General features: G+C 33.2%; 3 protein-coding genes across 3 annotated transcripts; 2 read left to right on the top strand and 1 right to left on the bottom strand.

Annotated features, from left to right (window-relative positions):
* The first annotated feature begins 46302 nt into the window (after positions 1–46302).
* Positions 46303–47447, top strand: IWZ02DRAFT_157307 (uncharacterized protein). Its single transcript, XM_066762017.1, has 3 exons — positions 46303–46322; positions 46371–46843; positions 46910–47447. The coding sequence occupies exons 2-3, from the start codon at positions 46509–46511 to the stop codon at positions 47154–47156; spliced, it is 582 nt and encodes a 193-aa protein (XP_066617709.1). The 5' UTR covers positions 46303–46322; positions 46371–46508; the 3' UTR covers positions 47157–47447.
* A 332-nt stretch (positions 47448–47779) lies between these two features.
* IWZ02DRAFT_495181 (uncharacterized protein) lies at positions 47780–50981 on the top strand (the record flags this gene model as incomplete). The annotated part of the gene is made up of 3 exons (XM_066770112.1): positions 47780–47818; positions 49191–50465; positions 50889–50981. 3 exons carry the CDS (start codon positions 47780–47782, stop codon positions 50979–50981), a joined length of 1407 nt encoding a protein of 468 aa, XP_066617710.1.
* A 2216-nt stretch (positions 50982–53197) lies between these two features.
* IWZ02DRAFT_465802 (uncharacterized protein) lies at positions 53198–55857 on the bottom strand (the record flags this gene model as incomplete). The annotated part of the gene is made up of 1 exon (XM_066768473.1): positions 53198–55857. A coding segment is annotated over exon 1 (2324 nt), but the record flags the coding sequence as incomplete, so codon positions are not given.
* Positions 55858–61142: the final 5285 nt, after the last annotated feature.

Below are 61142 nucleotides of genomic sequence, written 5' to 3' on the forward strand. Positions count from 1 at the left end.
AGGGAAGGTTAAGTAGGATAAAATATTAATTTAGAGGAAAGGTTAAGTAAAGTAGAAAGAGTAATTTAGAAGGAAAGTTAAGTAAAATAGGAGGTTAATCTAGAGGAAAGATTAAGTAGAGTAGAAGGTTAATTTAGAAGGAAGTTTAAGTAGAGTAGAATATAAGAGGGTTAGTATAATATACCTTATAATAGTAAGAAGTAGGTAAATATAAGAGGGCGGCTAATAGTAAGAGGTAGTAAGTTTAAGATAATATAGACTTAATATCCTAGTTAGTTAAGAAAGAAGAGAAGTTATAAGAGGGGCTTAGTATACTATACCTTATAATAGTAAGAAGTAGATAGTTAGAGTTAGAGTAGCTAATAGTAAAAGGGTAGTTAATAGTAAGAGGAGGTAAGTTTAAGAGGATAGAGACTTAATAATATATAGTTAGTTAGGAAAGAATATAGACGTAGGGTTCTAATAATACCTAGTTAGAAAATATCTTAGTTAATAATAGTAAGAGGTAGATATAGGTATAAGAGATAGTATAAGGATAGGTAGTAAGTATAAGTAGATAACTTTATTTAATATTAGTTAGAAAAAAAGGATATAAGATAGGTTAGGTATACTATACCTTATTTATTATTATTTTAGCTAATAATAGTAAGAGCTAGTAGGGAGAGAGCAGCTAATAGTAATTAGATAGATAATTACTAAAGATAGAATAGCTTAAAGTAGTACTATAGTAGAATTAAACTATTCTAGTTAGTATACTTCTAAGGAATAGAAGGAGTAAAGGCGTACTTATTAAGAGATATACCTATCTAAAGCCTAGAGCTTAATAGATAGAAGTAGATAGTTAGGGTAGCTAGTTAATAGTAGGGAGGTATAGTACTAGTAAGCGTTTACCTAGCCTAAACTTTAAAAATAGAATTAACCTATCCTAATTAGTATACTTTTAAGGAATAGGAGGGGTAAAGGTATATATATATATATACTTATTAAGTAATATACTTATCTAAAGCCTTAGGCTCTATAGGTTAAGGTTAAGAAAGTAGATAGTATATATAGCTACTAGTTAATAGTAGGGAGATACTAGTAGCTTTAAATAATACTAGTAAGCTTTTATCTAGCCTAAACTATTTAACTAGTTAGCTATAGGTTAAGAAATAGGAGGGTAAAGGTAGATAGATAGACTTATAAGAAGCTAGTAGTTAAGCTTAACGATAAGAGGGTATTAGGTAGTAAGAATAGTAGATTAATAAGAGAGTATATAGAAGGTAGTAGTAAATATAGATATAGTAGAGAGTAGAGAGTAGAGCTTATAAGCTTTTATCTAGACTAAACTATAGACGCGGAATTAGTCTATATAACTAGTTAGTTACTAGTCTAGAAATAGAAGGGTAAAGGCTAATAGTCTTACTAGAAGCTAGTAGTTAAACTCTATAGTAAGAGAGTATATATATTAGATAGTAAGAGTAGTAGGTAGATAGTAAGAGTAAGTAGAAGTTAGTAGTAGATATAGATATAGTAGAGAGTAGAGCTAGTAAGCTTTTATCTAGACTAGACTATAGACGCGGAATTAGCCTATACTAACTAGTTAGCTACTAGTTAAGAAAATAGGAGAGTAAAGGTAATTAGACTTACTAGTAGCTAGTAGTTAAGCTTAATAGTAAGAGAAAGCTAGATAGTAAGAGTAGTTAGTTAAAAGAGGAAGTAAGTAGAAGTTAGTAATTAAAAGATAAAGGCACTTATAAGTTACTAGTCTAGAAATTAAGGGGTAAAGGTAGATAGATATACCTATAGCTAGTAGTTAACATTAATAGTAAGAGGAAGTTAGATAGTAAGAGTAGTTAGTTAGTAATCTAGCCTAAGTTATAAATATAGAATTAACTAGTTAGTTACTAGTTAAAAAATAGAAGGGTAAGGGTGTTATATTTTCTAACTATTTATATCCTTAGATAGATCCTATAGTTAAAGCGTTAGGCTTAAAGGGCCGATTCTCTACCTATATACTCGCTTAGATTAGTACTTTAATCCTACTATAGTAAGGCTAGCTTACTATAACTAATTATTACTATAAGAAAGGAGTTAACTTATATACCTATATCTTAATCTCCTAACATTTAATTAGTTATCTTAGATAATAGAGTAGTAGTAGTAAGATAATTAGGCTGCCTAATAGGTAGCGTTATAGTAGTAGTAGGGGTTACTTCTAGATAAGCAGGCCTACCTTATAGAATAGACGTACTAATAGTAGTAGGAAGTACTCTATACGTAATAGTAGAATTAGTAGCTATACTACTAACTAACTACTAGTCTATTAAATCCTAATATTATCGAGTTACTATAGTAGTAGATAGCCTATTAGGCTAATAAGGAGGAGTATAAGCGCTAAGTAGGTAAACTAACTAATATCTTACTAGAGATACCTATTTATAAGAGTAATAGAGACGGACTAGATATATAGATAGATATAGTTTATAATAAGATAAACCTAGACTATACTAACTATATACTAAAGACCTAGTTATTTACTATCTAGGCTAAACTTAGTAGTAAAGCCGCCTACTAAATAACGCCCTAGTTTAAATAATATAGAGATGATCCTAGTATAACCTTTAAGTAACTACTTATATACTTAGAGCTAATCTATAGCGATCCTTACTAAGTAGTAAATGTATAGTACTAGATATATACGTTATACTAGTAGAGAGTACTATTCTAGGAGTTTTTTACTAAGTTTAATCGGGTCTTATAGTTAGTAGGGGTAATAAGTAGCTAGATTTAGCTAAGATTAGTCTTCTTAAGAACGCGCTAAGCCGTAAACTATTAGCCTAGATAGTAGGGTTAGCCTTAGGAGGAGAGTTATAGGACTAGTATATAGCCCTACTTACCTAGGTTAGTAATTCTATAGAAAGACTTAGAAATAATAATAGTAGTATACGTAATAGTAGTTACTAGGCTAATAGCTAATTCTATAAGGGTAGGTTAATAGGTTAGGCCTCTAGTAGTACTATAACTACGCTATAAGGACGGTTAAACTAAATAAGTACTACCTCTAAGGCTATAGAATAGAAACCTACTAGCCTAGCCTACTTAGCTATCTAGTATACTAAGTAGGTATTAGACTTAGAGGTAAGCTAATAGTATATATCTAAGCTCTATCTACATTATAGTAGTAATACTTACTTTATTAGTAAGTACCTAAATAAGCCTACTTATCCCCTCTAAGCTATAGTAGTCTAGCTATTACTAGAGGATAAGACTAAGGATGTTATAGAGCCTAAATTAGGAAATAAGGAGCTCTAGCTATAGTTATAGTCTAGAGTAAAGTTATAAACTAGAGGAGGTTAAATAGTAGGATTATAGTATATTAGTGTAAGGCTAAGTAGTATATAAGGGGTAAATCCCTACTAGTATTAGTACTAGTTAATTAAGCATCCTATACTAGAACTCTTATTAATTTAGGGAGTAAACTATATATAATAGTAACCTCCTAGTTTATAATATATATAAACCTCCTAGTCTATAAGATTATACCTATACTAATACTTAGTCTAAAGAGCTTAGGATAGTTAGTAAAGATAGTAATAGAGTTTATACTTAATTTAGGAGGATACTTAAGACTAATCCTTACCTATATAGTACCCTAACTTCCTAATAGTATTAAGCTACTAATAGGAGCACCTTAGCTCTACTAAGAGAGGGTCCTACTAGATCTATTAGCTAGGAGCCTTATATTTAAAGATACCGGCCTAATAGTATAGAAGGAGGGGAGATTAGAGGTAAAGAATAGAAATTATTTTACTTAGGCTATCTCTACCCTAGCGTACTAACTACTTACCTAATTAGTAACTAAATAGTAAAAGGAATATATATTTATAGTAAGTCTTACTAATATTAATAAGGCTTTAGTAATAAAGCTAGTTATTAGTAGTAATAAGATCTATTACTATCTACTAGAGTAGATTAGTAATAAGTACCTCCTATTATTTAATAAGGCTCTTATAGATTTACTCCCTTCTAACTAACTAGGAATTAACTATAAGATTAAGCTAAATAAGCTACCTAATAGAAAGGACCTAGACCCTTCCTAGGGACTACTTTATAGAATAAGCTATAAGGAGCTATATATCTTATATAAGATGTTATATAAGCTCCTAGAGAAGGGGTTTATATATATAAGTAGCTCTCTAGCCGCGGCTATAGTACTATTTATAAAGAAGCCTAGTAGAGGATTAAGGTTTTATTATAATTACTAGGCTCTTAACGCCTTAATAAGGAAGGACTATTATCTACTCCTACTAATTATAGAAATATTAGCCTAGATTAGATAAGTATACTAGTTTACTAAGCTAGATATAGTCTTAGTATTCTACTACATTTATATTACTAAGAGAGATAAGTAGCTAATAGCCTTCTATACCTAATTTAGACTATTTAAGTAGATAGTAATACTATTTAGTCTTACTAACGCTCTAAGTACTTTTTAATAGTATATTAACTAGGTACTAAGAGAGTTCCTAGATAATTATACTTTAGCCTATATTAATAATGTTCTAATCTTTCCTAAGGGATTCTAGAAGGAGTATTATTACTAGGTTAAGATAGTAATAGACTACTTACTTATAGTAGGCCTCTATATTAATATTAGGAAGTATAAGTTTAAGGTCTAATTAATAAAATACCTTAGCTATATTATTAAGGCCGGATAAGGAGTATATATAGACCTATCTAAGGTTAAGGTAGTAAAGAACTAGGCTAGACTAACTACTATTAAGGCTATATAAGGCTTCTTAGGCTTTACTAACTTTTATTATTATTTTATTAGTAGTTTCTTAGAGATTATAGAACCTCTTATTAGGCTTATACGGAAAAATAAGGAGTTTAGATAGGATAATAAGACTAAGAGCACGTTTAAGAGGTTAAAGCTAGCGTTTATTAAGGCGCCTATACTAATATAGTTTAACCCGGAAAAAGAGATAGTATTAGTAATAGACTTATTAGGTTATACTACTAGGAGAGTCCTTTACTAATATAACGATTAGGGAGTCCTCTAACTAACCGCCTTCTACTTAAGGAAGAGTAATATATATAAAGTAAATTATAAGATCTATAATAAAGAGCTCCTAGTAAATATTAAGGCGCTAGATAAATAGGATTACCTACTAAGGAGCGTTAGTAACTTTACTATCTAGATAGACTATAAAAACCTAGAGTATATTATAACTAGTAAGTAACTAAATAAGTATTAGGTCTACTAGGTAGAGAAGCTTAGTTAGTATAACTTCATAATAGTATATATCCTAGAAAAGGATAATGCCTAACTAGATACGTTATTATAGAGAGAATAAGACCTACCTACTAACGCGGATAATAGCTACTTAAAGTACTATTTTACTTAAATACTTAAGCTATTACCTACTAGCCTTATAATAATAAAGCTAGTTAGGAGGAAGAACTAGTAGAGGAGGATGCTATATAAGTATACCCTATTATATTAGGCGATAATAAGACTAGAGCTAAGTAGATAACTAATATATAGAGGGAGTTAGTAGGGGAGGATGAAGCTTATTAGGCCCTAAAGATAGTAGTACTTAGTAGGAGTAGAATAGTACTAGTAGAACTCTCCCTTAGTAAGATATTATTATCCGACCTAACTATAGATAATAAGGGTAATCTTTATTAGTATAGTTACTTATAGGTACTAGATTCTAAACCTCTATAAACTAGTATCCTCTAGATAATATATAACTCTCTAGAGGTAATCTACCCTAGTAATAATAAGATAGTATCCTAGCTCTACCGTCTTAAGTTATTTTAGCTAAACTATAACGCGTAGGTAAAGTAATTTAGGCGTAACTATAATATCTATAGAGTAACTAAATTCTAGAGAGACTATAAGTAAGGACTACTCTAACTACTCCTAGTTCTAGATTAATAGTAGTAAGAGGTATCTATAGATTTTATAGGCCCCCTTATAGCTAGTAAGAGAAATACCTATATACTAGTTATTATAGATAGACTATTAAAAGGCGTAATCCTAGAACCCTATTATAATCTAATAGTAGAGGCTATAGTAATATTATTCCTATAAATATACTATTAGTACTATAGGTTACCTAAGGCTATTATATTAGACTAGGGTCTATAGTTAATAAGTCTTTTATAGGAATATATCTATAAACTATTAAAGATTTAGCGGCGCCTCTTAATAGGTTACTACCTAGAGATAGATAGTTAGACTAAGAGAGTAAATAGAGAGATTAAGCGGATATTAGCTATATTAGTTAACTAAGTATAGAATAATTAGGCTAACTACTTACTAGTTATTAAGTTCGCGTTAAATAATAGGATATTAGCTACTATAGGCCTTAGCCTATTCTTCTTATTATATAGCTATTAAGCTAACCCCTTATAAATAAGACTCTTAGAAAACCCCTAGAGTATTACTAACCCGTAAACACTAGTAGTATAAGGTAATACCATTATAATAAAGATCTAAGAGGCTACTACCTAGGTAGAAAATATAATAACTACATTCTAGATAGCCTAGAACTAGTAGGTAAACTACTACTATAATGCCTTACCTATATATAAGGTAGGAGATAAGGTTTAGCTAAGCCTTTATAATATATCTACGGACTATCGTATTTAGAAACTAGACTACTAGTTAGTAAAGTATACTATAATATAAGTTATTTTAAATAAGGCCTACTAGTTAGATATCCTAGGTACTATCTATAATATCTTTAATGTAGACCTACTACGACTAGTATCTATTAGAGGCCTAAGAATAAGTCTAGACTATTCTAGACTCTTCTAGACCTCTTCTATTACTAAGAACTTATTCCTATAGGTTCTTTTAGATTCTAGCCCTTATTCTAGATTATCTTATTACTAAGGCCTAGAATCTTCTAGTCTAGATTAATTAGAAATCGTCTTCTATTAATAGGAGAACCTATTACTAATTACCTAGAGATAGAACTCTCTAGAATATATAGGTTCTTCTATATAAATACCCTTAGGTAGCCTACTAGCTAGTCCTTTAAGGAAGTTCTCTTAGAGTAAAGAATCTACTATATTCTCTACTATAAACTATCTACTATACGGTATATAATAAAGATATTACTTATCTTTATAGAATACCGCTAATAGTATCTAATAACGCCTTACTAAGCTAGGTATATAGAGATTATTAGCTACCTATATTTATTATTAATAACGAGAATAAGTAGGAAGTAGAGTATATACTAGATAAGCGTTAATATTAAAACTATTAAGAGTTCTTAGTAAAGTAGACTAGGTACGTAAGACTAATATAGGAACTAGTATCTATATTTAAGGACGTAGTAGCTATTAATAAGTTTAAAGCTAGTTAATGAGTTTAGGTTAGAGGTAAGGGAGTACTACTAAATAATAAGTAAATAATAGTAGACCTAGTAGTAGAACGTCTAATAAGTGCTAGTACTAACTAAGTAAATAACTAGTAGTACTACCTACGCCTAGGCGCTATAGTACTAGGCTTAAGTAAGTAAACTAGCTAGGTTAGAATTCTAACTAATAAGAGGCTACTAGTAATATATACTAACTATATAAGCTTACCTATAATAATCCTCTTTATAAAGTCTAGAACTACTAAACCCTACTTACGCTCTACTTACTATTCTACTAACTCTATAATCCTTATAACCTTATTATCTTACTATACTATAGATGCTAATAATACCTACCTACGTAACTTATATAACTATATTACTAAACTTAAGAATCCCTCTCCTCTAGCTAATACTATAGATTCTATAGCTTCTTCTATTACTCCTATAGATCTAGCCTCTCCTCCTAATAAGGCTAATCCTACTATCTACCTTAATATATACCCTAGTAACCCCTACTTTAGTACTACCCTCTATATTCCTCCTATCTTTAGTAATATTAAAGACCTTCTAAGTATTAAGCTCTATAGTTACTACTTTTATATTATATTAGGTACTAGTTAGGATAACCTTAATAACTCTATCTATAATATTATTACTACTACTAGTAGTATAATTCTCCCCTTTCCTAAATTTAGTAATACTAAGGATAAAGAGAAGAACTACTTAGGCCTCTTCCCTTCTAGCTCTACCTAGTATTAGATTATTATAGATAAGGTTATTATTAGTCTTACTCCTTATAACGCCCTACCTATACCTAGTTATAATATACGCTAGATCTTACCTACTAAGCTATATATAATTATTACTATTAGTATTACTAAGCTGCCCTAAGACTAGTACTATTTAATCTATACCCTACCCCTATTCCCTTACCTTAGTATTAATAAGCGCTTTACGGTCTAGTAGGGCTACCTATTACCTAGTCGCGTTACTAACTACTATATCTACTTATAGTAGATCTACGGTAATAAGCTAGAGTATAATAAGTTTATTATTTACTACCCTAACGCCTACCTCTTTCTATCCCTTACCCTTAGTAATATAATTAAGGCTATAGATAGCCTTATCCTTAACCGCCCTAGTAGCCTATCTAACTATAAGACCTAGTTCCTTACCTACTCTACTAGTACTAATATCCTACTATTTAGCTAGCTACCTAATAAGTATAAGTCTAGCTAGGGTCTTATCCTCCCTATTAAGTAGTTCTACTACCTAGTCTTTATCTATATTAGGAACCTCCCTAACCTAGGCTATATCCTCTATAAGTACTCTAGTAATAATAAGTTCTAAGCCTATCTTATCTCTTACGGCTTTACTAATTATTAGGAGATTAAGATTTAGATATACGAGTTAACTCCTTTCTTATAGTAATAATTAGTCGTAGTAAGCTAGTCTTATAACGGTAGGATTAAAGTACTAATCTAAGTAAGTATATACGGAGAATTAGTACTTTAAGCCTAACGCTTTAACTATAGGATCTATCTAAGGATATAAATAGTTAGAAACCGTAATAATACCCCCCCCTTTATACCGTTAAATATAACGCTAATCTACTATATAAAAAAGGGGAATAGTAAGGAAAGGGTAGGAGCTAAGGTAGCTACTAGAGTCGCTATAGTAGCTTACTTATTAGCGAAGCCGTAAGAGATAAGGTAGGCCTAGAACTCCTTATTACTAGGGTACTTATAGAGGATATAGCCTAGGTTAGGGAGGTTCCTAATATAGACGAAGATTAGGTAGTAGAACTACTTAATAGGGAGGATAAGACCCTAGCTAGACTTATACTTATTAGGTAGCTAGCTAAATAGTAGGATATTAGTACTAGTAGAGTAGGTAAGGAACTAGGTCTTATAGTTAGGTAGACTACTAGGGCGGTTAAGGATAAGGCCGCCTATAGCCTTAATCATATTACTAAGGGAGAGGAATAGAAAGAGGTAGGCGTTAGGGTAGTAAATAATAAACGCGTTATGCTCTAGCTTATTACCGTAGATCTACTATAAGTAGACATAGTAGTTAGTAATATAGCTAGGTAATAGGTAGCCCTACTAGACTATAAAGCGCTTATTAATACTAAGGTAAGGGAATAGGAGTAGGGTATAGATTAAATAGTACTAGCCTTAGGGTAGCTTAGTAATACTAATAGTAATAAGTATACGTAGCTTAGTAGGTAAGATCTAGCACGCGTTATAACTAGGTATAGGTAGGGCGTTATAAGGAGTAAGACTAACGATAACCTTATCTATAATAATCTAATACTAGATAGATCTAGGAGGGAATAGGCCTAAGTAGTCCTCCTCTTTATCCTTAGTATTACTAAAGTTAGGAAAGGGGAGGATTATACTACTAGTAGTAGTAATAACGTTATAGATAGAGTTATTAAGGTCGTCCTAACTAGAGCCTAATATAATATAAAAGTAGTAACTACGGAGCTTAACGCTAAGGAGGTCTTTAATATTACTAAAGATAGAAGGAATATAGAGAGTAGCACTAAAGTAAGAGTTACTAGGGTAAGTATTAGGGTAGGTAGTAGGGTTAGCCTTATTAGGAGGGGGGGCCGGGTCTATAGGGATAATAGGAGGAGCTATAGAGTCTATAGTATTAACTAGAGAAGGGGGATTCTTAAGCTTAGTAACGCGGTTATATAAGTTACGTAAGTAGTTATTATTAGCGTCTATAGTATAGTAGGATAATAAGGTTATAAGGTAGTATAGTTATAAAGATTATAGAGTTAGTAGAATAGTAAGTAGAGCGTAAGTAGGGTTTAGTAGTTCTAGACCTTATGAAGAGGATTATTATAGGTAGGCTTACGTAGTTAGTATATATTACTAGCGGCCCCCTATTAGTTAGAGTCCTAATCTAGCTAGTTTACTTACTTAAGCCTAGTACTATAGCGCCTAGGTATAGGTAGTACTACTAGTAGCTTATTTAGATAGTACTATTACTTATTAGACGTTCTACTACTAGGGTCTACTATTATTTACTTATTATTTAGTAGTACTCCCTAACTTCTAACCTAAACTTATTAACTAGCTTTAAACTCGTTAATAGCCGCTATATCCTTAAACGTAGACGCTAGTTTCTATATTAGTCTTACGTACCTAGTCTACTTTACTAAGAACTCTTAACGGTTTTAACGCTAATACTTATCTAGTATATATTCTACCTCCTACTCGTTCTTATTATTAATAACAACTATAGGTAGCTAATAATCTATACGTACCTAGCTTAGTAAGGCGTTATCGAATGCTAGTTATAGTAGGTCTATATTAAAGACGTTATAGATAGTACCTAGTATATCTAACTAGTAGGCCTTATTTAAAATAACTTACGTTACGGTATACTTTACTAACTAGTAATCTAGCTTCTAAATAGGACGGTCTATAGAGATATTATAAAGGCTTAGCTAAACTTTATCGCCTACTTTATACGTAGGTAAGGCGTTATAATAGTAGTTTACCTACTACTTCTAGTCTATCTAGGACGTAGTTATTATGTTTTCTACCTAAGTAGTAGCCTCTTAGATCTTTATTATGATAGTATTACCTCGCGCTACTAGTATTTATAAGTTAGTAACACGCTAGGGGCCTTCTAAGAGTCTTATTTATAAGGGGTTAGCGTAATAACTATATAATAAGAAGAATAGGCTAAGGCCTATAGTAGCTAACGTCCTATTATTTAACGCGAACTTAATAACTAGTAAGTAGTTAGCCTAGTCATCCTATAATTAGTTAACTAACGCGGCTAATATCTACTTAACCTTTATATTTACTCTCTTAGTCTAACTATCTATCTCTAGGTAGTAACCTATTAAGAGATACCGCTAAATCTTTAATAGTTTATAGACGCGTTCCTATAAAAAAATTATAAACTACGGACTCTAGTCTAATATAATAGCGTTAGGTAACCTATAGTACTAGTAGTACGTTTATAGAAATAATAACGCTATAGCCTTAGCTATTAGATTATAATAGGGTTCTAGGATTACACCTTTTAATAGCCTATCTATAATAACTAGTATATAGGTATTCCCCTTACTAGCTATAAGAGGGCCTATAAAATCTATAGATACCTCTTACTACTATTAAATTAGAACTAGGAGTAGTTAGAGTAGTCCTTACTTATAGTCTCTCTAGAATTTAGTCGCTCTATAGACGTTATAATTACGCCTAAATTACTTTACCTACGCGTTATAGTTTAGCTAAAATAACTTAAGACGGTAGAGCTAGGATACTATCTTATTATTACTAGAGTAGATTACCTCTAGAGAGTTATATATTATCTAGAGGATACTAGTTCATAGAGGTTTAGAATCTAGTACCTATAAGCGACCGCGCTAATAAAGGTTACCTCTATTATCTACTATTAGGTTAGATATTAATATCTTACTAAGGGAGAGCTCTACTAGTACTATCCTACTCCTACTAAGTACTACTATCTTTAGGGCCTAGTAAGCTCTATCCTCTCCTACTAACTCTCTCTATATATTAGTTATCTATTTAGCCCTAGTATTATTACTACCTAACGTAATAGGGTACGCCTATACGGCGTCCTCCTCTACTAGTTCTTCCTCTTAACTAGCCTTTATTATTATAAGGCTAGTAGGTAACGACTTAAGTATTTAGGTAAAGTAGTACTTTAAGTAGCTATCGTCCGTATTAGTAGATAGGTCTTACTCTCTTTATAATAGTATATCTAGTTAGGCGTTATCCTTCCCTAGGATATATGCTATTATAAAATTATACTAACTAAGCTTCTCTATCTAGTAGACTTAACGCTTATTTAGTTACTTACTAGTTATAAAGTACTCTAAGTTTTTATAGTCCGTCTAGATAGTAAAGCTACTAATACTCCTTAATAGGTAATCCTATTCGTCTAGTACCTTAATAATTACTAGGAGCTCCTTATTATAGATCTTATAGTTTACTTTATATTCGTTACTCTTCCTTAAGTAGAAGGTAGTTAGTTAGAGGACTCCCTAATTATTATATTAGTAAAAGACTCCCCTAGTAGCGTAACCTAATAAGTCTATTACTAATACCGTCTCTCTTTCTAGGTTAAACTATATTAGTATAGGCGCCTTAATAAACGCTAGCTTTAACCTCTTAAATACGCTCTTAGTATTATTATCCTATCTAAACTCCTTATTTTTCCGTATAAGCCTAATAAGAGGTTCCGTAATCTCTAAGAAACCGCTAATAAAATAATAATAAAAGTTAGTAAAGCCTAAGAAGCCTTATATAGCCTTAATAGTAGTTAGTCTAGCCTAGTTCTTTACTACCTTAACCTTAGATAGGTCTATATATACTCCTTATCTAGCCTTAATAATATAGCTAAGGTATTTTATTAATTAGACCTTAAACTTATACTTCCTAATATTAATATAGAGACCTACTATAAGTAAGCGGTCTATTACTATCCTAACCTAGTAATAATACTCCTTCTAGGATCCCTCCGTAAAGATTAGAACGTTATTAATATAGGCTAAAGCTTAATCATCTAGAAACTCTCTTAGTACCTAGTTAATATACCGTTAAAAGGTACTAGGAGCGTTAGTAAGGCTAAATAGCGTTACTAACTACTTAAATAGTCTAAATTAGGTACGGAAGGCTGTTAGCTATTTATTTCCTTTAGTAATATAAATATAGTAGAATACTAAGACTATATCTAGCTTAGTAAACTAGTATACTCGTCTAATCTAGGCTAATATTTCCGTAATTAGTAGGAGTAGATAATAGTTCTTCCTTATTAGGGCGTTAAGAGCCTAGTAATTATAATAAAACCTTAATCCTCTACTAGGTTTCTTTATAAATAGTACTAGAGCTACGGCTAGAGAGCTACTTACGTATATAAACCCCTTCTCTAGGAGCTTATATAACATCTTACGTAAGATGAGTAACTCCTTATAGCTTATCCCGTATAGTAGTTCCTAGGGGGAGTCTAGGTCCTTCCTATTTAGTAGCTTATTTAGTTTAATCTTATAATTAATTCCTAGTTAGTTAGGAGGGAGTAAATCTATAAGAGCCTTATTAAATAATAGTAGGTATTAGAGGCCTAAGAATAAGTCTAGACTATTCTAGACTCTTCTAGACCTCTTCTATTACTAAGAACTTATTCCTATAGGTTCTTTTAGATTCTAGCCCTTATTCTAGATTATCTTATTACTAAGGCCTAGAATCTTCTAGTCTAGATTAATTAGAAATCGTCTTCTATTAATAGAAGAACCTATTACTAATTACCTAGAGATAGAACTCTCTAGAATCTATAGGTTCTTCTATATAAACACCCTTAGGTAGCCTACTAGTTAGTCCTTTAAGGAAGTTCTCTTATAGTAAAGAATCTACTATATTCTCTACTATAAACTATCTACTATACGGTATATAATAAAGATATTACTTATCTTTATAGAATACCGCTAATAGTAGGTACTTATTACTAATCTACTTAGGTAGATAGTAATAGATCTTATTACTACTAATAACTAGCTTCGTTACTAAAGCCTTATTAATATTAGTAAGACTTACTATAAATACGTATCCTTTCCGCTATTTAGCTACTAATTAGGTAAGTAGTTAGTATACTAGAGTAGAGATAGCCTAAGTAAAGTAGACTCTATCCTTAACCTCTAATCTTTCCTCCTCCTATACTATTAGGCCGGTATCCTTAAACGTAAGGCTCCTAGCTAATAGGTCTAGTAGGACCCTCTCTTAGTAGAGCTATAGTACTCCTATTAGTAACTTAATACTATTAGGGAGTTAGGGTACTATATAGGTAAGAATTATCCTTAAGTATCCTCCTAAATTAAGTATAAACTCTATTACTATCTTTACTAACTATCCTAAGCTCTTTAGTCTAAGTATTAGTATAGGCGTAATTTTATAGACTAGAAGGTTTATATATATTACGAACTAGGAGGCTACTATTACGTATAGTTTACTCCCTAAATTAGTAAGAGTTCTAGTATAGGATGCTTAATTAACTAGTACTAATACTAGTAGGGATTTACCCCTTATATACTATTTAGCCTTACGCTAATAGACTATAATCCTACTATTTAACCTCCTCTAGTTTATAACTTTACTCTAGACCGTAACTATAGCTAGAGTTCCTTATTTCCTAATTTAGGCTCCTTAATATCTTTAATCTCATCCTCTAGTAATAGCTAGACTACTATAGCCTAGGGAGGACGAGTAGGTTTATATAGGTACTTACTAATAAAGTAAGCGTTACTACTATAACGTAGATAGAGCTTAGATATATATTATTAGCTTACCTCTACATCTAATACCTACTTAGTATACTAGACGGCTAAGTAGGCTAGGCTAGTAGGCTTCTATTCTATAGCTTTAGGGGTAGTACTCGTTTAGTTTAACCGTCCTTATAGCGTTATTACCGTACTACTAGAGGACTAACCTATTAACCTACCCTTATAAAATCGGCTATTAGCCTAGTAACCGCTATTACGCGTACTACTATTATTATTTCTAAGTCTCTCTATAGAATTACTAACTTAGGTAAGAAGGGCTATATACTAGTCCTAAGACTCTCCTTCTAAGGCTAACCCTACTATCTAGACTAATAGTTTACGGCTTAGCGCGTTCTCTAGAAGGCCGATCTTAGCTAAATCTAGCTACTTATTACTCCTAGCTAGCTATAAGACCCGATTAAACTTAGTAAAAAACTCCTAGAACGGTACTCCCTACTAGTATAACGCGTATATCTAGTTACGCGTTTACTACTTAGTAAGGATCGCTATAGATTAGCTCTAAGTACGTAAGTAGTTACTTAAAGGTTATACTAGGATTATCCCTATATTATTTAAACTAGGGCGTTATTTAGTAGGCGGCTTTACTACTAAGTTTAGCCTAGATAGTAAATAACTAAGTCTTTAGCGCGTAGTTAGTATAGTCTAGGCTTATCTTATTATAAACTATATCTATCTACGTATCTAGTCCGTCTCTATCGCCCTTATAAATAGGCATCTCTAGTAAGATCTTAGTTAGTTTACCTACTTAGCGCTTACGCTCCTTCTTATTAGCCTAGTAGGCTATCTACTACTATAGTAACTAAATAACGTCGGGATCTAATAGACTAGTAGTTAGTTAGTAGTATAGCTACTAGTTCTACTATTACGCGCGGAGCACTTCCTACTACTATTAGTACGCCTATTCTATAAGGTAGGCCTACTTATCTAGGGGTAACCCCTACTACTACTACTATAAGGCTACCTACTAGGCGGCCTAATTATCTTACTACTATTACTATAAGGCTGCCTACTAGGCGGCCTAATCGTCTAGCTACTACTACTCTATTATCTATAGACGACTAATTAAATATTAGGAGATTAAGACGTAGATACGCGAGTTAACTCCTTTCTTATAGTAATAATTAGTCGTAGTAAGCTAGTCTTATGACGGTAGGATTAAAGTACTAATCTAAGTAAGTATATACGGAGAATTAGTACTTTAAGCCTAACGCTTTAACTATAGGATCTATCTAAGGATAAAAATAGTTAGAAACCGTAATACTAATAAGTAAGCTACTATAGTAACTATAGTAGCTACCTTAGCTTATACCCTTCCCTTACTATTCCCTTTATATAGTAGATAAGCGTTATATTTAACGGTGTAAGGGGGGAGTATTATTATAGTTTCTAACTATTTATATCCTTAGATAGATTCTATAGTTAAAGCGTTAGGCTTAAAGTACCGATTCTCTATATATACTCGCTTAGATTAGTACTTTAATCCTACTATAGTAAGACTAGCTTACTATAACTAATTATTCCTATAAGAAAGGAGTTAACTTACGTGCCTATATCTTAATCTCCTAGCATTCTACTACTACTTAGGGGTTATCTATAAGATAAGTACTATATTCTACCTATAGACTAATAGGTAAACTAAATACTAAAACTAGAAGCTAGAGGTATACTTATATATATATATTAACTATAAATAATTAGACTAGGCCTTATACCTATATAAAGTAGCCTTTATATATAATAGTAAAGTCTACTCTATAATAAAGTTTACTCTAATCTACCTAGCCTATAGCTAGGTATTAAATATCTCTAATAGTATACTAGATACTATACCCTAGATAGGGAGGGAACTAATAGGTCTACTATAGAGTACCTAATTATTAATAAAGGGGTTACTATAGACCCTAACGTTCTAGTACTAACTAACTTAGAGTAAGCTTAGTAGGTAGAGAGCTACCTCTATTAGCTAGCTAAAACCTATAATAAGGCTAGAAGGTATATAGAGCGTACCTAAGTACTCTAGGCTAAGTACGCTAATCGCTACTAATTAGATAAATAATTTAATATAGAGGAAAGAGTACTTCTTTTATTAAAGAATATTTATACTAAGTAACTAATAAAGAAGTTAGATGCCTACTATCTAGGCCCTTTCCCTATTATCTAATAATATAGTAAGATAGTATATAAACTAGACCTCCTACTAAGTATAGTAAGGATCTACCTAACATTCTATATCTCTCTACTAGAACCCTATTAAGGCCTAGTTAATACTAAACTATACCCTATTAAGATTAATAATAAGGAAGATAAGTACTAGGAAGTAGAAACTATTATAGACTATAAACTTACTTCTAGAGGGGTATAGTACTATATTAAGTAGATAGGCTATAGGAATAAATTTAATAAATAGATATATAAGGACGGCCTAGATAACTACTAAGAGATAATAGATACGTATAAGTCTACCTATAATATTTCTAAAAACCTAGCTTAATATAAGTAAATAGTATCTAAAAGGGCAGCTAATAGGTTAGCCCTAGTAGGCCCTATTAAGTAAGGCTAAGAATAACCCCTAGGGTTAAGAAATAAACCTAAGAGACTAGTAGTAGCTATAAGGAACTCCTTTAGAGCCTAAAAGAATACTAGTAGTACCCTAAGGGAATAGGGAGATAACTTAAGCGGCCGCTTAAGTAATAATATAGATATATTAATTTAGAAAGGAGTATAGGATAGATTATAGGGCGTAATAGGTAAGAGTAAGTATTAGATAAGAATAAGTATGCCTTAGAGACTATCCTATAAACTTAGCTACTATAACCTAATATAAGTAGACTACTTCTACTAAATTATACCTATAAAAAGACCTTAATTACTATAAGGGTATTAAAAAGGACCTAAAAACTCTACTTACTAGAACCTAAAAGAAATAGAAACTAAGAAAAGAAAGACGCCTAACTAGCGTAAATAAATCTTATAGAGAGAAGAACCTAGCTTAGCTACTATAGTAGAGAGCGCTATAATAGGTAGGCGTAATATATATATATAATAACTATAACTACTCTAACTTCTTATTTATAATAATATTAGTAGACTTATTAGGGCTAAAGAGGCCGCTAGTATTCTAATATATATTAGCTAATAGGCACCTAATTAAGAGTAAAATAGTAATAACTTACCTTCTAATACTCCTATATAGTATAGTAACTTATATAATAATAGTAACCTAACTCTACTAGTATAACCCCCTTACTCTTTATCCTACTACCTATAGCCTTAGTATAGTTCTAGGCTATATATTCTAGTATGTTTAGGTAGCTAAACTATAAGGCTAAGAGATATATAAATATATCTTACTAGGCTAGAGCTATAGTATTATAGGCGTCCCTATCTAAGAGGTTATAGGTATAGTCTAGCTAAGCCTAAGTATAGACTACTAGTAGGGAAGTAGCTACTATACTACTAGTAACTAGGGGGGTAGAAGATAAATAAGTAGCCTAGATCTATAACTAGGTCTAATAATAAGGTTCTAACTTATTATATATAATAGTAAGAATAGCGTAGTTAATTAAGTACTTATACTCCTCTAGTATAATGTTTACTACGTAGTAAAAATGCTTATTAATCTACTAGTAGCTATTAGTATAGGCCCTAAATAGTATCTAAGTAGCGTATCTATTTATACTAATTAGCTATAGTAGTATAATAGGTATACTTACTACTCCTACTAGTTAGTACTTTATAGCTAATAAATAATATATAAATCTAGGCCTAGATAACTAGAGGGTTCCTAAAATACTATTAGTAGTAATTAAGAGAAAGACCTACCTTAGCTACTTACTATAAGTAAGCCTAAGGATTATAACTACTAGAGGATAAAGTACTAGTATTACCCCTAGAGGAGCTACTAGGCGCCTTCTACTTATAAGGAGAGGCCTATAGCTTTAGAGTAGGAGCTAAAGGGTTACCTATTAGCACCCTAGACTAGTAATAAAGATAATATATATAGGTAGGATAATCTAATAGTAGCTAAGGTTAGAAATAAACTAGGTAGCTATAGACCTCCTTATATATAAGATAGAAAGAGGCTATAATAAAGGTTACTATAAGAGATAGGGCTAGAATAGCTATAGAGAATAGTAAGAAAGAAAGAGTAGTAGACTAGACTAATAAACTTATTTATATACTACTAACTACTACTAACTCTATACTTATAAGCTATTACCTAGGCGCCTATATATAAACCGCGTAACTAATAATAAAGAATATAAAGAAAATAGAATTAGGTATAATACTACTACCTATCTATATAATAAACTCTAGCTACTAGCCTTAGACTACTCTATACTAGCTACTTAGTACTAACTAGATAGCTACTCTACTCTAACCTATTAGATAACCCTAGAAGAAACTAGGAATAATAGACTAGGAATAGCCCTTTTTAAAGAAGGGGGTAGTATAATACTAATACCTATAGACCCTACTAGAGATTAGGGGTTTAGGTAGAGCCTAATAGCTACTAACTAGGACCTAAATAGGGCTATATATATAAGTAAGAATATATAAAAAGCTCTTTATAGATAAAACCTTAGTTTATAAGGTTTTATCTAATATCTACTCTAAATATATTATTATTAGTATTACGGCCTAACCCTTAGGCTATAAGTATAATAGCCTACTATAGTATTAAAGCTCTTATATAATAACTACGCGCTATAGTATTAAGCCGTAAAGGCGCGCTATACTAGTAAGCTACCTTACTAAGCCGTATTACTAAGCTATAGCTATAAGCTACCTCTACTCTTATAGGTAAGCTAACCTATAATCTCTAGCCTATATAGCCCTATAGTAATAATACCTACTATAAGCCCTTATATAGCGCGTATTAACTAGCTTATAGGACTCTAAGTACGTATTTAATAACTAAGTCCTATAAGCCCTAGTAACTAAATAAGTAGTTAAGTCTTAAGAGGCATCTTAGCTTAAATATTACCTACTTATATAAATAAGGGACTATATCTTAACTTCTATTCCCTTATACTACCTTCCTCTCTCTTTCCTTTTACTTCTTAGAGTACGTAGGCTAGAAGAACTACTAGAAGGAATATAAATAAGTAGTCGTACGGAATAGTAGCTAGCTATCTTTATTTTCTTATAATTAACTTCTTAAGTAGACTATTAGCCCTTCTTAACCTCTTATCTCTTACCTCCTTACCTTATTATCTTATTATAATTATCTTATATAGACTACTTACGACTTATTCTCTAAAGTGTTACTATCTACCTATTAGGAAGCCTAGCTTATAATAATTACTACTTAATTTAACCCCCTATAGTACTAAATCTTATAACTATATTATTCTATTTACTCTAAACGCTATTCTTATAGCTTATAAGCTTCTATTATATCTAGGAGTTTAAGTCTTTAAGCCTATTTCTAGTCTCTCTTTACTTCTTATAATATATATATAGTCTTCTTATATACTTATTACTTATCTTTATTATAGTATTAATCGCGAAAATAGTAGTATACGTCTCCTACTTCCTTAATTTAAGGCGTATAAGTTCCTTATTATAGTTCTAGATTTTAGCTAAGCTATAGTTAATAAGCTTTTCCTTATTCTACTTAAATTATAATAATGTAGCTTATTAACTTACTACGTTATAAATTATAATAAAATCCTCCTATAGACTCTATTACTTATTAATTTCGTACTCTAGTATTATAAGTAGCCTATTAGTAGCTATCTTACTACTACTAAGTATTATTAGTAGAGCCTTAAAATCGCCTCTAGAACGGAGGCTAACTAAGTAACTAGTTAGGCTCTTAATCTTTATTCTTAGAGACTAGTTAAGCTCCTTAAGTAATAAGTTATTAAGAGATCTAACTTTAATATCTAGAAACTTTTATATATCTACTTTCTTATTATCTAGAGAGTATTTAAAGTCTAGAATGCCTAGAGGCTTAGGTTACCTATTTTTTAACTTATATACTATTAGAGGCCTAAGAATAAGTCTAGACTATCCTAGACTCTTCTAGACCTCTTCTATTACTAAGAACTTATTTCTACGGGTTCTTTTAGATTCTAGCCCTTATTCTAGATTATCTTATTACTAAGGCCTAGAATCTTCTAGTCTAGATTAATTAGAAATCGTCTTCTATTAATAGAAGAACCTATTACTAATTACCTAGAGATAGAACTCTCTAGAATCTATAGGTTCTTCTATATAAACACCCTTAGGTAGCCTACTAGTTAGTCCTTTAAGGAAGTTCTCTTATAGTAAAGAATCTACTATATTCTCTACTATAAACCATCTACCATACGGTATATAATAAAGATATTACTTATCTTTATAGAATACCGCTAATAGGTTATGAGCCCGGCTAATAGTAATCTATAGATTACTATATAGCTTGCCTTATAATTTATAAGTAGGATTTTACTTCCTTCCCTACTTATAAGAAAGAATATACTATTCTTTCTATACTAGACCGCTCTTATAAGTAAGGCTTAGTAAGACTATCTTAGTAGATAGCTATTAAGCTAAACTTATAAAGAAGTCTAGGGAAAGCCTACTTATTTATATAAGTAAGGCATTTTTTTAGGGTAAGGACTAGTATCCTAAGCCCTATCCTTAGGCTCTTAGCCTATTAAATTTTTCCTAGGACCGTCTAGCCTATATCTACCTAGGATTTTATTCTAGAACCTTCTAGTAGTCTAGAATAGCCTTATTTACTACCTATTCTTTACCTTTCTCTACCTTTCTCCGGATTTCCTTACATTTCTATTAACTATGTTAATATAAGGTGTGGCTACGCGGCCTCTATACCATATTAGGCCTAAGCGTTACCCGTTTATACTAGTTCCCGCTAGTGTCTTAGCACGAGGAACACTAAAACTTTACGATACTTCAAAACGTTTTCGACCCGCATCGACCCGAATACTTTGCTTAGTAAGCAAAGTAGTATACCGTTTTAAAGAGAAAAACTCGGCGGACAAGGATCTAAAATCAGATTCTTTATATCTCTACTCCCGGCTAAGTTATTAGAGAAAACATCGATACTCTAATAATCTCCCTACTTTCTATTAGGTACATCAGGCCCATTAGCACCTAATAAACTTCGAGACTTCATACACTTATAGTTTCCGCTTAAAACTATAAGTATAAAGAGTTTTATACTCTAAAGACCTCTATAAGGTATAAAATCTTTAATATACCTTAAGAAAGGAACATCTTCTACTAGGAAATATAGGAAAAGAATTCCCTAGCATTCCTAAACTTAAAGGCCCTGAGAACTAGGAGTCTTAGCGATCTACTATAAATGATATAGTGATTATAGAAGGGCTAAAAGCCTATCTAGACTCTAAATCTTAACCTAAAGTAGAAGATCCTACCTAGGAGGTTAATAATACTAGAATAAGGACTTTTATTAGGACCTCTATAGATCCTAAACTTTATTCTAGCATTGCCTATTATAGAACTATAAGTTCTATAGGAGAAGCCCTTAGAAAAAGATATAAATCTAAGGGACTTTTATAGGAAGTCTTATACTTTATAAGGCTACTAAGCCTTAAAGATACGGGAGATATTAATACCTAGGTGGCTAATCTATTAGATGAGATAACCCTATTATCTTAGACTAAGATGGCCTTAACGGAGAGGTAGAAACTAGGTGTATTCTTTAGTAATATACCTAGTAGCTATTCTTTATAGAGCGCCGTAGCCTAGCTAGGGCTAAAAGAAGAGACTACTCTAGACTACCTTATAGAGCGTCTAGTAGAAGAGTCTTAGCGCCGAGAACTAGAAGAAGAAAGTAATACTGCCCTTATTACTATAACTAGTAATAAAGGGAAATCTTCTTCTAAAAAGAACGCCTCTACTTATAATAATAAGAGTACTAAGAAGTGCTCTTATTATAAAAAGAATAGCCATCTAGAAAAGGACTACTATAAAAGAGCTAGGAATTTAAAGGGTAAAGAAAATAATAGTAGTCCTATAAATTTAGAGGATACCCTATATATTACGGGTTATACCTCTTATTTTACTATAGGTCCTAGCCTAAATGACTAGATCCTAGATACTAGCACTATAGCCTATATATCTAGATATAAAGATCTCTTTACTTCTTTAAAAGAAGTAAATTTACCTATAAAACTAGGTAAAGGAGAGATCTATACTAAAGAAATAGGCACTATACCTATTACCTTTAAGTACGCTAATAGAAGGATAAATCTAACCCTTCTAGACGCTCTCTATATCCCCGATTTATCTATAAATCTTATCTCTATATCTAGGCTATATATATATGGTATATATCTAGATATAAAGAACTTAAGACTTATAGATAAAAGAGAGTAGATATATGCCGAAGTTTTACTTTAGAATAACCTATTTATACTACCTAAGGTAGAATCTACTATAAATCACTTATATATAGTAGATTTAAACCTATAGTATAATAGGTTAGGGCATATAAACTTAGAAGCTCTTAGGGCACTACTACCTATTAAGGGTAGTAAAATAGACTATTCTATATGCCCTTTAGCTAAATCTAAGCGTACTATATCTACTATACTAGTAGTAGTCTCTAAACCTTATAAGAAGATAGGTCTAGATGTTATAGGACCTATTACTCCTAAGGGAATAGGGGGATATACCTACTATATAGCCTTTATAGACTATTATAGTAGGTTTACATAGGTATTCCCCCTATTTACTAAAGGAGAAGCCTATAATAAGATAGTTTACTATCTTAAACTTATAGAGCCGTATGGTAAAGTCTAGTCTTTAAGGCTAGATAATAGCCTAGAATATAGGGGAACTTAGCTAGATTTACTAGCTAAAAATAAAGGAATAACTCTAGAAAAGAGTTCTCCTTATAGCCTAGAGTAAAACGGGCTTATAGAGAGGATACATGGGTTAATAGATACTATTACCCGTTACCTTCTCTTAAATTCTAAGGTCCCCCTTACCTTCTAGCTAGAGGCTATTAAAACCGCTACTTATATTCTAAACTAGACCCCTAAGAAGTCCCTAGAGGGTATTTCGCCTCTAGCCCGGCTAAATATAGCTAAGGGTAGGTCTCCTACTATAAATCTCTCTTATATAAAGACTTTCGGAAGTAAAGTCTTTATAAACATCCCTAGAGAAAAGCATACTATATCCTCTAAGTATTCTCTACGCTCTAGGCCTAGTATATTATTAGGCTTTAAGGGGGAGCATATTTATAGATGCTAGGATATAGAAAAACAAGCTATTATATATACTAGGGATGTTACCTTTAAAGAGGATGAATTTCCTTCTCTCTATACTAAAACTATAGAAGATAAGGAAGATATAGACTATACTAAGCCTATATTTCCCTCTTCTATAACTAGCCCTCCTAATAGACTAAGATCTAGGTCTATAACTACTATAGATACTAGTAGGGAGGAGCCTAGGAGAAGTAAGCGCCTTAGAGAAAAATCCTCTAAGGAATCTACTACTATAGAGGCTACTATTAATAGCCCTATAGAAGAAGTACCTTATCCCCTTAGAGAGACCTTTAAAGAGGTTAGAATCCCTAGTAGTAGTAGCTATGTTACTATAGAAGGCCTAAGTAATATAGAGGAAGATATCTCTTATTACTTACTCTATAGTAATGGGGAACCTACTACTTATAGTTAGGCTATTAATTCTCCTAATAGCCTAGACTAGTAGAGAGCTATGCGGGAAGAATATAATTCCCTTATTAAGAATTAAACCTAGATCTTAGTAGACCCGCCTAAGGATAATAAAATTCTTAGAGGTAAATAGGTCTATAAGATTAAAACTAATAATAAGGGAAATATTACCCGCTATAAGGCTAGATAGGTAGTATAAGGCTAAAATTAGGAGTATAGTATAAACTATAAAGAGACTTTTAGTCCTATAGTCTTACCTATAGTTTTACGCCTACTACTAAGCCTTTCTGCCTATTTAGACCTAGAAATCGTATATATAGACGTCGAAACCACCTTCCTAAATAGGAAAATAAATAAAGACGTCTATATACATTAACCTATAGGCTTTAAGCTTAATAATAAAGTCTATAAATTAAAGAAAGCTCTCTATAGCCTAAAATAAGCCCCTAGGGCATAGGCAGCCTATTTTAGCTACTTCTTAGAAGAGAACGGCTATAAACAGCTTCTATCTAAGGCCTACTTATATACTAAGACCTTTAAAGAAGGCTTATTTATATAGGTCTTAGTATACGTAGACGATATCCTACTATTTAGTAAGAATATATCTATTATTAATTCTTTTAAAGAATTAATAAGGTCTAGGTTTACTATTAAGGACCTAGGACCTATTTCCTATTATTTAGGAATTTAAGTCACCCGGGATAGGTCTAAAAAGACTATATCTTTATTATAAGAAGGCTATCTTTCTAAAGTCTTAGAGACTTTCTCTCTAAGCTCTATTACGCCTTCTAAGACTCCTTATTTATATAAGGAGCTTCCTAGACCACCCGCGGACTATTAGGCTAGTAAAGACCTTATTAAAGAGTATAGATCTTTAATAGGCTCTCTTCTATATGCTATAGTCTATACTAGGCCTAATATAGCTTATATACTAGCTTCTTTAAGCTAGTATTTAAGCTACCCTCTAGTAGAGCACCTTAGAGCTACTAAAAGAGTCTTATCCTATCTAAAAGGAACTAAAGATTATACTATTACCTATAAGGGTACTAGTTTTAATCTAGAATCCTACTCCGACTCTAACTTAGGGAATAAGCTTAATAGATATTCTCTAGCAGCTTATATTATTTACTCTACTAATAGGCCTATAGCCTAGAAGGCTAGTAGACTAACCTATATCTCTATTTCTACTATAGAGGTAGAATATATAGGTTATAGTATACTAGCTAAGGTTATCCTTTATATTAAAGGATTTTTAGAAGAGTTAGGTTATAAAGACCTTATACCTACTCCTATAGTCCTTAAAGGGGATAACATACCGGCTATAGCTACTACGGAAGATGCTACTAAAAAGTCTAAGAATATAGATATAAGGTATTACTTCTTAAGGTAGCTAGTTAAGAAGAATCTTATAAGATTCTCCTATATCTCTACTAAAGAGATGCCTATAGACGCCTTAACTAAGGTACTTACTAAGGCTCTCTTTACTAAATTCCTCTCTATTACCCTACGTAATAAGTTAGGGGGAGTGTTAGAGGCCTAAGAATAAGTCTAGACTATTCTAGACTCTTCTAGACCTCTTCTATTACTAAGAACTTATTCCTATAGGTTCTTTTAGATTCTAGCCCTTATTCTAGATTGTCTTATTACTAAGGCCTAGAATCTTCTAGTCTAGATTAATTAGAAATCGTCTTCTATTAATAGAAGAACCTATTACTAATTACCTAGAGATAGAACTCTCTAGAATCTATAGGTTCTTCTATATAAATACCCTTAGATAGCCTACTAGTTAGTCCTTTAAGGAAGTTCTCTTATAGTAAAGAATCTACTACATTCTCTACTATAAACCATCTACTATATAGTATATAATAAAGATATTACTTATCTTTATAGAATACTACTAACATATACTAATAGTATATTACGTAGAGTAGCTCTCTATAAGGCTATATTTATTACGGTCTATACCCTAGACGATAGATATAGCCTAATATACTTCCTAAAAAACTAACTTAGTAGAACTAATAGATGAACTAACTCGGCCTACCTAAGTAGTAAACTATCTAACTACCTAGATATACGCTATAACGACTAAACTCGTCGTATAAGAGTCGTATAAAATAGTTACTACTCTAGATAAATCCTTTAACTACGTATACTACTTTAGATATATATATAGAGTAGTAGACTACGGTATAAGGCTAGATAGTAGTTAGCTTATAGATAAAGGTAATCCTATTATCGTCTTATAAAGATATATAAAAGGTAGTATAGCCTAGAGGAGATTAAGGAGCATTCTTAGAATTACGTATAATTAAGCGCTTCTTAGCGGATCTACTTTAGCTATACCCCCTACTTATAAGTTATTTTACTACTATATAATATACTTCTAAGAATCCTTTTCTTTATTAGAGGAATTATACGACCTAGGAAGGTCTCCTAATATCTAATCTACTATTAAGTAATAGTAGAGTAATACTTACTATATATATAACTATCTCTAGCTAATTTTTCTAGTCCTAAGTCCTTATTTTTTAGGGTAATAGTAGTATCCCTAAATTAGAAGGGACCTCTATATATATAGTAGATTATTAACTACGCGAGGTTATAAGATAGTATATAAAGAATTTAGGTTAAGTAAGGAGTTCTTCCTAACTATATCCTACTAAGAACTATTTTTTCTTAAGTAGAAGGTCGTATCTAAGCGTATAATAATATAGCCTTTTAGGCTACTAAACCTAGAGTAGAGGCTCTACTATTACCTAATCCGTTTTTAAGACTAGACTTTTATACTAGTATAAACCTATCTAAAGCTAAGGGAACTACGCTAACCTTACCTAAAATAGATATAGAGTATTTTAATACCCTTATCTAGGAATAGCTCTACTTAGATAACGTTACTATTACCCTTAGTTAAGTACTTATAGAGTACTTAGGGGATCCTAATACTACGCTTAATACTAGTATATAATAGGTATAGGATTATACCCCCTAGCTTACTTAAGTAGAGAAAGAGCGCCTTATTTAGGTAAGGAATATAACTAAGGACACCTTAATTAAGAACTACTAGTATATATAATAATACGTAGAGGTATTAGTAAAAACCCTTAGCCTATATAAGAATGCTCCTTTTCTACTTCCCCCTAATATAGTTCCTCTACCCCCTAATAATTAATCTAGGAGGTAAGAACTAATAACTAATACTACTTATATAGTTACCTTAAGTAGTATTAGAAAAACTAAGTAATTAGCCTACTTTCTAGACCTACCTCTCCTAATAGACGGAAAGGACCCTAAGTACTACTTCTAGTTAATATAGATAAAGGCTAAGATTTCCCGTAATAATAACTACTTTAAAGGCTAAACCGTAATAGAAAAAGAGACTACTATTATGTAGTATATCTTTAGTCATACGAGTAGTAATGCTATAGACTATTTATATTCTTTTCTTAATTCTTAGAAGAAGAATAGGGAAGTAACATACGATAATAACGTCTATAAACTATTAGATTCTATTTTTAAGAATCTATATAAGAGAAAGGAAGCTTAGAATGCGCTCTAGAAGCTCTTCTTTAAAATTAGTAATAATTTTAAGATATACTAGGCCTACTTTTCTTACCTTATATTAGATGTAGATATTCTCTAGGCCTAGTAGAAAGAGGATTTCTATATATCTCTTAATCCCTCTTTCTAGACGTAGATAATTATATATAAAGAAGACCTAAAAATTACTTTCTATAACTATATTAATAAGGGTCTATTAGTTACTTATACGATAAAAACATATTAATAAAACCTAGACCTATAAAAGGAACTATAAGTAAAGAAACGCGATATAGAATAGTAAAAGTAATTATCTACTATAATAATAGTAGATTAGATAATATCTATACTTAAGGACTAGATAATAAGCCGCGATAAAACCTTAGAGAAAAGTTTAGACCTCTCCTATATTTACTACTATAAGTATAGTTAGTATAGACATTTAGTAAAGGACTATCTAAGTAAAGTTAAGGTTAAAGAGGTTAACTTAATTAAGCTTAAAGACCCGCTATACGATAGTAGTAAGTTAGACGATAATCTTATATCTAGTATATAGCTTAGTATAGTATATATTACTAGCTAACCTAGCTTAGACCTATAGGAAATTATTAGAGGACCTAGGTTTACTATACGCGTTAAGGTATATATAAATAGAGTAGTAATAAACGTAACTATACTAGCTAATTTAGGCGTAAGTATAACGTGCCTTATCTACCCTTAAGTAGTTATCTTTCTCTAATAGAGAGGTATCTAAAGATAGAGGATTACTAGTAGAATCCTATAAGCCTTAGGATTTAATAATAAGACTAGGGCGAATATTTATTTTATATACTACCTAAACCTAGAAATTAATAAGAGAATTATCCGTATATAGGCTTTTATCTATAATATAGGTAGCTATTCTCTTATCCTTAGACGATAGTTTTTTAAATAGAACGAAGTTCTTTTAGACTACTAGATAAATACGCTTATTTAGTATAATAAGAAAACTACTCCTTCCTTTTAGAAATTACTTATAGTTCTATATATCTTTATAAAAAAGAAAAACCTTTATCTAATAGACTAAGTAGACCTAGGAGGAGGGGATAAGCTCTATACTTTAATTTATACTTTTAGAAAAGAAGTTAATTTTAAATTACTTATAGATACTACTAGAGAATATTAGGTAGATATATACGTCCTTACTATTAACGATATTAAAAGAGCCTAAGAAGAAGTATTAGATAAAGATAAGAATACTAAAATACTTATCTAAGAGAAGCTTCCCCTAGTATATAAGGACTTTACTAATATATTTTCGAAATAAGATTTAGATACCCTACTACTATACTATCTAGGTATAGACTACTAGATTAAATTTAATATAGGCTAGGATTTTTATTTACCCCTAAGCCTATTATATAGTATAATATATAAGGAACTCTAGGCTTTAAAGGAATATATTTACGAAAATTTATAGAAGGGATTTATTATACCTAGCTATTCTCTATACGGATCTCTAGTACTTATAGTAAAGAAACTAGGAGGAGGATAGAGATTTTACGTAGACTACTATAGGCTTAATAAGCTAATAAAAAAGAACGTATACCCTCTCCCCCTTATCTCTAAATTACTATAGCGTATAGGAAAGAGTAAGGTATTTATAAAGCTTAATATCTAATAAGTATTTCATTAAATCTAAATAGATAAAGCGTCTAAAGAGTTTACTACTTTTTATATAAGATATAGGATATATAAGTATTAAGTCTTACCTTTTAGATTAAGTAATAGACCGGCTACCTTCTAGTAATTTATTAACTTAATCCTACTTCCCTATTTAGATAACTTTATTATTACCTTTATTAATAATTTATTAATTATTTTAGAGAACCTAGAAGAACACGAAAAATATATCTAGATAGTACTTATAATTCTACGTAATATAGACCTTTAAGTAGATATTAGAAAGTCTAAGTTTTCTATTACTTATATAAAGTTTCTAGGATATATTATTTTAACTAAGGGAATTACTATAGACCTAGAGAAGACCTAGACTATATAAATATAGGAAATACCTACTACCTTAAAGGGACTTTAATCTTTCCTTAGGTTTTATAACTTTTACTATAACTTTATACTAGAATATAGACGAGTTACTTATCTACTTAAGAAACTTAGTTTTAAGTAGAAGTAGCGCCCCCTAGGTAAAGTTAAAAAAGAGTCTTTCTTTTAGCTATATAAGATAATATCTAGCGACCTAGTACTTATATACTATAACCCTTTATACGAAACCTAGATTAAGACTAATATAAGTAATAGAGTAGTAGCTAGAGTCCTCTTATAGAGATAACCTATAAAAGAGTAGTAACTAGTTACTTTCTACTCTAAGGTAATATCTAACCCTAAGATATAGTATAAGATTTATAATAAAGAGCTTTTAGCTATTATCTAAGAACTATAAGAGTAGTAGAGTATACTACTTAGCCTATAAAATCCCTTCCTAGCCCTTATAGACTATTTAGCGCTATAGTATTTCTTAATAAAAAAGGCCCTTATAGCTAGATAAGCTTATTAGTTAGAGAAAATTACTAAGTTCGCCGTATAATTTACCTACTAGCTAGGAAAGGAGAATATTATAGTAGATATTCTAACTTATAAGTAGAAGGAGTTATAAACCTAGAAGGTAAAGGCTAAGGCATCCTATATAATATATCTAATTCCCCCTAATAATATTTTAGACGTAGATATTAACATTATAAGCTTTAACTAAGGGTATAAACTAGACCTAATTAATTAAATACTCTAGGCTAACTAGATAGACCTAGCGCTATAGGACTAGAGAAATAAGGTAAAGATAAATTACGATAACTAGGAGTTAAAGAAGAGTCTACTTACTTATTTTAGCTAACTATTAGTACCTATATAAGGCGCCCTTCGTACGAAACTAATTAAGTCTATCTATTCTTCCCCTATTCTTATATATCCTAGATAAATGAAGATAAAGAAGATATTAATACGACTTTACTACTAGCCTAGTATAGGCTAGACTATTAAAGAATTTATCTAAGGATATACGATATACTAACGTTTAAAAAACTTTAGGAATAGGACCCTAGGACTACTAAAACTACTACTAATACTAGACTAAGTATAGTAGTATATTAGAATAGATTTTAAGGAAATACTAAAGGACTATATAGAGTATAATACTATACTTATTATTATTAACCGCCTAAGTAAATAAGTATTTAGCCTACCCTACTATAAGAGTATTATAGCTTAGGGAGTAGCTAAACTATTCTATAAGCGAATTTAGCGTATATATAGAGCTCTAGAGATAATTATTTCTAACTAAGGGCTATAATTCATCTTAGCTTTCTAGGATAAGTTATGTAGGCTAACTAGTATATAAGTAAAACTTACCTTAGTATATTACTCATAGATAAATAGTAGTATAGAAATTATTAACTAATTAATTAATTTAAGACTACGTTTATTTTTTTATTATTTTTAAGACGATTAGGTAGCACGCCTACTAGTACTAGACTTTACGTAAGCTATCTTACTATATAAATTAATAGGAGTATCCCTATATAAAATAGTACTTAGATATCTCTCTAAGCTAGAATTTAATTAGGAGCGCTATATAAAGTTAGTAAAACTAAGTAAGAAGATTAGTTATAAGTTAGCCTAGGCCTTTACGTACTAGGCGTACGATACTATAGAATAGGCTAAGGAATACCTAAGTAAAACTTAGGAGTATATAGTCTATAAAGTAAATTAGTCTAGGCGTAAGCTAGATTTTAGTATTAGTAATAAGGTATATATCTATAAAATAGGTTAGATAACTAATTAGTCTAGTATAAAGTTAGACTAACCTAATAGCGGCCCCTATTAGATTACTAGTATAAAAGGCTACTTATATATTTTAGACCTTCTATACTATATTAAAGTTAATAACCTATTCTATATAGATCGCCTTTATAAGGCCTATAACCCTATTCTAGGCTAGTAACTAGAGCTAGAACCTCCTACTATTTATATAAATAAGGAAGAGTATAAAGTAGACTTTATATATAGTAGTTAAATCATCTAAGGTAGGCTTAAGTACTAAGTATAATAGAAAGCATATAACTAGGACGATATATAGTACCTAGTATAGAACTTTATAGGAATTTCTTTTCTTATTATAGACTATTATTAAAGAAACCTAAATGCCCTAGGACTACTAGTATAACTCTATACCTAGATAGATACTTTTATATAGAAAAAGGACTATATTAGAACTAATATAGATAACGTCCTAGTTATCTAGGAGAATATATAAAGAAAACTACGCTACTATATAAAGTAGTTATACTAAATACCTTTTATTATTCTTCTATTCTAGTATATAAACCTCTATACTAGGCTTAGTAACCTAGTATACTAGAGAACGCGTACCTCTACTTCTATTACCTACTACTATTATAGTAGACGATCTAATACTCCTTAACCTTAAAATCGCCTCTCTACTCCTTATTATCTAATAGACTAGAACTAGGACTATTTACTTATTTAGACTATTTCCCTTATACTCTTTTATATAAAGCTACTCTAACTATTATTATTATACCTACTTTTAGGGGGGGTTAATATTATAGCCTATACCCTAGATAATAGATATAGCCTAATATACTTCCTAATAAACTAACTTAGTAGAACTAATAGATAAACTAACTTAGCCTACCTAAGTAGTAAACTATCTAACTATCTAGGTATACGCTATAACGACTAAATGTTATAAATCGTTAAGTAGCTAATATATAGGCTTTTACCTAGAGGCTATCTACTTAGTTAGACGTATATAAAATTAAAAAGAACTTAATTAAAGTTAAGTAGTTAAAAGATAAAGTTAAGTAAAGTCTTCTTAATTATTATAAATATAGAAGATGCTATATACTCTTCTATCTTCTATATATATTTATATAAGAAGTAAAATAAGAACTAAACTCTCTCTTTACTACGTAAATTACTACTTTAGTTACGTTATTAAAATAGATAAGAAATTAATCTTCTTATTACTATATAAAGTTTTATTAGCTATTAAGTAGGCTATATATCCTTAGTAGTATTTATTATCTATTAGTACTACTAGCTTATACGGCTTAGCTAGTTTATATAGCTTAGTTATAATTAGCTTTAGCTTATTAAGTAATCGCGTAAGGGCGTAGTTATAATATACTTATATTACTAGTATCTAATATATACTTATATTACTAGTATCTAATAGCTATTATAATATTCCCCCTCTAATAGGAAGCCTAAGTTAGCTTATTAGGTACTTATATAGATAACTAACCGGCGCTATTTTAGTAAGGGCGTAAAGTATAGAACTACTAGGTATATCTTATTATTAGGTTTATAGTTTAACTAACCTTCTTTACTACTACCTTAATAATAATAATAATAAACCTTACTTCTATTATTATATCTTCCTATTACTCTTAGCCCCTCTCTTACTTAAGTAACTAGCTCTAGTAATAATAGTAAGTCCTCCTATTTATAGTAGGTCTAAAAACGCTTAACTAATTATTACGCGATAGTATCTAATTAACTTTATTACTCTAAGCGCTCTAAAGGTAATATAATGCCTTAAGAGGATACTAAGGTAACTTAGGACTATTATATAAGACGTTACGCGTAATTAGCTAATTATTTATATATCTAGAGTTTTAAAAAGGTAAAGTAAAGCTAACTAGTTTAGGTATAGTACCTAGCTCCTAAGAGCTAGTATATATTACTATTCTACTTATAAATCCTTACGTAAACGTTATATAAGCTAATTTACCTACTTTACCTTTATATACGCGTTCTAGTAGCCGTTACGTTAGTATACTACTAAGTATACCTTTACGTAAAAGTAATAATAGTAGTATTATTCATCTAGCTACTTTACCTATAGAATTACTAGTAGAACCTTTAGATTAGGACTTAGAGGTAGATACTTCTAATAAGATTATAGTCTTTATCCTATATAAGACCTTTAAAAAACTCGCTAAGGTATATATTACTACTTACTTATCCTTACGCGATGGCTAACTTATTATAGAAATCCCTTAGTAGTAATAAAACTAGCTAACGCGTAATATATATATTAGGCCTTAGTAACTTAGCTTATTATACTATCGTCCTAGTTTCTAAGGATTATTTTAATATTATATCTATAGAATCTTATAGTTCTTTACGCGATACTTACTTAATCTAATACGTAGGTATTAATTAGGCTACTAGTTATACTAAGTACTAGGATAATCTCTCTACTTACGTCTTCTATAGTTACTATAAGTTACTAGGTTTCTTATAGGGTCGTTATGTAAACTATATCTAGAGTACTAGTAACCTTAACTATACTATAAGTAACCTTACTAGTACTTATCCTCCTAATTAACGTAAAAGGTATAAGGATAAGATATAGCCTAGAGAGTACCTTACTCTTTACTATATAATAGATAACTAGGTTAATAACTTTCTCTAGGGCTCTATTAAAGGTATAATAAGGCCTAAACTTAAGAAGTTAGCTCTAATTCCTACTAAAGAGGAGGAAGAGAAGTAGGGGTATAAAAGATAAGAAATAAAATTAAAATAGAAAAATAGAATAGATAAGAATAAATAGGTTTATATAGATAAGGGTTATTTACTACGGCGTTAAAGGATTCTCTTTACTAGAGTATAGGTAGGTTAGTTATCTAATTACGTTTCTTCCTATAATTCTTATTAGAGAAAGGCTTTTTCTACTTTTCTAGGTTCTTTAGTAGTCTAGGAGTAGAAGGATTAGTAGTATAGAAGTCCTCTACTTTTTAGGGGGCCCTAATAAAAGAACTTACTATATACTACTTATCGTCTTAATTATATCCTATCTATTAGACCTAATACCTTAAAATTCCGTAAGTAACCTTACTTATATAGATAAAGTTAACTTCCTATTCTTACTAGTTATTAATAACCTTAGGTTCTAGCTTAGTATATCTCTATTATAGTAATAGGTCTATAGCTACTTTACGTAGGTAATTAGTATAGAAAAGGTTTATAACCTTTATACTTTTTAGAAGATCTAATTCGTATAAATATCCTTTTATTCTAGTAATCTTAAATAGTCCTATATTAGGAGCGTCTAATTTTAGATTTAGCCGGTCTATTATCTAGCTAGTCTTCTTAATATAAATAAAGTCTCTAATATTAAAGTTAGGTATATAATAGTATTTATTAGCTTATTAGTAGTTCTTTTCTTCTAATTAGTAAATTAATTTATAGGCGTACTTATAGGCTTCTTATCTTCTTTTTTAGAGAGACTAAGCTATAGACTATATTCTACCTTTAGGTAAAGTAGTTATTATTATATAAGTAGTCTAGTTATAATATATACGTAGTATAAAGCTAAGGTCTACTTCTACTAGTATAAGATCTATAGTCTTATATAGAAGGGTAGCCTAAGCTAAATCTATTAATAGTAGAAGATTAGACTAGTTATTTTAGTAGTAATTAATAAAGGGTCGTAGTTAGTATATAAGGACCTAATTTACTATCTTAGTAATTCTATTTATCTAAGAGTAATAGGCTAAATTAAAGTATTATTTAATACTAGTTAACTTATATAGCTCCTATATAAAGGCTAAAATAAACTAAGGACCTTAATCTAATAGTATACTTTTAGAATTTCTAAAAATTTAGTAGATATAATTATAAAAAAGTTAAGATACTCCTTTAGCGTTAAATTTCTTTATATAAGGTAAACTAAAGATTCTTTAGGATAACTAGTCTATAATAATAAGAGTATAATTAAATCCCTTTTAGTCTTATAGTATCTCTTTAAAATCTATAGCTAGGTATTACTAGGGATAGTTAGGAATTAGTAGAGAATATAGAAGGCTAGGTATCTTATTAGTAAATATAGTAGTTTTAGCTATATCTCTTAATTATATAAGTCTAGCTAGGCTAGTAATAGTATTACTATAATAGCTTTTATCTTTTATTAATTCTAGGATAGGTAGTAATATAAGTAGTATATATTACTTTAATTATTCTTATATAAAGATTATCCTAGTTAGGAATAACTAATATACTATAGTAAAGAAGTAATCTATTCTATAGCTTCTAATATAATTTATTTTCTAGTTAAAGATAGGCTATTTCTCTCTATAGTTTAAGATCTAGGTTTTCTCTATTTATATAGAGGAGTTTATTAAGGAAAATTATTAGTAGAGAAACTTCTAGCTCTATTATTATAAGTAGGACTACCTAGGAAGTAGAAATAAGATACTACTCTTATATAGCCTTTACTTTCTCTTTTTAAGTCTTAAGTTACTCTTACTTTCTTATAAGAATATCTATAATAATATTTTCCTTTTCTAGTTAGTAGATAAACCTAACTTAGTACTTAGTAAGTTACTTAGCCTATCTTACTTATTATATAGATAATTAGTACTTAGAAGTAAAGTATTCTAATACTTAATAGTCTATAATTATAAGAAAAAGTTTATAAAGACCTATAAGTATAGATCTCTATTCCTCTAGTTCTTATATAATAGCTAGGAGTTCTTTATTAGGTATTCTATAGTAGAGTTTAGTATCTAATATTACCTTAGAATAAAAGGATATTAGTTTCTATTTATAATTTTCTTAATATTATAATAGAACTCCTATAACTACTCTATTACTTACGTCTATTTCTATATAAGTATCTAAAGTTAGATTATAGTTTATAAGTAGTAATTTACTATATATTAGTTTCTTAAGGTTTCTAAAAGATTCTTCTTTAACTAGCCTAAGTTATTACTACTTTACTTTTAAATATAGTTTTTCTAGTAGCTAGCTAATTCGTCTATAATTAGGAAGGAATCTCTAATAGAAGTTATAGAATCCTAAGAAAGACTAAAGAGATTAGAAGGTCGTAGGTAATTACTAGGTATAAATAGGTTTAATTTTTTATAGGTCTATTAATATACCCTTAGTAGAGATAATATATCCTAAGAATTTCGTATAAGTAGTTAAAAACTTACTCTTTTTTATATTAGCTTATAGTCCTACTTTTCGTAATTATTATAGAACTTTAATAACGTATTAAGTATAATTATACGGGTTTTTAGAAATAATAAGAATATCGTCTATAAAAGTAATAACGAAATCATCTAAATAGTTAAAGAGAACTTAGTTAATAAAACGTTAAAAAGTAGTAGGCCTATTACTTAGCCTAAAAGGTAAAACGCGGTATTTAAATAGTCTATATCTTATATAGAAGGTAGTATATTCTTTAGACTATTCTTAAAGTTAGATTTAATAGAAAGCTTATTAAATATCTAGTTTTATATAGACCTTTCCTTTACCTACTCTCTATAAGAGTTCTAAGATAAGAGGTAAAGAATATAAGTCCTTCTTTATTTAATCATTTAACTATTAGTAGTTAATATAAATTCGCTAGCTACCTCTAGGTTTTTTTACTACTAATACTAGAGAGGCGTAGAGTATATAACTCTTAGTAATAAATCCTTTCTTTAAATTCTCTTAGATATATTCCTTTACTATAGTAAGCTATTCTAGAGATATTCTATAGAGAGGACTTATTAGTAGGCGCGGAGAATCCTTATATATAAGAGAGATTTAATAATTAACTCCTATATAAGAAGGTAGTAGCTAGTTAGACTCTTATTTTAAAAAGATATTATAGTAGTTCTTATACTTAGAGGGTAAATAATCGTTAAGGTATTTATTAAAGGCTTTATCTTTATTAGCTTCGTTAATATCATCTAGTATAATAGAATAAAGATCTACTACTTCTATTAGTATTTTTATAGGTAGGTTAATTTCTATAAGAGAGGTAAAAAAGGTTTCTTAGTTATTAACTTTAATATTATTAGAGATATATATTAAAGAAATTAATTAGTTTATCTATATAACTTTACTTTATATAGATAATTTTAGAACGTTTAAAAGATTTAAAAAAGAAATTTAGTCTAGAGGACTTAACTAAACGAGTTATTAGTTACGGTAATCTAGAAGAACATAGTAATATATAAGGAACTAGCAGCCTAGAATAATATTATAGCGCCTAATATCTAGTATGAAGGCGTATATTATAACTAGCCGATATTAGAAACGGAATTATAATTAATAAATAAAATTAAGTTACTTATTTATACATTAGTTAAACCTAGAGACTTTAAGGTTCCTACTAGTAATCTTTCTTTTCTTAATCCCTAATTCCCTAAGTTATAGAAGAAGTTAAGGATAGATAAAGCTAGATCTATTTACGCTAGTATTAACTAGGGCATAAACAGGTATAGTATAACTACTAGCTATAATTATAGTTTATATAGTAAATAGGTATCCTCTAATAAGGTTATAAACGTTTACCTATAAATTAGTAATTTATAGAGCTCTAAGCTTATATCTTAGGGAGGAGACTTCCTCTAAGACTTATTATTTTCTAATAAAGAAGAGTATAGTTCTAATATTATATACTCTTCTCCTTCTTCTTCTATTATAGTATTAACTATCTTTACTTTAGTTTCTAGGCACTATTAGATAAGGTATCTAAATTTTCCGTATTAATAGTAGGGTCTAATATTACCTTAGAGTTCTACTTTTCCTTTACGTATTAGATTTTCCGTTATTACGTAAGGAGTAGATCTCTAAGATAACCTTAAAAAAGGCTATTCTCTTAAACTTCTACCTATTAAAAGAGTAGATTTACCTACTTATTCCTATTATTATTTCTTTATACGGTCTTCCTAGGATAATAAAGATATATTTTAACCGTTTTAGTACTTAATTATACTTTATATAATAGGGTACGCCTTTTAAAGGTATTCTTTAAATGAAATAGAGTTATCTTATTTAATTCCTACTAAATAAGTTTATAGTAGGGGATCTAATAAAGAGTAAAAATCCTCTTTCTATTATTTATATAGAAGGTTAGCTTCTAAAGCTAGGTATATAAACTCTAACTAGAACTTCTAAAGATCTATAGAAATTTTATAATAAAGGTTCTTTAGCTTCTTCTTTACATCCTTTTACTAGTATAGATTCTTAAATACTTACTTAAGCTAGTAATATAAGTTAGTATTAAGGACTAGATTATCTATCTTTATATAGGCATAAAGAAATAGTACTAAATACTATACTACCTTACCCTATATCCTAGAGAGGATATAACTTATAATAGCTTCCTTAGTATCTATAGTAGTACCTCTTTTAAAGTAGTCCTTATTACTATAGATTTTATTATTTATAAGGAGCTACTAATACTTATATATAGGGTTTTAGCTATTTATTAATTCGGGTAGGTTAGGTACTCTTAGTATATATTTCTTCTTCTTCTAGGATCTATTCTCTTCTAAATACTATAAGCTTATTAACTTAATAGTATCTTTACGTAACGAAGTTTAATAACTTAAAATCCTTTCTACTAAGTTAAGGATAACTTATTTAAGAGTCTTAATTTATATCTTTATATAAATAGTAATATCCTAGGTTTATTCCTTTATAAGAGGAGTAATCTTAGATTAATAGTTATTAGCTTCTTCTAGTAGAATATGCCTAAAAGCTTCTTTAACCTAAAATTATATTATATAGAAAAGACCTTTCTCTTATACTTATATATTAAGCTTAACTAGTAATAGGGAGTAAAAAGATTATAATAAGAAGGGGAGTACCTATCCTCTTCCTTCCTCTAATTTATAAGGTAATTTAGTACCTCCGCGTAAGGGTATTTATTATTAACTACTAGACTCCTCTTAAGTACTAGTCGTATAGGCTTAATTCTTAGCTATACTATCTACGTATAGAATAGTCTTCTACTTTCTTATAAGTAGGTATAGAGAGGACGCCTCCTTAATATTTATATACTATACTATAGCCTTATAAAGACTTCTATAGTTAATATATACTTAATACTCTTTAGTCCTTAGATAATACTAATATACCTTACTAAGATGACTTAAATTTCCTTCTTAAATAATAGATAGTCGTATATAAGGCTTAGGCTATATATATAGTATACCTAGTTTAGGTATTCTAATACCTCCCTTAGGTAATAAAAAGGTAGGATAGGGATAATACCTAGAATAATCTTCTATATCTATTATGAATTATTAAGCGGCTAATATATAGGCTTTTACCTAGAGACTATTAAATTAGTTAGATGTATATAAAATTAAAAAGAACTTAATTAAAGTTAAGTAGTTAAAAGATAAAGTTAAGTAAAGTCTTCTTAATTATTATAAATATAGAAGATGCTATATACTCTTCTATCTTCTATATATATTTATATAAGAAGTAAAATAAGAACTAAACTCTCTCTTTACTACGTAAATTACTACTTTAGTTACGTTATTAAAATAGATAAGAAATTAATCTTCTTATTACTACGTAAAGTTTCGTTAGCTATTAAGTAGGCTATATATCCTTAGTAGTATTTATTATCTATTAGTACTACTAGCTTATATAGCTTAGCTAGTTTACGTAGCTTAGTTATAATTAGCTTTAGCTTATTAAGTAATTATATAAGGGCGTAGTTATAATGTGCTTACGTTACTAGCATCTAATATATACTTATATTACTAGTATCTAATAGCTATTACGATACTAAACTCGTTATATAAGGGTTATATAAAATAGTTACTACTCTAGATAAATCCTTTAACTATATATACTACTTTAGATATATATATAGAGTAGTAGACTATAGTATAAGGCTAGATAGTAGTTAGCTTATAGATAAAGGTAATCCTATTATCGTCTAATAAAGATATATAAAAGGTAGTATAGCCTAGAGGAGATTAAGGAGTATTCTTAGAATTATATATAATTAAGTACTTCTTAGTAGATCTACTTTAGCTATACCCCCTACTTATAAGTTATTTTACTACTATATAAAAATATTAATAGATTTAAGTTAAGGATTATTACTATACTAATAGTTTATAATAGCCGTAATAGTATAGACCCTATAATTATTAAGGTTTATTTACTATATAGTTAGCGCTATTTTAAAACTCTATTTTCTTTCTCTATATAACTACTAACTAAGCTCCTTAAGGATATTCTTAGCTTAGAAAGAAACTATAGTCTCTATAGAGTTAAAGTACTTTACTATACTACCTAATAGGTCTAGAATAGCTATAGCCTAGTAATTTCTATTTCTTAATATAGGAAGAATAGCTTCTATATAATACTTACTAATTATTAGCTAAGATATAGGTAAGTACCCTTTTCTATTAATATCTACTATAGTACTATCTAGTATTCTATAGGATATAGGTCTAAATATTTTAAGAGCTTTCCTAATAGCTAAAGCTAAAACCTAGTTCTTATTACTAAGCGTAGTTACGGGATTAATAATATTATAACTAGGGTTTATATCTTAGAGTTCTTTAACTAGAGGCTTTTAAGGGAGATAATTATTAGATATAGACTTAACTATATTTAAATTATAGTCTCTAGAAAGAATCTTATCTTAGTCTTTTTCCTTAGGCTTAGTTCTACTAGACGTAATAGCCTAACTAGCTATCTAATCCTTAGACTTTATAACGTTAGAGCTATTAGGATCGTTAAAACCCTAATTAGTACTTCTATCTATAAAGCTTAGGTCGCTATAGACGTTAGTATTTATCCTATAATTATAAGTTTAAGGTATATATATATTCTTATATAGTAGGTAAGTTAACTAAAGTACGGCTAACCTTAACTAAAGGAGAGTATCTACCTAGTTAGGCTATTAGTAGCGAGATCTTTAAAGATTTACTACGTAAGGTTAGTAGTAATATAGACTAGCTAGAAAGTAAGTATATAAATATATAGAGACCTCCTAGTACTTCTTACTATACTTATAAGTATAGGCTTTATTAAGCGTATCATCCTACGTTTAGGAGAAGAGGAGGTATCTTAATCTATAGTAGTAGCTAGCCTCTTTCGTTTTCCTAGTTTAAAGAGGCTAAAAGTATTTCCGCGTAACTATAAGTAAAAGGTAGACTCTTTAGAGACATTACGCGTCGCTAAAGGTTCTAGAGTGCTATAAGGAGACTATAACTTAAAGTTAGCGTTATAAAAAGCGTATTATACGCGTAAAGGCTTACCCTAGTACTTAATCTAGTCTCTAACTACTATAATATAGACCTTTTCCTTCCTAGCCTTCCCTACTTACCCTTATATATATCTATATCTTTTTTAAGACCTTAGGCATAAAGCTCCTTAAGGGTAGTTATAAGTATAAGGGGGACTTATTTATACCTTCTTAGCTAGCCTATCTTATTATCCTAGGTATTCTATATAGCCTTAACGGCCTCTTTAAGGCTTAATTTACCGTATATTATCTAATTTTTAAGCTAGTATAGAAACTCCTATAAGTAGTAAGTAGACTTATTAAAGGTAATAAGAAAGCTAGTCTTATCTAGCGCCTATCGTAATCCTATAAGATTTCTTATAAGTTTAGGATACGGATAATAAAGAGGGCTACTAGTAGATTTATTATAGTTTTTATTATCGTCTTTATCTCTATTAGATTCCTTATTATCGCGGTTATTTTTAGTATTATCGTTATAAGTAGTAGTAGTAATTCGCGGCGAGGATTTAGTATTACTAGGGCTAATCTTAGTTTAGTCTATCTTATAACGTATTAAGGTTAAGGCGCGCTATATTAGCTAATAGAAGACGTAATAGTTAAGTTCCCTTAGCTTAACCTAAGTACTATTATAGCGACTATAATAGCTACCCTACTTAAGAGGACCTATTATCCCCTTTAATTCCGCTATAAGCGTTAATAGTAAGAAATATAGGGAGTTAAATCTAATATTAATATTAATAGACCTATAGTATATTTATAGGAAGAGTCTATTAGCCTAAAGTAGAGACGCGTAGGTAATATAACGTAATATAATCCTAACCTAAGGCTAATATTATATAACTATATTAGAAGCTTCCTTCCCCCTATAAACTACTACTATAGTACCTTTCTATAGTAAATACTAAATAAACGCTATCTCTCTTACCTCTATTAAACTCCTTTTACTATAGCCTTAAATAGCCCTACTCTATACCTTATAGGCACTCTACCTATTAACCTTAAGTCCTCTAGTAATCCTTTTAGTAATAGTTTTAGTCTTAGTAGCTATCTCTAAGCTAATATCTTTATCCTTACTAGAATATAGTATATTACTCTAGTCTACTTCTTAAGCCCGCCTTTATATTATCGCTTACGCCTTCTAGCTACTCGACTCTAATTCTTACTACTACTACTATTATTCTATATACCCGATCTATACTTTAACCTTATTACCCTCTTATTATAGCTACTACCGCTATTATAAGCTAGGCACCCTACCTAGGTCGCTATATTACTACCTCTAATCGTTAAATATATAGCGTAATAAGCCTAGTTAGATAAGTAGAGGAATAGCTATATATATACTACGTAAAAGAACTAAGGCTAGTACCCCTATAAAGTTTCCTATTACGCGGCGTAGCTTATAGCTATAGGTAGGTAGATAGTATAGATAGGCGCTAAACCTATAGTAATAGTTAGTAGTAGAGCTACGGCTATAGCCGCTACTATTAAGGGCTATAAGCCTCTATAGAACGCCTATAGCTAGAAGGGCTTTATATATTACTTCCTAGTAGATGCCTTAAGACTACTACGCCTAGGTAAGTAGAGTATTAATTACGGCATCGCTCTTAATAGATCCTAGCTAAATTCCTAGAGGTAGAATAACTAAGCTACTACTAATACTAGAAATAATTCTATTCCTAGACTACTAACTAAGCCGCCTCTATATATTATTATAAGGTAGGGTAGAGTAGAAGGAGGAGATTAAAAAGAGCTAAATTATATAGATAGTAGCTAGAGCTAGATACGTACTAGTATACTATTTAAGGTAATAACTCTTATAGTACTTACGTAACTACGCGTTAAAATAGGACCCTAAGGGGTAGTAAATATTAGCTATACGTTTAAGTAATTAGGAGATAAGGTAAGATAAGAGAACTAATAATATTATTAGATTTAAGAGCTAATTATCCTAATAAATATAGTAGCTATTTATAGGCCTTTATTAGTTAATTTAAGATATACGCGCTAGAGAGCTTAGAATAAATATCTATAAGCTATAGACTTAGCTATAGCCTAGTAATATAACGGGTTTATCTTCTACTTTATAGCCTAGTTATTAGTAGTTAGTAGGGTAGAACATATATATAGGGCGGCGTTATCTTATAAATTAGATAGGTATTACTTTAGGCGTTATAATTACTAAATAACCCTAGGGCCTCTAGAGTATTAAGGCTTAATCTAAGCTATATCTAGCTAGTACCTATATAAGGTAGCGCCCTTAGTAACGTATCTAAGAGTAACTTAAACTTATTTATATATAAGGTTTTAGGAGGCTAGAATTTACTACGCTATAACTCTATAATATATTATTATACTACCTTACTTTATACTTTCCTATATTCTTTAAAGCTTATACTTTTATAGAATATCTATTTTAGCTATATAGTCTTAAGAGTTTATATTAATTTATATTAAAGTATTAAAAGTTATGCCCCCCTAAAGTATATAGGGCGACCCTCCTCTAGATTAAAGGTATAATCTAATAATAATAACATAAACCCTTATTAAATTATATATATACTATTTTATCTTTAGATTCTAAATCCTATTATATTAAAAGAGGACGACTTAGGCTAAGTTTTAGTAGGTTTCTAGATAGTATCTATACATCCTATTTAGTTAGTTATAGTATATAACTAGTAGTTAGAATTTTAAGAGATATTAAATTAAAGATATAAGGGTATTATAAAAGTTTACTAGGATATTATAAATGTTAGTATTAGTACTAGTTATATTATAGATATTAAAGTACTTACCTTTCTAAAGTATATACTAAATATATATAGCTAAGTCTATATTAGTAGACTCTAGAAACCCTATAAACTTAAGGAACCCTATAAATTTAAGGAACCCTATAAACTTAAGGAACCCTAAGAGCTAATAGTAGGTAATTATAGGGGTAAGTAATCTTAGGTATAAGTATATAGGTAGAAGGAACTATAACCTAAACTACTAAAATAGATAGCTACTCTTAATAGCTAATATAGTAGTAGTTATATACTATATACCCTAAAATCTACGCCTAAGGGCTAATATAATTAACTTTATATATAATCTAGTATAGGCTCTAACCTTATATTAAGTTTTAGATCTAGTATTAGTAATAAGGCGTTATAGTTAGGGGATAATCTTTTAATCTAAATAACTATCCTAGAGCTCTAGTTTAATACTATATCTAAAGTAGAGTATAACCTTACGCGTTATTTTAGTTAGATTCTATAAATAAGGCTATAGGCCCTAAAAGATATTATTAGCCTAGCGCGTTACTTAGATAATATAGAGTTCTAAGAAGTAACGTTATAACTCTATCTTATAAGAATCCTTAATAAGATAAAGCCTAGGGTAAACCTCTAGCTATATTAGGAGTAGATTTATACCTTATAGAGGTTAATCTTTAGTCTATATTATCCTTATTAAACTTCTTATTAGAACTATTATCGCCCTCCTCTTTACTATTAGAGTTATTATCTATATTATTATAATTAGGGTTTATTATCTAGTTTATATATAATTCTCCTAGTATCTTAAGGTACTACTCTATATATTTAAGGGGGCTAGTCTTAATTTTAGTAAGAAAGCTTAATAGAGGTAGAGTACTATTAGTATCTTAATAATAATATTAAGAGATAGAAGTACTTAGATATATTCCTATATAGTAATAAAATAGGGCTTTTAATTATAGGTAGTCTTAAGGTAATCTAATATTATTAGGTATGTAATATATAGCTTTAAATAAAGTTATTATAGCGTTAAAGATATCTCTTATATAAAATAGGCTAAGTTACTCTTAGACCCTCTTTAAGGTTTATACTACGCGTAATATAATTAGTTCTTAGGGTCTTTAGAGATCTAAGCGCTACTTACTAGTCCTAATTTAGATAGCGTAAACTAGAATAAAGAGGGTCTAACTTATAAGATAAGGGTAGTATAGTAGTAGAGTTATAGTAGTATTAAAAGTAAAGTAGTTTCTTTAACGATATCCTTCTATAGATATAGAAGTTAAGCTATATATATATACCTACTTTAGCCTATACTTATAGGCGCCCTACTATTAACTAATTATTAAATAGTAATAATATAATGAGTCCTATAATTTAGATTTTTCTATAACCTAAATAGTAAGGGAAGAAGTAGTAAGAAAATAAAGAAGGATTACTAGGGTAAAGGGGTAACCTATAATACTATTAACTCTACTATATATATAGATATATAATAATCTTTATTATAGCTTAGTATCTTTAAAGTATAAGCTAGTTCTATCTTTAACTTCTTAATGTCCTAACTATCCTAGTACTACATCTCTACTAACATAACCGGTATGCGTCTCCTTAAGCTAGTTGTTATACAATATTAACGGTAGATAGATGCCCCGCCGCCGCCGGAAGATACCGAAATCTGACATTTGTCCTTAGATCCTCATCCGCGACCCGCACGACCCATGCGCACACCACTTATGCCGTTGCCCGCTGGCAAGCCCCTTGAAATACGTCCACTAAAGCGGAATGCCACCGCGTCGTCGTCCGAGGAGCCGCCTTTTCACAAGACCGCGAGGGGCCGGTTCTGCGAGTGCGTTCCAACAGACCGTCGTGTCGAGCAGCAGACTCGCGGCCGTCACGGGTACTGGCTCCTGCGACGGCATCCATCCGTCTATCATGACTTCGCTCTGCGGCATGAACAAGGCGCGCGCGCCCAGCACCGCGCCCACGAGCCATCTAACAAGTCAGCTTCAACCGAGTCAGAGCCGAAGCCAGAACGAAACTCGCAACGAGGTCAATACAAATTGGCACTGGGATGCCCATCATCTGTCGCAACAGAATCATGCTCTGGCTTTGCCAAGGTAGGCCTGCTTTTGGCACAATTCATGATAGGCTTGGATCGAATGCTAACTCTGGGTACATAATAGACCTGGATTCGTTCAAGCCGGAGCTGCCTCGCTCAGCTCGTGGCCCGTCGTAGACACATGCAGCGGTACCGGTAGTCATTGGTCAGAGCCCAGATCTGAGCCAAGGCCAGCTGCATCGACCGTTAGTCCATCGCCATTTTCCGTGCCTGCGCCGACGTCTGGACACATTTTTACGGAAAATCCGTCCATTATCAACGACTCGACCGCCTTGTCCGTTTTCCAGGCCGCAGAAGAGAAGCTTTTCTGATGGCCCACGTCTGCTCAAATCTCTGGTACGGCGACAAGTCCCAAAAAGACTCTCTTTGCAGTCGCTGACAAGGCTTCGAAGTTTGCACGGCTCGAGGCTCTCCTCGATGGGTAGGCACATGGCCACGTTGAAGAGCTGGGGCAGTGACTGACCGCGTCCAGATCAGGCGTCCACCTCGCCTCAACAGCCGTGTTGCAGCCTGCATCATCATCCTAACCCTCCCGTCATGACCACCGATCGCTCCAACTCATCTCGACCACCATTCTCCATATAACGTACCATCGCAGCCTTCCATCCAGCAAACGCCCTCTGGCCTTGCTCGCACCCACTCTCTTGCCCGGCGCATTTTCCAACCAGAGAAACCCCTCTTCCGACGCGTGCACTTCTTGGCTAGCCGAAGCTTGTAGTACGCTTGCATTTTGGGCAATGGTGTTGTCTACAGCGATGATGACAATGAAGACGACGATGACAACAAAGAGGGAAGGGTTCCGCGATTGGGCGTTTGCTCAGACAATGTCGCCCTCTCTGCCCTGTCAGCAGCCGCACTGTTCTTGTTCCCAGGGTATTTTGCCTTGGACGTGATGCGCCTTTGGCACGGCCTCGTGGATGCCACCGCCAGCACCATGGCCGTCTCCATGTTCCTTGACACTGGTGAAGTGGCTGTAGAGGCTTTTGGGAACGCGTTGGCACCGGGTGCAGGCTACGTTGGACGTGCAGCACGTCTCCTCGTGCCCTTTTCACTTTTACTCTCCCTCGTTTAGCTCGGAAACGGACCTTTGCAGTCAGCCTTCAGCTTCCCGCAGCATCATCGCGCACAGAGCTCGGCGCCTTGCCATGCAGTCGCGCGGCTCGGCGCCGTACTGCTTGGACGTGTCCTGCCGGGCAGTCGAGGCACTTGACGCGCGGCAGCCACATGAACTTGACGTGGGGGAAGGGGTGCCTGTCAACGGCCGAGTTGCGCATCAGCGCTTCAAAATTTGACGTTTGGTGCTTGTCGTGCAATCTTTGCAGCGCCTCAGTCAGCTGGCGATGCTTGCGGCGGCGGCGCGTCAGAGACGGCAAATGCTGTCGGGTCTGAGGGACCTTTGTTGCGGCAGGTGGAAGTTTTGTACAGTACATGTATGGATGGCTGCAGAACAATGGCGGCGGAAGAAATCGGCGGATCCCTGGTCTCGAAATTTGATGGTGGAACCAACATGACCGACCGTGCAGCTTGCACCCGATGAAAAGGTGGCCGATAAGTCAACACGACTACAGCATGAGTACGTATGCAGCTTCTTGACAATCAGCGGCCGTCATCTGCCGGGTTTGCATTGCGGTGGCGCTTCTATCTTGCGGTAGTCTCTCTACTCCGACCCGACCCGATGCAAGGGCGGACTGTTACGTAATCCGCTGCCCAGCCACCTCCAGTCCTCCCCGCCTCCCGAAATTCCTCCTTCACTCCACCACTCCATCACTCCATCCATCTCCACCTCCATCTCCATCTCACATTCGCTCCCCCCAATCTCCGTTATCATCTCTCCGCCGTCTCGTTTACTCTGCGCTTCCGCCGCCTGCACAGTCTCATTCCCTCTTATCGCCGCTCATCATCATTATCATCATCGCGTCAAAGTTCGTCTGTCCCGTGTCCTCTGCGTCTGAAATCACGGGCCAGGCTGCCTCGACGACTCTCTGATCATACTCTTCAACGCCTTTGCGCGCTCCGTGGTCTCTCAGTACTGCCCTCTCGCCGTCGCCAGTGGTCCGGTATTGCTCGGAAGAGACGGCCCAAGCGCCGCGCAGTGGCCCGGTTTTGCAACGACTCGGTCGGCTCTACTGCCCTCGCCTTGCTTCTTCCATCTCTTCCCCAGTACTACCCTGTGGCTGCGTGCAGTGGCCCGGTTCTGCCAGATTCCGCGGATAGCCAGAGAGCCAGGGAGCCAGGGCTGCTCTTCCAAAGCCCGGGAGGGGCGGGCATCTGTCACCATTCGCTGGTGCCGGGGAACAACTCAGACTTACTCTCTATTTTTCTGTTGACGTTGCTGACAACCATAGATGGCTCAACCCCTCATACACGAATTCGTCTTCCTCGAATGGATCGAACCTTCAGACTCGGTCAAGTCTACGCTCGGTTCTCTCTCTTCAATCAACAACCAGGACACGGCCGTCAAGCTGATGGCGCGAGTCGATGAGGAGAGCAGTGAAGCTTGTCTGTACCTGGCGACCACAATCAGAGTACAATCGGCCAAAGGGCCCCGTCGGAGGCAGGTTTTCTTGGGGATTCCGCTCTCTGCTGTGCGGCGCGGCGGCCCCGATGTCCAGAAATTCAGCCTCAGCGATATCCAAGAGCCGATGATTGCGCGCGCGATTCAAACCGCTGGTCTCTCAGAAGCTGGACACGTTCTCCGCGTTACATTTCATCTCGAGACTCGACAAGATCTTTGCGTCTCCATGCCTGCGCCGTCAAAGTTCATCAAACCCTGCAGTCGCACGGCCTCTGAGCTGCTCAACGGACTCAAATCCCTGTCCACGGCCAAGTGCTTCACGGCTTACATGAAGTGGAGCAGCTATGCGCAAGTCAGCCTCAACAGATTGAAACACAAGCTGCCGAGTCTCATTCAAGACGCGACCGCGTTTGTGTGCGAGCACAGCAAACGACCTGCGAAACCTTTGGATTGGGCCAATGTGCAATGGAAAGATTTACGCCAAGCACCGCCACCGCCAGCATATTCCGTTGCCCAAGAAGTGCAGGACGAGACACATGCCCCTCCCCAACCACCAGCTTTGAAGCATGATCAAATCCAGGTGCCAAGATCCTCACCACTCCCACGCCCTCCTGTCCTGTGTCCCAGCCGTCGAGCGTCTCCATGCGTTGCCGAAACACCGCTCAGCGGCTACATTTCCACGCCCACCCCTCCCAGTTCCCTCGTCTTCATCCCTCGTGACTTCAAGCAATGGCGTCACCGATCTCCCACACCGACCGAAGTCGTGCCCCACGCCGAAACGGATGACCTGGCAGTCTGGATCGTAAAACTGGGCAGCTACAACGTCGAACCCTACATGCACCGCCGTCTACAGCCACACTGCCTTGCGCTTGGTCACCACATGCGCAACGGCGACGTTGAAGCCGCACGAAGAGAGCGAGCCCGCTGCACGACCCTCGCCTGCTTTGACCCATGTGATGATGCAACGGACGAACAGCTGGAGCAAGCCGCGGACATGCTTGTCAAGGTCATGGAGCTTATCATCTGGATCAACAGGTTGCACGAGTACGGCGACTTGGATTTGTTCCATCTTCTGTGGGAACTTGGTCGTGCGGTGCGCGATGCCGTACGGACCCAAGACCGAGATTGTCACAAACCGTTCCACTTGGCCTTGGCTTCCTGTCAGGCGCAAGCAATCACCTTGTTTGGCCATTTGCCTTCGGACCATGACTGTGTACTTTGTCGTCAATAGAACGCCATCTTGTCTTATTTTTTTTTATCTTTTTTTCTTTTATTTTCTTTCATGTCTACGAGCGACCGTCTAAAAGTCCACGTCAATGTGCGTCTGCGCTGTTGGAGTTACCAAGGAATAGCTTAATACCGCTGAAAGTAGCCCTTTATTTCATATTCTACCCATCTTACCACGGCACCGCTTGTCTGATTCTGCGTTGCGAATTCTCCAATCAACATTGGTGACCACACACCATCACTGCCCATGCCCATGCCTAAAGCCCCGCGGCTTTGGCTTCTCGACGCCTATGGGCCGCAGGCCAGACTTGCGCGCGTCCTCGGCATCTCGCCCCCAACCGGCGGCAGCGGCATTCTCATTCACAAAGCGCTGTCATCTGGGACGGCTAAGTAGAGTCGCGGAGGTCAAGAATCGGCGCACATGGCCCACGCTGTCTAACACTCCGTTGGGCCCTGCGATGATTGATCTGTTTGACCTCAGCTTGCCCTGTCCCTCGTGGCCGAGCACTCACTCGTGCTTGCCAGCCAGCCACAGCGACAAGTAGTCGGGGGCGGCAGCCATGTCGGAAACCTCTTCAAGTGGGTGGCCGAAATGGACTAAGCGCTCTGCCTGGTTCCTAAACCCGTAGCGGGACGGCGCGTCGCGCTGAGCGAGCAGGCCCATAGCGCGGCGGTACGCGACAGTAGGCTTTTAACTTGAGCTGTCTGGTTTCTGAGCTCATTTTGGTACAGACAGTGTCTTTTCTCTCTGAATGCTGGCTGGTGTGGTGACGGAATCCATCTAGACTTGAAGTTCTTCATTGCTTAGTCATAACTCAAAATTTTAAGAACTCTTTCTTAAAATTTTAAGTTATGACTAAGCTCTCGGGGTTTCCCTTCTACTACCTCACGTACCTAGCCTCACACGTAACCTTACTAATCTCTATAATATTAACCGGTAAACGCGAATCTTACTTAGTTACTAACTTAATTACCTAGTCCTCCTCCTCCTTCTATCCCTCCTTATAGTATTACCTCTCCTACTATGCCTACCTTAAGTAGTATGCTACTATTACTCGCATTAAGGAAATAATATTAGATTCTATAAGTAATAACCTTAGTAACGGTAAAGATAGCTTTATATCTTCCCTCTAAATATATAGCCGTTTTATAGTTAGGAGGCCGGGAAATAATAGGGATATATACCTACGTCTTACTATAGAAGATAAAGATAGTACGCGTTTAGTATATAACTAGGTACGACGTATTTCTATTATAGGTAGTAACTTATTAGACATTTCCTAGACTACCTCTAGTAATCGCGCTATTTATATAAGTAGGTAACTAACCTATCTTAGTCGTTATAATATACATAATACTATCTAGGTAATAGGTAATTACCTACCTCCCTAATTAATTAGGCCTAACTAACCTAGTAGTATAGCGCTAGTAATTTACCTACTATATATGTAGTTAGCTTTTAAGACGTTTAAAGTTATTACGCGCGACCTCTAATTAGCGTAGGGTAGAAACTATATAAATATAACTACTCCTTAAACTTACTACTATACTTATACCTTACTCTACCCTTATATCTAGTTACTAGACCTTATTACTAGATTCTATTACTAGACCTTTAGTAAGCTTTTCTACTAGACTTTATTACTAGGCCTTTAGCGGGCTTTTCTATTAGACCTTTTTACGGGACCTTACTATTACTAGATCCTATTACTAGACTTTTAGTAGGCTATTCTACTAGACCTTTAGCGCGTATTTCTACTAATTAGCTACTACTATTACGTCCCTCTCTTACTATTATAACCTTACTTAAGCGCCATCCTCTTATAAAGACTAAAACGGTAACTACTCCTATCTAGATTATGCCCTTATAAGCCCTACTATTCTACTTTATTACCTTACCTCCTTATAAAGTTCCTAACGCTCTATAAAGAAGTTTAGCGTATCTATTAGGTTTTAAAGGTAGTAGTCTAGACTAGACTCTAGGCCTATATTCCCTACTACTTAAGACTCTTTACTAAGTACTACGTACTATATATAGTTAAGTAATGCTACTACTATTCCTATACCTATACTTTAGTTACTTAGTTAGAGGGAAGAGGTATTACTAGAGCCGTTACCTAATTTATTACCTCTACTACCTTCTTATTTAAGTTAGTAGTAGCCTATAGGCATTATACTATTATAGTAGCTATTAAAGTAAAGCTAAATAATATAAAAGGAAAAAGTAGAGCGGTAGCTATATAAAGAATAATAGAAGTAGCTTAGCCGTTACTTAGAATAGTAGATTATTTTAAACTAGTTTTTATTAACTAGCTATACGTCTATTAGATAGTTATATAGTATCTATTTTCTAGCTCTTACCCCTCTTCTCCTACCTATACGCGCCCCTTTACGCGTATATAGCTAGTATATAGCTTACTATGCCGTTATCCTTCTATAAGAGATATATATATAGCTAATAAAGACTATAAGAGTAGTATTCCTCCTTTCTCTTTCCTCTTTAATTAATAAGTAAGTAAGCGTATCCCCCTTAGTAGTAAGCATAGCATGCACCTTACTAATAACGGACTAATTTAGGCGTACATGCGTACTAGATAAATATATAGGTAACGGCTAGATTTTAGGGCAGCTAGAGCTACTATCATTCGTAGTAAGTAAATCGAATACTATGTAAGTAACGAGTAGACTAAACTATAGGCGAGTAGATGTTAAGTAAAAGAGTAGTAGTGCAGCTAAGGAATAAAGCGGTATGCGGCGTGGCGTAGCACGGCACAGCATGGCGTACTAATGCACTTAGGAAGAAGGCGTAGTTTATTTATTGATGAGTGGGTTAAAGTATTCTTGTAGATGCTTGTAGGCCGCTAGAGCATCCTTGATGTCCTGGTTGGCCTGCTTCATAGCCATCTTGATCTGTGCGGCCAAGAAACCCGCGTGTCGTGATGCGGAAGAAACGTGGTCCACACGCCGTCGGCATAGTTGCTCGCGCCTTTGCTCGTCTCTGAGATCCTTTTCTGCTGATTCTGCTACCGCGTTGAGCGCGTTGATGACGGCTTCTTCCTGTAGTCGTGATTCGGCGCCAAACTTTCTCTTAGCCCTGTAAGCCGTGACGTCGCTGCGGCGCTCCTGGACTTCTTCCTGTAGCTGAGCGACCCTATGAACCGTGGTGTGGCGGCTTTGCTCAGTCTGTACGACGCCCTGGAGGTGGCGGAGCAGGCAGAGGGCGGCATCTGCCTCGACGCTCAGCGTTTCCGCGCGTGTCATCTTGGCTTGCGCCTGCTGATGCCTGGCAATCAGTTCGGCTTGCTTGCTCTGCGGGCCAATCATGGTATCGAGTTCGTGCTTTGTGATGGGGTTGTGGTTAGGAACGGAGCGGCAAATGGAGCGGAAAAGCACGCGCCACAGCTGACTGTTAATGCGTCGCGGCACAAGCCATTCAGCCCAGAGATAGAGGCATGTCACCATGATGTGGATGCCACAGTCCCAAGTGTTGGTCTGCCGATGTGCTTCCTGGTCTATCTCAACCGTCCATGTAATATTTGAAGCTAAAATCTTCCCCATGCCGATAGCCGTGGCTTTTAAGCGTTGGGCATTGAGGCAGAGCATTGAGTCGTATACAACGGCCGTGTTGTTGACAAATGAGAAGGAGAAGAGGACCCAGTGCCCGACATTGTTGAAGGGCACAATGACTTTTCGGACCGTTGCAGCCAAGTTGAGCGGACGATTCAGCGGCGCGTCCAGTGATATGTCCAGAAGCTTGGTGCCCTCGAGTACGAAGGGTTCCAGGATCTTCCAAATTGTACCATGCGACAACCAGCCCTCATCTTGAAGCTCCTCGCCTGCACGCGACGTGTGCCTGTTGCCCGACTCCTCTTTTGCCTGGTCGCCTGTACCCGACGCATCCTTGGCCGGCTTATCCTCTACATGCGATGTGTCCCTGTTGCCCGGCTCCTCCTCTTTTGCCTGTTCGCCTGTACCTGATGTACTCTTCTTGCCCGGCTCTTGTTTGACCTCGTTGCCTGCACCCGACGTACCGTTGTTGCCCGGCTCGCCCTTGGCCACATCCGGCTCGCTGGTGTTTTCAGACTGCGAATCCTCCGTGGATGACAGCCGAGGTTGTCTTGACTTGGGCGACGCGGGGAATGCCGCTTGACCGTTGGAGATGGGGGATGGATACGCTGGCGGCGATCCTGGAAGCTGAGGAAGCCCTCTCCAGGATTTGTCTGCTTCTGCACCAGCCAAACCGCCGTCAAACATGGCATCGTCGGTGTCGGAGAGTGGCGTTGGGGACCGGGGCCGGGACCTCTCGCCCCGAGCATGCTCAACATCGCGCTCTTCTGCAGAATCTCCGCCATTATTGCCATGGAACAAGTCTGAGTCTCGGTCTGAGTCTGAGTCTTCGCTGGCTTCGCCAAACGTAATATGGTCGCGTTCCGCCTGTCCATCCCAATGATGTGGCTGGGGCGAAGGCGACCTGCGTGCAGAGGGCGAAGAGGAATGAGTCAGTTTGGCGCGCTTCCTCATTGTCACGTTGGGTTGCACAAGGTCTTGTTGGTCCGCATTGTTTTGATCCTGTGGCTGTGCAACGAGCTCGGGCGTCTCACTGATCGTGTCGAGTCCGGAGCCCTTGCGCTTCCACGCTCGGGCGGGTCTGATGCTCATGCCAGGCAGTTGTTTCACGGTCGAGATGTCATTGACGATGAACCACGGGTCGCGCGAGACTCCACGCGTGTTCTTGACGCGAGGGTTGAGACGCGTGGCTTTGGCTCGTTCAAGCTCCTCAAGAACGTCTTCAAATTTGTTTGGCGTCAGTCGCGCAAGGCTATCAATAAAGGTCTTGGACGAAATTGCTTGCAGCGGAAACTGCTCAGCAATGCGGTCTTTATCAAGGTCCCATTCTTGGCGTAGCAGGCTGAGCGAGACGCGGCTGTGGCGGAACTCGAGAGCTGCCTTGGCAATGGAGACTTGGATGGAGTGAGAGAGGTGGCTGAAGAGGTCTTGGGCGGAGAAGTCGTTGCGATTGGCGATGCGCGTTCTTAAGTGCTCATACTTATCGATGAGGCGGGCGTTGTCAGGCTCGGTGGTGAGGCGCTTAAGCTCGGCGAGATCGTCCGCTAGGTCTGGCGGTAGAAACGAGGGCATGTCTCGGCTGGTGACATGATACGATGGAGGTAGAGGTGGAGATGGAGGCGGCGCGGCGGGGGATAGATGGAGTGTACGTGATCGAGGAGGATGAGGTGAGGAGCGAGTTGGGTGGGCGGTGAGCGGTGGGCGGTAGGCGTTAGCAGGGCAGCCGCCGCGACTTCTAACCTAACTCTATTACGTCTCCGTCTATCTCTTACGAGTCTAGCTATATCGCCTACTAAATCATGTTTCTTCTAGTACTATTAGTACTTACTTAGACTCTATATAAATATATATATACTTTATTATATCTACTATAGTATAAGCCTATCTATAGCTATTACCCTACTACTTACTTAGCCTAGTTATATACCTACTCTATACCTATAAGGTCTATATCTATATAAAGCTATCTAAAAATAATAGCTCTACTAATACTATATAGCCTACCCTATACTACTATAAGCTAGAGCTTTACCTTAATTACGTCTACTATCTACTCTATAAGACTAAAAAAAAAATAAAAAAAATAAGAAAAAATTAAATAAATAAAACTAACTAGAGTATAAATTATATTTTAGTAGTAATTTTTAACCTACTAAAGAAGTACTTAAACCCTAACTTTTATATATATATTATAGGGTATAATAGATAGCTTTTAGTATTACTAAAGACTAGAATAATAATAATAACTAGTATAAAGACTTCTTCTTTCTAGATATCTTTAAGTAAGTCTATATAGAGGTAAGGTATTAAAGGTCTAGTATTAAAGGTCTAGTAATAAAGACTTTAGTATTAAGACTTTAATATTTATAGTAGGTAAGGTATTTTTAAGGTAGCTTCTTATTTTTATATAGGGTATATATATAAATAGGCCCTAGATACTCTATTAGCTTTAGCTATAGTTATAGGCCTAGTATAGAGTTATCTAGTCTAGAATAAAGGAAAGTAAGATAATAGTATAGATAATTACGCCTAGAGGCTAACTAAATTTATACTTAGTTAACTATATTAACTTTCTTTAATTATAGCCTATAATATTATCTATCTTATTAAGTATCTACTTCTTATTCTCTAGGATTACTATTACTATTTCTATCTACTAGTAGTAAGCTAGCCTAACCTATATAAGGTCTTTAGTAACTAGCCTATTACGCTTCTATACTATTTATTTTATAGAGAAGAGTAAAATATTATAGTAAAGTATAGTAACTAATAAAGGTAGCCTAGTAATAAATATAAATTATAGGGAGAGTTTTATAAATTAAGCTAGAGAATTAATAATAAGGCTATAGATAACTTAAACTACTACTTATATTACTATTACTCCTAAATTTAAATATATATAATAAGATAATCTACTTAATATATAATTAGTAGTTATTAGAGGGTAGAGTACTTAAGTAAAGATATAGTAGGTAAGATTTTAGAGTAGGTATAAGATAGATATAGATAGTTATAGATTAAGCTAAAGAGGTATAGAGAGTAGTAACTAAAGTAATAAGAAGGTACTACTACTAACTCTTTCTTATAAACCTTCTATTATCTTAATTATACTATACTCTTCTTTAAAGTATCTAGCTTCTATCTACTTCTAGTTAAATTATTCTATCTATTTAAGCTTACTACTTATAGCTAGAAAATATAGTCTAGTAGACCTTATAATACTAGAGCTTATTACTAGACCTTTACTAGATATTTCTACTAGATCTAACTAATAGGTTCTAAACTAGATAGGGCTATTAAGGTTTTTTTTAGTAGAGAGATAGTCTAAGCTTTTTTTTAACCTAGATAGTCTATCTAGATTAGAGCTAGTCTAACCTATTTTAGTAATTAATCTAACCTATATATAGTATAAAGGGCTAAGAGAATACTACTTACCCCTATCTTTTATAAAGTATATAGTATATAATTTACTAAGATCTAGTCTATAGTAAAGTAGATTAAGAATTATAACTATAATATTCTTTAAGGTTACTTTATATTTTAATTTTAGTAAGCTTATTCTATAAACTTATTACTATAGTATAGTAGAATACTTAACTAGTTATAAGATACTATATTAAGGGTTTCTTTAGAAAGATAGGGTTATTAGGCTTTAGCCTTAATACTCTAGTATTTATACTTACTAATAGTAGATAAGTACTTACTATACTCTAGTTCTAGGCCTTAGGCTTAGCTATACTATCTAGAACGCCTTTTTTAGTTAAAGATTTAGAGTTTAAACCTAGTCTAAGGTAAAATTCTTTTTTACTTACTAAATTTTTTTTTTATAAAGTATATAGCGTATACTATATAAAGATATAGTCTATTATATAAAGTTATATTTAGCTACTAGGCTAGCTATATAGTCTTAGTAGTATATTTTATCTATTAGCTTAGCTAGCTTAGTATTAGGAGATTAAGATATAGATATATAAGTTAACTTCTTTCTTATAGTAATAATTAGTTATAGTAAGCTAGTCTTATAATAGTAGGATTAAAGTACTAATATAAGTAAGTATATATAGAGAATTAGTACTTTAAGCCTAACGCTTTAACTATAGAATCTATCTAAGGATATAAATAGTTAGAAACTATAATAATACCCCCCCCTTTATACTATTAAATATAATACTAATCTACTATATAAAAAAAAGGTAAATAGTAAGGAAAGGGTAGGAGCTAAGATAGCTACTAGAATTACTATAGTAGCTTACTTATTAGTAAAGCTATAAGAGATAAGGTAGGCCTAGAACTTCTTATTACTAAGGTACTTATAGAGGATATAGCCTAGGTTAGAGAGGTTTCTAATATAGATAAAGATTAGGTAGTAGAACTACTTAATAGGAAGAATAAGACCCTAGCTAGACTTATACTTATTAGATAGCTAGCTAAATAGTAGGATATTAGTACTAGTAGAGTAGGTAAGAAACTAGGTCTTATAGTTAGGTAGACTACTAGAGTAGTTAAGAATAAGACTATCTATAGCCTTAATTATATTACTAAGAGAGAGGAATAGAAAGAGATAGGCGTTAGAATAGTAAATAATAAATATATTATACTCTAGCTTATTACTATAGATCTACTATAAGTAGATGTAGTAGTTAGTAATATAGCTAGATAATAGGTAGCCCTACTAGACTATAAAGTACTTATTAATACTAAGGTAAGGAAATAGGGGTAGAATATAGATTAAATAGCACTAGCCTTAGAGTAGCTTAGTAATACTAATAGTAATAAGTATATATAGCTTAGTAGGTAAGATCTAGCGCGTATTATAACTAGATATAGGTAGGGCGTTATAAGAGGTAAGACTAATAATAGCCTTATCTATAATAATCTAATACTAGATAGATCTAGAAAGGAATAGGCCTAAGTAGTCCTTCTCTTTATTCTTAGTATTACTAAAGTTAGAGAAGGGGAGGATTATACTACTAGTTATTAGTAGTATTCTATAAAGATAGGTAATATCTTTATTATATACTATATAGTAGATAGTTTATAGTAGAGAATATAGTAGATTCTTTACTATAAGAGAACTTTCTTAAAGGACTAACTAGTAGGCTACCTAAGGGTATTTATATAGAAAAACCTATAGATTCTAGAGAGTTCTATCTCTAGGTAATTAGTAATAGGTTCTTCTATTAATAGAAGACGATTTCTAATTAATCTAGACTAGAAGATTCTAGGCCTTAGTAATAAGATAATCTAGAATAAGGACTAGAATCTAAAAGAACCTATAGAAATAAGTTCTTAGTAATAGAAGAGGTCTAGAAGAGTCTAGAATAGTCTAGACTTATTCTTAGACCTCTAATACTCCCCCTAACTTATTATATAGAGTAATAGAGAGAAATTTAGTAAAGAGAGCCTTAGTAAGTATCTTAGTTAAGGCGTCTATAGGCATCTCTTTAGTAGAGATATAGGAGAATCTTATAAGATTTTCCTTAACTAGCTATCTTAAGAAGTAATACCTTATATCTATATTCTTAGACTTTTTAGTAGTATCTTCTATAGTAGCTATAGCTAGTATATTATCCCCTTTAAGGACTATAGGAGTAGGTATAAGGTCTTTATAACCTAACTCTTCTAAAAATCCTTTAATATAAAGGATAACCTTAGCTAGTATACTATAACCTATATATTCTACCTCTATAGTAGAAATAGAGATATAGGTTAGTCTACTAGCCTTCTAGGCTATAGGCCTATTAGTAGAGTAAATAATATAAGCTACTAGAGAATATCTATTAAGCTTATTCCCTAAGTTAGAGTTAGAGTAGGATTCTAGATTAAAACTAGTACTCTTATAGGTAATAGTATAATCTTTAGTTCCTTTTAGATAGGATAAGACTCTTTTAGTAGCTCTAAGGTACTCTACTAGAGGGTAGCTTAAATACTAGCTTAAAGAAGCTAGTATATAAGCTATATTAGGCCTAGTATAGACTATAGTATATAGAAGAGAGCCTATTAAAGATCTATACTCTTTAATAAGGTCTTTACTAGCCTAATAGTCTATAGGTAGTCTAGGAAGCTCCTTATATAAATAAGAAGTCTTAGAAGGTATAATAGAGCTTAGAGAGAAAGTCTCTAAGACTTTAGAAAGATAGCCTTCCTATAATAAAGATATAGTCTTTTTAGACCTATCCTAGGTAACTTAAATTCCTAAATAATAGAAAATAGATCCTAGATTCTTAATAGTAAACCTAGACCTTATTAATTCTTTAAAAGAATTAATAATAGATATATTCTTACTAAAAAGTAGGATATTATCTATATATACTAAGACCTATATAAATAAGCCTTCTTTAAAGGTCTTAGTATATAAGTAGGCCTTAGATAGAAGCTATTTATAGTTATTCTCTTCTAAGAAGTAGCTAAAATAGGATCCCTATACCCTAGGAGCTTATTTTAGGCTATAGAGAGCTTTCTTTAATTTATAGACTTTATTATTAAGCTTAAAGCCTATAGGTTAATATATATAGATATCTTTATTTATTTTTCTATTTAGAAAGGCGGTTTTAACGTCTATATATATAATTTCTAGGTCTAAATAGGTAGAAAGACTTAGTAGTAGGCGTAAAACTATAGGTAAGACTATAGAACTAAAAGTCTCTTTATAGTTTATACTATACTCCTAATTTTAGCCTTATACTACCTATCTAGCCTTATAGTAGGTAATATTTCCCTTATTATTAGTTTTAATCTTATAGACCTATTTACCTCTAAGAATTTTATTATTCTTAGGTAGGTCTACTAAGATCTAGGTTTAATTCTTAATAAGGTTAGGGTTAGGGTTAGGGTTAGGGTTAGGGTTAGGGTTAGGGTTAGGGTTAGGGTTAGGGTTAGGGTTAGGGTTAGGGTTAGGGTTAGGGTTAGGGTTAGGGTTAGGGTTAGGGTTAGGGTTAGGGTTAGGGTTAGGGTTAGGGTTAGGTTAGGGTTAGGGTTAGGTTAGGGT

Source organism: Phyllosticta citriasiana (genome assembly GCF_038021145.1).
Source record: "Phyllosticta citriasiana strain CBS 120426 chromosome Unknown IWZ02scaffold_22, whole genome shotgun sequence".
NCBI classification, from domain to species: domain Eukaryota; kingdom Fungi; phylum Ascomycota; class Dothideomycetes; order Botryosphaeriales; family Phyllostictaceae; genus Phyllosticta; species Phyllosticta citriasiana.

Excerpts from the sequence above, each read along its gene's own strand:
- IWZ02DRAFT_157307 (XM_066762017.1), top strand. The coding sequence starts at position 46,509 with ATGCCACCGCGTCGTCGTCCGAGGAGCCGCCTTTTCACAAGACCGCGA. Across the intron at positions 46,844-46,909 it reads CATGCTCTGGCTTTGCCAAG|ACCTGGATTCGTTCAAGCCG; the intron begins GTAGGCCTGCTT and ends GGTACATAATAG.